Genomic DNA, 72,089 nt, shown 5'->3' with positions numbered 1-72,089 from the left:
ATGTTGTTGACGTAAAACAAGGGGGTCCATACTAAAGTCTGACAGCCCGGATGTTGTTGACGTAAAACAAGGGGTTCCATACTAAAGTCTGGCAGCCCGGATGTTGTTGACGTAAAACAAGGGGTTCCATACTAAAGGCTGGCAGCCCGGATGTTGTTGACGTAAAACAAGGGGGTCCATACTAAAGTCTGGCAGCCCGGATGTTGTTGACGTAAAACAAGGGGGTCCATACTAAAGTCTGGCAGCCCGGATGTTGTTGACGTAAAACAAGGGGTTTCATACTAAAGTCTGGCAGCCCGGATGTTGTTGACGTAAAACAAGGGGTTCCATACTAAAGTCTGGCAGCCCGGATGTTGTTGACGTAAAACAAGGAGGTCCATACTAAAGTCTGGCAGCCCGGATGTTGTTGACGTAAAACAAGGGGGTCCATACTAAAGTCTGGCAGCCCGGATGTTGTTGACGTAAAACAAAGGGTTCCATGCTAAAGTCTGGCAGCCCGGATGTTGTTGACGTAAAACAAGGGGTTCCATACTAAAGTCTGACAGCCCGGATGTTGTTGACGTAAAACAAGGGGTTCCATACTAAAGTCTGGCAGCCCGGATGTTGTTGACGTAAAACAAGGAGGTCCATACTAAAGTCTGGCAGCCCGGATGTTGTTGACGTAAAACAAGGGGGTCCATACTAAAGTCTGGCAGCCCGGATGTTGTTGACGTAAAACAAGGGGTTCCATACTAAAGTCTGGCAGCCCAGATGTTGTTGACGTAAAACAAGGGGTTCCATACTAAAGTCTGGCAGCCCGGATGTTGTTGACGTAAAACAAGGGGTTCCATACTAAAGTCTGGCAGCCCGGATGTTATTGACGTAAAACAAGGGGTTCCATACTAAAGTCTGGCAGCCCGGATGTTGTTGACGTAAAACAAGGAGGTCCATACTAAAGTCTGGCAGCCCGGATGTTGTTGACGTAAAACAAGGGGGTCCATATTAAAGTCTGACAGCCCGGATGTTGTTGACGTAAAACAAGGGGTTCCATACTAAAGTCTGGCAGCCCAGATGTTGTTGACGTAAAACAAGGGGGTCCATACTAAAGGCTGGCAGCCCGGATGTTGTTGACGTAAAACAAGGGGGTCCATACTAAAGTCTGGCAGCCCGGATGTTGTTGACGTAAAACAAGGGGGTCCATACTAAAGTCTGGCAGCCCGGATGTTGTTGACGTAAAACAAGGGGTTTCATACTAAAGTCTGGCAGCCCGGATGTTGTTGACGTAAAACAAGGGGTTCCATACTAAAGTCTGTAAGCCCGGATGTTGTTGACGTAAAACAAGGGGGTCCATACTAAAGTCTGGCAGCCCGGATGTTGTTGACGTAAAACAAGGGGTTTCATACTAAAGTCTGGCAGCCCGGATGTTGTTGACGTAAAACAAGGGGTTCCATACTAAAGTCTGGCAGCCCGGATGTTGTTGACGTAAAACAAGGGGGTCCATACTAAAGTCTGACAGCCCGGATGTTGTTGACGTAAAACAAGGGGTTCCATACTAAAGTCTGGCAGCCCGGATGTTGTTGACGTAAAACAAGGGGTTCCATACTAAAGGCTGGCAGCCCGGATGTTGTTGACGTAAAACAAGGGGGTCCATACTAAAGTTTGGCAGCCCGGATGTTGTTGACGTAAAACAAGGGGGTCCATACTAAAGTCTGGCAGCCCGGATGTTGTTGACGTAAAACAAGGGGTTTCATACTAAAGTCTGGCAGCCCGGATGTTGTTGACGTAAAACAAGGGGTTCCATACTAAAGTCTGGCAGCCCGGATGTTGTTGACGTAAAACAAGGAGGTCCATACTAAAGTCTGGCAGCCCGGATGTTGTTGACGTAAAACAAGGGGGTCCATACTAAAGTCTGGCAGCCCGGATGTTGTTGACGTAAAACAAAGGGTTCCATGCTAAAGTCTGGCAGCCCGGATGTTGTTGACGTAAAACAAGGGGTTCCATACTAAAGTCTGACAGCCCGGATGTTGTTGACGTAAAACAAGGGGTTCCATACTAAAGTCTGGCAGCCCGGATGTTGTTGACGTATAACAAGGAGGTCCATACTAAAGTCTGGCAGCCCGGATGTTGTTGACGTAAAACAAGGGGGTCCATACTAAAGTCTGGCAGCCCGGATGTTGTTGACGTAAAACAAGGGGTTCCATACTAAAGTCTGGCAGCCCAGATGTTGTTGACGTAAAACAAGGGGTTCCATACTAAAGTCTGGCAGCCCGGATGTTGTTGACGTAAAACAAGGGGGTCCATACTAAAGTCTGGCTGCCCGGATGTTGTTGACGTAAAACAAGGGGGTCCATACTAAAGTCTGACAGCCCGGATGTTGTTGACGTAAAACAAGGGGGTCCATACTAAAGTCTGGCAGCCCGGATGTTGTTGACGTAAAACAAGGGGTTCCATACTAAAGGCTGGCAGCCCGGATGTTGTTGACGTAAAACAAGGGGGTCCATACTAAAGTCTGGCAGCCCGGATGTTGTTGACGTAAAACAAGGGGGTCCATACTAAAGTCTGGCAGCCCGGATGTTGTTGACGTAAAACAAGGGGTTTCATACTAAAGTCTGGCAGCCCGGATGTTGTTGACGTAAAACAAGGGGTTCCATACTAAAGTCTGGCAGCCCGGATGTTGTTGACGTAAAACAAGGGGTTTCATACTAAAGTCTGGCAGCCCGGATGTTGTTGACGTAAAACAAGGGGTTCCATACTAAAGTCTGGCAGCCCGGATGTTGTTGACGTAAAACAAGGGGGTCCATACTAAAGTCTGACAGCCCGGATGTTGTTGACGTAAAACAAGGGGTTCCATACTAAAGTCTGGCAGCCCGGATGTTGTTGACGTAAATCAAGGGGTTCCATACTAAAGGCTGGCAGCCCGGATGTTGTTGACGTAAAACAAGGGGGTCCATACTAAAGTCTGGCAGCCCGGATGATGTTGTAGTAAAACAAGGGGGTCCATACTAAAGTCTGGCAGCCCGGATGTTGTTGACGTAAAACAAGGGGTTTCATACTAAAGTCTGGCAGCCCGGATGTTGTTGACGTAAAACAAGGGGTTCCATACTAAAGTCTGGCAGCCCGGATGTTGTTGACGTAAAACAAGGGGTTCCATACTAAAGTCTGGCAGCCCGGATGTTGTTGACTCAGAGTGAGGATCTACAACCATCTAATTTTCCACATCACTGCTTGTCTTTCTGTAACCAAGCTAGCCAATGTTTGGCTTTTTAGGAAAATACCTGGTGTTGTCATTGAAGTCTTCATTGAATGCTTCATAGTCCGAATTTTGGTAATTTCATTCCAACTTCAAATCCAATCCATGAGTCGAATAAAATCTTAATTGAAAATAATGGTAAACTCTCCTATTTTATACAGGGTCAGTTGAATTGAGTTGAGATGGAGTTTACCGCAGCCTGCAGATCCAGGATGCCAGAGAATGGATTTGACATTGCCGGGCAGTCACGGTCAATAGTCCCTAGTGGTTATTGACCACTCCTGTGACCACTCCTGTGTCCTGGTTTACCTTCTGGTCAGAACAGCAGCCAGCCAACAGGCTAGGATCCAACAGGTCTGAAACACGACTGCTCAGGTCCAGAGGAGTCAGAGTCATGGCAGCTAGAGGAGACAACACCCCCCTTTTCCTATTACATCCAGTGGTACTTCAATCTGATCAGGTGTCACACTAAAATGAACAACTAAACATCTTGCCATCTGTGGTCTATCAAATGTAATTAGGTTCATCTCGGATCATGACTGAAATTTGATCGATTAACATTAGTATCTAAGTAAGAACAGAACCTGTTTATACTCCCCAAAGAGTTATATTACATCTCAGGTATTCACTTAATCTGAATACTGTTCCCCCATGACGTATTCAACCATTCAACCTGCTTGATCATAGATCCTATGTTCATCCAGCCTTTCTCTGGTATCCCATTTCCCCCCTGCCCTTACTACTGACAGAGTGAACTATAGCCTACCTGCCTGTGAATACCTAGTTATTAGAACATCACACCAACGTTAGTTTTAGTTTTGCCTATGACAAGCCGTCACCCACTCAGACACCAGCATTCCACTGACTAGCTTTGCCATGGTGACGGCCGTGGCAAAAGACGTCTTGCTAATCCCGTGATGTGAGGGGCTTTAGTGGTCTGCTCTGCTGCTTTTACCAAAGTGCTGCTACCGCTGATCCTAATGGTACATATGTGCTTTACACTAACCAACACAGAGACATATACACACAGCTACACTCGCACAAAAACACACACACACACATAAACGCACAAACGCTTGCCACGGCAACCCCTGTCACATCTGCTTCAGTTCAAACACCCTACGCACGCACACACACACACACACACACACACACACACACACACTGTCATGCTATAGAGGTGGAGGATGTTTGTATAGACTCCAATACACACGCCTATAGTATCCACTGGCTCACATGATGACATGAACGCCATGAATTTCTACAGTATACATACACATGTTCATAAATTCCTCAGAATGTACACACACACACACACACTGCTGACCATGGCTGTGCTGCAGAATTAGCCCAGAATGATTCCTTCCCTACGTTCCTCTTGATGCTAGTCGAACAGCCTCAGCTGCTGCCTCCGTGTGTGTGTGTTAATGTATGCCTGGGATTGCTTGTCTACACAGGTATGTGTGTCTACCTATAAAGGCTGTAATAGAAGAGTGTGTGTCGTGTCATCTGGAGAGATTGAGCAGCTGAATCCACACCCTCAAATGTGAGCTTGTAGAAATGGTGTTTTTCTGTAAGAGTGAGAGAGTCTACCTATAAAGGCTGTAGAAGAAGAGTGTGTTGTCTCGGTGATGGTGTGTGTGTCAATCTCTAACAGCTCTTTACCCCTTTTCTCTATACATGAGGATCATAAATTACACACACAAGCACACACACACACACACACCATTGAAAGTGTTCAGAATGAAAAAGAGCCACTCACCCACCACACGTGAAAGGGAAGAGATTGTGAATCCACTGAATCCAGCAGGGAGCTGCAGCAGAGAACCGTCTCCCTGTGTGTGTGAATGTGTGTTACAGGCACTCACTCTATCTCACTCTCTCGCTCCCTCCTATTCTCTCTCTTTTATTCTCTCTCTCACTCTCCCTCTCGTACTCTTGGTGGTCTCCCTCTCTTTCATTCTCTCTCTTCTTGCTCCCTCTCCTCTCTGTCAGCCTCTCTTCTCCCTCCCTCTTTCTCTCCCTCCCGTCTCTCTCTCTTTCTGCCCCTAACCCCCTGCATAAGTAGTCCAGTGTGAAGCTCTGTGACAATGCCTGTGGTCACACCTCACTGAGCAAATTGTTCATTAGGAGAGTCTCTCTACAGTGTGGACACTGGCCACTAGATAGTTAGACGGGCAAGAATGTCTAGTACACTCAATCCCACACACTTACAAGTACACAACAGACACAAATGTATTAGCAAGCTAAATGACATGCACACACACTTTGACAGTGTACTGTATTGAACATAATCAAGCATGCATGCACACACACACACACACGTTATGTTCTTCTAGCCTCGTGGGGACCTAAAATTAATTTCCATTCAAAATCCTATTTTCCCTAACCCTTACCATAACCTTAACCTGTAACCCAAACCCTAAACCTAACTCCTAAACTTAAACCTAACCACTAACTCCTAACCCTAATTGTAAACCTAACCCCTAAGCTTAAAATAGCCTTTGTCCTCATGGAGACATGAGAAATGTCCCCACGAGTGACAATTTTTTTACTTGTTTTACTATCCTTGCAGGGACTTTTGGTCTGCTATCCAGTTGCAAACACACACACACACACCACACTAAACCCGCACATTACGTCATGCCTCCAGGTCTGTGAAGTTCACCTTTGACATGATTCAGAAAGGTCAATTTGTCAAACTCTGGCCGACTTATCTTTGATGCCAATCTGAGATCTAAGATGTCCAATCAGAAATGTCATTGTGAAGCCCAACATTCCCCAGATGATTGTTTCTGTCCCGTCTGTAGATCCTCAGGAATTTTCTGAATATAGAAACAATCAGAGAGGTTCACAGCCCAAGGAAGCATAATTTCCTGAACCGCCAGGTCTCCTCCATGCTGAATTCCTTCCCGGTTCGGTCCCTTTGGACATATTATTGTCTCAATAACGGATTTGACCTTGAGCCACCTTTCTATTTTTACCACTTGACCTTTGCCCTGGCGTGATATGAGGTGCTAGTTCTATTCCAGTTATGGTAGCGGCTTTGAGGTCTCCTAAAAAATGTCTATGCTGATTTGTATTGTTGAATAATACCCCTTGAAGTTGAATAGTACGACACATTAATTGTGTTCACTAGTTCAGGCTAATCTGTTGTGCCATACAAAACATTACAGGTCATTTTTCAACATGAACTGTTTCAGCTTTTATTAGCTAGTTCTAGTCGCTACTGTTGAACAGTTTGATTGAACAATCCAGAATGTTAACGTTAGCTAACGTTCCACAGACCTATGCCTTGTTGAACGCACTACTGATGAACATCAAATGAATTGAGCATTCCAAATGGTATATCAAACATGGCCGCCAGCCCACCCACCACTGAACGTCTGTGAGGGTGCGGACATCTTTGATGTTGCTGTCTATTGAGGTATGAGCTTTCGTGTCTAGGTATAACTGTGACCTGTATGCTCTAGTCGGCTGGCCCTCGCTACATATTCGTCTCCAGACCCACTGGCTCCAGGTCATCTATAAGTCTATGCTAGGTAAAGCTCCGCCTTATCTCAGCTCACTGGTCACGATAGCAGCACCCACCCGTAGCACGCGCTCCAGCAGGTATATCTCACTGGTCATCCTCAAAGCCAACACCTCCTTTGGCCGCCTTTCCTTCCAGTTCTCTGCTGCCAGTGACTGGAATGAATTGCAAAAATCGCTGAAGCTGGAGACTTATATTTCCCTCACTAACTTTAACCATCAGCTATCTGAGCAGCTAACCGATCGCTGCAGCTGTACATAACCCATCTGTAAATAGTCCACCAATCTACCTACCTCATCCCCATATTGTTTTTATTTACTTTCTGCTCTTTTGCACACCAGTATCTCTACTTGCACATCATCTGCTCATTTATCACTCCAGTGTTAATCTGCTAAATTATAATTGCTTGCTACTATGGCCTATTTATTGGCTACCTCCTCACGCCATTTGCACACACTGTATATAGACTTTCTCTTTTTCTATTGTGTTATTGACTGTACCCTTGTTTATTCCATGTGTAACTCTGTGTTGTTGTCTTGTAACGTCTCTCGTCGGAAGGCACGGACCAAAGCGCAGCGTGGTAAGTGTTCATGATATTTTATTTCAAAGAAACACTCAAACAAAATAACAAAGTTAAAAACCGAAACAGTTCTGTCAGGTGCAGACACTAAACAGAAAATAACTACCCACAAAACACAGGTGGGAAAAAGGCTGCCTAAGTAGGATTCCCAATCAGAGACAACGATAGACAGCTGCCTCTGATTGGGAACCACACTCGGCAAAAAACAAAGAAATAGAAAACATAGAATGCCCACCCTAATCACACCCTGACCTAACCAAATAGAGAAATAAAAAGGCTCTCTAAGGTCAGGGCATGACATGTCTGTGTCACACTGATTTGCTTTGTCTTGGCCAGGTCACAGTTGTAAATGAGAACTTGTTCTCAACTAGCTTACCTGGTTAAATAAAGGCGGGGGGAAAAAAATTTAATCCTACATGGCTACAGCTCCATCTCTTCATTAATTCATATCTAATATTCGTAACAACATAATACGAGTCTGCCTCCCCCAAACTCTCCTTTCTGATAGTGCCGTAATACAAATCCTAAGTAGTACAAGCAGCTTCAAAGGGGCTTGATTTTAAACATCACACAGCTGTTATGTAGACCTCCTGTGCAGAGCATGTTAATGGTAACCAGGGGCTCAGCAATGGGCTCCCAGCCTGCGGGCCCTGGTGAGGTGAAAATGTCATATTTCCCATGAGGCCGTAGTAGTCTGCGTTGGAAGTTTCAGCTTCTGTCTAGAGCAATCTAGTCAAACAAGCATTGATCTGCCTGTGTGTGTGTGCGTGGGTTTAAATGCCAGTGTTTAGGCGTACACCATGGCTCTAACAACGATCATAATCCAATCCCAACACACATCTACAGTATGTACAGTATGACGATGTATTGAACAGTTGACCAAGGCACTGACTTTCTGAAGACAACAACATAACCCATTGACACACAATAACCTTTGCTGAGATATGGAAGTCCCCTTTGGCCTATGGTATGTTCTTGTGATTGGTACCTGATGGAGTTGTTGTGCGTGTCGGGGGGATTCTACTGCCCAACAATGACTGGTGTCTTTAGAACAGAGGAGGTAGACAGGTGTTTTCCCCAGAGAATAGGCAGTGTGTGTGTTCACTCTCTCTCCGACCCGTCCCTAGGCTCCTTGCATCCGGACACTATAAAACAATGGCAGCCTGTGAAGTTCATAAAGTTGCTTAGTTTGAAGGAAACAATGGAGTCGAACAGTCCATATTAGCTGTGCCATCTATAGCTCCACTATAGTTCCACTGCCCCTTCCCCCTGTTCCTTTTCTTACAACACAGGATAACATACGCTTTTGTAATGGAACTATTTCAGTAGTGTTATGATGCTGTTGAAGTAGGTCTGTTTTTATGTTATCATTCTGTTGTTGTTGTGTTCTAAAAGGGTAAGGTGTGTCTGTGTGTGTGCTTTACGCCTGCATGTCTCAATATTTATGCTGGTATCTGTGGACATTGTAATGGGATTCTATTCAATATGCAAATATCCTGTGAATATTGATGCAGTTCCTTCACACACATGAATACAAATACAAACACACAGTCAAATGAAAGGAGAGGGTACTTTAAGCTTCTTAAATACAGGTGTGTGTCTTCCCTACAGCAATATGTATGCATACTTGGGAAATAATGTAATATTATTTGTACATTGTGTATGTGAGTGTGTACTAGTCAACTAAAAAAGGTCACCAGAGGCATATGAAACCAAGTGACTGAGTTATGGCACCACTACCACGGTCTAATACAACTGTCACAGTGTACATGTAACCTTTCATAAGAACGATCTAAAGGAGGAAAATCCAATATGTGTGTGTACTGTGTGTGTTTGTGTGTACTGTGTGTGTGTGTGGTCTCTTAAAATGCATGACAGTGTTCCAGCATATGGCTTATGTCTCATGCTAGGGCAAAGTGCATATATATCAGTGAGATTGATTATGCAAGTAGACGCGTGTGTGTGTGTGAGAGAGAGATGGGGAGAGAGAGATAACATACAGAGGAAGAGAAAGATGGGGAGAGAGAGTTAGCATACAGGGGGAGAGAGAGATGGGGAGAGAGATAGAGATAACATACAGAGAAGAAGAGAAAGAGATGGGGGGAGAGAGAGAGAGAGATAACATACAGAGAGGAAGAGAGAGATGGGGGGAGAGAGATACCATACAGAGAGGAAGAGAGAGACAGAGATACCATACAGGGAGGAAGAGAGAGATGGGGAGAGAGATAGAGATAACATACAGGGAGGAAGAGAGAGAGAGAACACATACAGAGAGGAAGAGAGATAGAGATAACATACAGAGAGGAAGAGAGAGAGAGATAACATACAGGGAGGAAGAGAGAGAGATGGGCAGAGAGATAGAGAGAGATAGAGATAACATACAGAGAGATGGGCAGAGAGATAGAGAGAGAGATAACATACAGAGAGATGGGGAGAGAGAGAGAGATGTTCTTATGTGCATGTATGTTCTAATGTACTGTGTGCAAGTGTATGTGAGAGTGTGTGTACTGGTATACGCTTAATTGTGTGTATATGTATGTGTTATAATCAGGGCTTCAAATAAACTTTTTGGTCCACTAGCCACTGTGGCAAGTACGAGCCAAAATATTTTTGGGCTGCAATAATTACACCAAAAAACAAAGAAAATTGATGAACATGTTTTGTAATGTTTCTAAAACAATAAATGTATTACTAGTAAGAAGTAACTAATGTGGTATATTTAAACAATAAGGCCTGAGGGGATGTGGCATATGGCCAATATACAATGGCTAAGAGCTGTTCCTACCCACAACACAACACAGAGTGCCTGGACATACTACGGCTTTCAGCCAAGCAGCATTCAGAGCTCGAACCACCCAGTTTATAATGTTTAATTAAATGTTTTGTGACCTGACTCTTTTAACCAAAATATCACAGGTGAGACAAAACATTTCACCTGCCCCTTTAAGGTCGGGGGGTTACCGTGGCAGCGCGACTAGAGTCATGTTTGTGGCTGTGAGTTTCAGTCTGACTAGTAGAAGCGTTGTCACCTCTTCCCAAGCAGTTGAAACTCAAACATAGAAAAACAACCTAACTTGTGAACAAAACAATGTAAATAGCCGAGACACACAACGACAAAGTCTCACTTCAGTAGACTTTCGTTTCAAGTAAATTAGACCAACTTTTATTCCTGTGCGCAGTGCTTCTAAAAAAGTATATTTCACTCAGCTCTTCACGTGCCAGGCAGTGTTGCAACGCGAGGTGGAATAGGATTCGTAGTTCTTTGACTTTGTGCGATTAATTTACCAGCTATGAAACAAAACGGCAGAAGTACTTTGACAGCAGCATTTGCTTATTTATAAAAACCCTCTTAGGCCTCACTCCCCCTTGTCAGAGATATCTACTGCAGCCCTCATCCTCCACCCGTTCTGCCAGTCACATTCTGTTAAAGGTCCCCAAAGCACACACATCCCTGGGTCGCTCCTCTTTTCAGTTCGCTGCAGATAGCGACTGGAACGAGCTGCAACAAACACTCAAACTGGACAGTTTAATCTCAATCTCTTCATTCAAAGACTCAATCATAGACACGTACTGACAGTTGTGGCTGCTTTGTGTGATATATTGTTGTCTCTGCCTTCTTGCCCGTTGTGCTGTTGTCTGTGGCCAATAATGTTTGTACCATGTTTATTCTGCTACCGTGTTGTGTTGCTACCATGTTGTTGTCATGTTGTGTTGCTACCATGCTGGGTTGTCATGTGTTGCTGCTTTGTTATGTTGTCTTAGGTCTCTCTTTATGTGGTGTTGTGTTGTCTCTCTTGTTGTGATGTGTGTTCTGTCCTATATTTATATTTTATTTTAATCCCAGTCCCCGTCCCCGCAGGAGGCCTTTTTCCTTTTGGTAGGCCGTCATTGTAAATAAGAATCTGTTCTTAACTGACTTGCCTAGTTAAATAAAGGTAAAATAAACATTTATTTTACTATAAATGTGATCATACTTTACTATTTTTTTTATTCACAAATGCGAGTGAAATAGACATTTTACCCGCCAATGCCAAAATCTGGTGGATGTTAATTTTTTATTGAAACCCTGGTTATAATGCATTCTAGTAGCAGGTAGCAGATAGCTGGTAGATGCTGTTAGATGGCCAATAGAGATGACTTTGGTGGCCATACTGATTTCCATTGGAGTGACAAGATACAGAGGGATACCTCACGGGTATATACACTATTCACTCATTGAAGGACACCGAACATTCTATATTGAAAACCTCAAATCAGGCAATTATGCTCACTTTTGAGGATGAAATGACATCTACAGTACATGGATTTTGACAGTGCTTGACTTGGACAGGAATAGGTGCTGGTATTCATGTTGGATGCTGTTGATGTTTAGGTGCGGGAGCTCCACAATACGTTTGAGCTAATATTCTATAAGAGGAAGAGGAGCTCAAGCAGTAGAATATTTAGGTGCCGGTACTCAGCTCCGGTGAGCTCCTGCCCAAGTCAACCACTGGATTTTGAGGATGGCATTTAAATAAAATTTAATTGATTGATTAATTTATTGAAACACAAATGACACCCAGTTTTTGTCAGTACAGGAATGCAAGTGTAATGAGTCTATTCCTGTGGGATGTTGCCTGATCAATGAGTGTATGTTTAATACATTAGGTTGTATAGCCCAGGGGGATTAGACAGACTGCTCCATATGAATGATAGGTGATCGACAGAGCAAGAGAGGGGACAGGTGTCACAGACTGGAGAAAGAGGGATCTAGTTATTTGACAAATAGAGATTGGAGTCTGTACAGAGAAGAAGGGAGAGATACAGAGAGAGTGAAAAGCCAAAAGAGAGGAAAGGGGATGAGAGAGACAGGCTGAAAGAGAAAGGAAAATAGGTAGAATGTTGCATAGAGAGAGAGATCCGCTCACCAACCAAGAATTCACAAAATGGGACAAACACCAAACTGAGACTGCATGCAGAATTCTGTTAAAATATTCTGTGTACAACGTAAAGCACCAAATAATGCATACAGCGCAGAATTAGGCAGATTCCTCTAATTATCAAAATCCAGAAAAGAGCCGTTCAATTCTACAACCACCTAAAAGGAGGAGATTACCAAACCTTCCATAACAAAGCCATCATCTACAGAGAGATGCACATGGAGAAGAGTCCCCTAAGGAAGCTGGTCCTGGGGCTCTGTTCACAAACACAAACAGACCCCACAGAGCCCCAGGACAGCAACACAATTAGACCCAACCAAATCATGGGAAAACAAAAAGATAATTCCTTGACACATTGGAAAGAATTAACAAAAAAACAGAACTAGAATTCTATTTGGCCCTAAACAGAGAGTACACAGTGGAAGAATACCTGACTACTGTGACTGACCCAAACTTAAGGAAAGCTTATGTACAGACTCAGTGAGCATAGCCTTGCTATTGAGAAAGGCAGTCGTAGGCAGACCTGACTCTCAAGAGAAGACAGGCTGTGTGCACACTGCCCACAAAATGAGGTGGAAACCGAGCTGCACTTCCTAACTTCCTGCCCAATGTATGACCATATTAGAGACATGTATTTCCCTCAGATCACACAGATCCACAAAGAATTAGAAAACAAATCCAATTTTGATAAACTCCCATATCTACTGGGTGAAATGCCACAGTGTGCCATCACAGCAGCAAGATGTGTGACCTGTTGCCACAAGAAAAGGGCAACCAGTGAGGAACAAACACCATTGTAAATACAACCCATATTTATGTTTATTAATTTTCCCTTTTGTACTAATCTATTTCACTTGCTTTGGCAATGTAAACATGTGTTTCCCATGCCAATAAAGCCCTTCAATTGAAATTGAGAGAGAGCGAATGAAAGAGGGAAAGGGATAGAAATAGAAAGCAGGAAGCCACAGTGGAATCTCCACACACCTCTGTGGGTGGACCCTCTAGCCAAAGAATAGAGAGGGCAAATGTTCTACCTCTCCAACCCCCATCCCTCTCGCCCTCCCTCTCTTTCTCAACAATAGGGGTCATGGAGCAACAATGACTGCTGGTAAAAAAAGTCTGGTTGAATATGCGATAGCAACAGGGGGTGGTCCGGGCTGAAGGGGAGGGGGGGCTGAGGGGAGTCCGGAGGGAGTGGCTGGGGGGGGGTGAGGGGAGTCCGGAGGGATTGGCGGAGGGGGGGGGGGGGGGGCGGGGCTGAGGGGAGTCTGGAGGGATTGGCTTGGGGGGATGGGGGGCTGAGGTGGTGTGAAGGGGGGAGGCTGAGGGGAGTCTGGAGAAAGTGGCTGGGGGGGGGGGGGGGGGGGGGGGGGTTGGAGTGAAGGTATGAGGAGGGCACTTCTGGGGCGGGGCCCAGGCGCACTAGGAGGTGTTTTCTGGGACATTTCTCTGCCTGACTGCTCCTGAAAGTGATCCTGCTGAGTCCGGCACAGGAAATCTCAGGCTTTCCAAACACACACCAACACCACGCAATAACAACACAAACACAGCCAAACTGACAACACATCTACACACACACAGCTCCACTGGAAACATACACACAATCAAACTGACAACACATACACACACACAGCTCCACTGGAAACATACACACAATCAAACTGACAACACATACACAGCTCCACTGAAAATATACACTGACAACATACACACAATCCAACTGACAACACACATGGCCCTGGTGCAAACCCAATGAGTAGAGTGATAAAGTGGGATGGGGGTTTTGAGGTACATGGGACCCTCCTCAGCTAAGGCACAAAATAAACCTTTAATTAATGGTAATATGATTAGATCATTACATATGTTATAACCAATTTCAATATATTCTTATAGTAGTAAATGATCTCAAAATGAAGTTTAACAATGTATGTCAATGGTTTTAACATAATGGAGCTAATTACATCATCATTGATTAAATGTTAGACAAAGAGGGATTTTCTTTCCTTAGCAACAGTAACTAGGGGCTTGGTGTTTTTCTATGGAAACGAGAGGTTGGGCGTGCCCAGGTAGCCTATATTTAAAAAAACATTCTATAAGGAGTTTGAATTAATTCAGTTTCACTTGCTTTCAAAGCAACGGAAAGAGTATTGCATTTGGACATGACTACCTGTGTGCACTTCATTCTGACACACACACACACACACACACACACACACACACACACACACACACACACACACACACACACACACACACACACACAGTTCAAGCTTTTGGTTAAATAGGCCCAGCCAGACCCAGTTGTAGCTCTAAGGCTGCAGCCTAAGTTGCAATGGTTCTTAAAACAAGCTAAATTCTTTATGGTCCATTTTCACAGAAGTAGATTAAATAAAGGTAAAATTGGGGTTTAGCCGATGACTAATATAGGATTCCATTGAGAACATCAGTTACATCTGGATTATGCCTCTAGCTTCAAACTTCTTCGACAGTGTATATTTAACTTGCATAAAATGAATAGCGATGGATGGTGGTAGACCCGAGAACGCAATGTTAACTTTTATGCCTGATCTTGACCCTTACCTTAACCTCACTGAAACTATAGCTAACCTTAATCTAACCCTCACTCTTAAAACTAAGTTTAACCCTAACCTTAATTAATTTTGATCCCAATGTCTAAGTTTAGTCGTTCTGCCGGTTGAATATGAACTTCCTTTAATTCCAATTTCTTAACCAGAGTCCAGGAATAGTTTCAGCCATAGAAAGCATATCCTCTGTGATGCCTCCATTTTTCAATGTTCTTCAGTTCTAAATGTGCAGGCTTTTGGTCAAACCCAGCATTAACAGAGCAGAATCAACAAAACAACTAATAATCAATCCTCTGATTCATTGAATGATGTGCGTTAGCACTGGGCTCGGTTAAAAGCCTGCACACCTTGTGGGTCCCTAGGACCAGAACTGAACAACAACAATTCTACCAATGATGAGACATACGCCTTATTTAAATCCCCTAAAAATGCATTAACCCACCCTCCCTTCCTTGAGGTAATGATAGGATAAGTGAATACTAAGTCTCTACTCATTACTTTACGAAAGGAGAAATCCTTTCTATATTTAAACTAGGCCTGAACTTCCACTTTGACAATTGACAGTAATGTACTTGGTGTCTGACACCATCATGTGGCAGCACAGGGAATTGCTTTGGTATGCATCTACAACAGTACAAATACTTTTCTCCATGTCTGCCAACAATCCCTCATCATGACCAATAGAATAACACACAGTAACAGCCTCATGTACTGCGGTGTGTGCATACTGTCGTGTTATTAGATGCTTTGACGACGGAAGGTCAAATCAGGTGACATGACAAGAGGCCTACTTTTCCAGTATGAGCCCTCAGCACAGATCTGCTGTCATGGTCTAAATAACATAGGATAGACACCGACATTCTTGGCAGGAAGAGGATGTTATTTTGAAATATGTGCCTCTGTCCAACAGCCAAGCGAACATCTCTGCCTTTTCCACTTGTCCAATAGTTCATTGTCCACAATGTATGAAGTCAGAACGTGCAAGTGCGGCGCGCGCCCGATGCCATTTGTGAGACTACGATAAATAGGTTATGCATTTACACTTATTTACAATGTAATGATGACAGTTCAAAACAGTCCTAAAATGCAACGGAAAGACAGGTCCGATAATATTATTTCTGTCCGTGGACCGTGACACCGTGACAACGGACCTGGGCTCTCGTGACACATTAACGGCAAACGGGAATGCGCATGTGATAAAGCAGTTGAGTATGTTATTGCACGCCCACTATCTGAAACGAAGGGCACGAGCGAAAACGACACGCAAGAGGACTGGGGCGGCGCAGAATCGAATGAACTCAGGATCTTGAAAGTTGTGGTTATTTCCAACCCTACCGAGTTCGTTTATAACGGACGGTTCGATGAATGCTCGAATCTATTAAAGAGGTTAATTCACAGAAAGAAGACCGTGGAAGTTGGGCAGATTTTCAACTGCTATGAGGATTCTCAAATTCTTCATGGGGTACAGTTGCAGAATGCTATGAACGCTTCCTGCTGTGTGACGTTGGCTTTGTTTGAAGAAGTTGCGTGAAACTGGGTATGTTGAAATGACAGATGCTGAGCTATTTAACCATTTAATTATTTTCCTAATATAAGTTAATTGGCATGAAGTAGTAGAGCATATTAACAAAGGTCTGTTTCTGATGAAAATGGACCTGTATTTGTGTTTTTATTCAATTAACCTTTATTTAAGACTGCCACATATCACAACATGGACAGGCTACACTCTTGGTTGTGTTGTTGAACTGTCCTAAGCTTTAAACGTTTATGTGAACTGTAGTGTCTTAGCTCTTATTACTTATTTATATAATAAGAAAGACTCAGAATACAAGAAATTGAACTGGAGCTACACATTTACTAAAACGAGTTAATACCAGAATAACATAGAACAACACTGCGCATGACCAAGGGTGCTCCATTCTTAAAGGGGACATCAGTAATTAACAGAACATAACATTCCCTCTCTTATACAATCAGAGTTACTTTTACCAAACCACAACTGAAACATTTCCCAGAACTTGTTGTAGTTATTTTGAGTCTTTTGATTTGAACTTGAACAGTTTGTTTGTTTGTTTATATGTCCAGTCTGTCTGGTGGACGGTGCCTTCGTTCTGGGTAGTGCCTAAGATTGTCTGGAGGCTCCTGAACATCCTTAGTGTGTGCTTGCTCCCTTATAGCTTCTGCTATAGCAGCACCTTGATCAACACGTTCCCTTTCAGCCTGGGGTCTCTTTACTGCTCCACCGCCCTCTACAGTTCCCTGTGTGTCATTCTCAGGAACTCTCTGTGCCTGTTCTCTCTCGATTGTTGTGCCGTTTTCCGTGGAATGCATTTGGTTAATGTGACGCCGCCACATTATGTTTGGGGTCACTTGAACCTGGTAAGTTCTGGGTCCCGTTTGTGTATGTACGGGCCCTCTTGTCCATTTCCCTCCTCCTCTGTAGTCTCGCACCATCACTTCCTGTCCTGTTTGGAGATGGCGCTCCCGGCCACCGGAGAGCATCTTGGCTTGTATGTTCAGCGCTTCATTACGCGTGTTTGGCTTCATGATGTCCAGATGTGTGCGGAGAGGCCTCCCGAACATCAGTGCGGCTGGGCTTTCATTTGTCGTGGCAAGTGGGGTGTTTCGGTAGGAGGCCAGGAACTTGGCCAGTTTTGTTTGCAAAGTCCCTTCGTCCTTACTTTAGAGTTTGCACAAAGCATTCTGCCAGCCCATTGGTGGCAGGGTGGTACGGAGCTGAGGTTGAGTGTTTGATTCCATTTACTGACATGAATCTTGTAAACTCGTCACTTACAAAGGCTTGCGCGTTGTCACTTACCAGCTGCAGCGGCAATCCGAAGCGTGTAAACGTTGTTCTGAGACACTCTATCGTCTGAGCTGAGGTGGAGGAGTCAGTGCAAAACACCTCTGGCCATTTGGAATGGGCATCAACTATAACCAGAAACATGTGCTTTTCAAAGGGACCAGTGTAGTCCACATGAATTTTCTGCCATGGCTCTGTGGGCCATTCCCATGGGTGGGAATGCATGCTCTTTGAATGTGCCCCGTACTACTGCATTTGTGACAAATTTCGTCTTTGAAACGGCAGTCCTCTGCTCCGTGAACTCCTGTTGCATTTTTTGGCCACACGTGGGCGCTGTCGGCTGCGTGAACTTGTGCAGGGAAGTTTGTGATAGGTCAGTATTTCTTTTACTTTGCAACTTAAATGCATCTTTAGTCACGATTTCCATAGCCACAGCAATTTCAACAGCCTTTGCAAACGTGAGATCTGATTCTGTGAGCAAACGTTATTGAATGTGTTCATGTTTCAGTCCACAAACAAATCTATCCCTTAACCTCTCTAGGGTATGTGGGACGGGAGCGTCTCACCTCGTCAACAGCCAGTGAAACACTCATAGGACTTCATGTTACACAATACATGTATGTTTTGTTAGGTAAAGTTCATATTTATATCCCAAAATCTGAGTTTACATTGGCGCGTTATGTTCAGTAGTTCCAAAACATCCGGTGATTTTGCAGAGAGCCACATCAATTTACAGAAATAGTCATCATAAATGTTGATGAAAATACAAGTGTTACACATTGAATTTTAGATACACTTCTCCTTAATGCAACCGCTGTGTCAGATTTCAAAAAAACTTTACGGAAAAAGCAAACCATGCAATAATCTGAGTACGGCGCTAAGACGACAAATCAACCCAAAGAGAGATCCGCCATGTTGGAGTCAACATAAGTCAGAAATAGCATTATAAATATTCACTTACCTTTGATTTTCACCAGAATGCACTCCCAGGAATCCTAGTTCCACAATAAATGTTTGTTTTGTTCGATAATGCTCATCATTTATGTCCAAATTCCTCCTTGTTGTTCGCGCGTTCAGTACACAATCTAAACTCACGACGCGCGTGCAAGTCCAGCGGAAAGTACGGACAAAAAGTCCAAAAAGTTCCGTTAGTCGGTAGAAACATGTCAAACGATGTATAGAATCAATCTTTAGGATGTTTTTAACATAAATCTTCAATAATGTTCCAACCGGAGAATTCCTTTGTCTTCAGAAATGTGATGGAACGCAGCTAACTCTCACATGGTATGGTCAGCTCGTGGCACTCTGGGAGAGACCTAACTCAATCTCCTCTCATTCGCCCCACTTCACAGTAGAAGCATCAAACAAGGTTCTATAGACTGTTGACATCTAGTGGAAGCCTTAGGAAGTGCAACATGATCCCATTTCCACTATCTTGGATAAGCGAGAGTTGAAAACCTACAAACCTCAGATTTCCCACTTCCTGGTTGGATTTTTTTCTCAGGTTTTTGCCTGCCATATGAGTTCTGTTATACACAGACATCATTCAAACAGTTTTAGAAACTTCAGAGTGTTTTCTATCCAAATCTACTAATAATATGCATATCCTAGGATCTGGCCCTGAGTAGCAGGCAGTTTACTCTGGGCCCGCTTTTCATCCGGATGTGAAAATACTGCCCCCTACCCCAAAGAAGTTAATGGGTCATTTAGGTTCTCTCCAAACTGGCAATGTTCAGACAGTTTCTTCAACTCTGCTACATATGTACGAACACCCTCCCCCTCATTCTGATCTCTCTTGTGGAAACGAAAACGTTCCGAGATGAGGAGTGGTTTAGGTGATAGGTTATTTTGCAATATCTCCACAATCTCTGTGAATGTTTTATTGGAGGGCTTCAGAGAGGCAGTCAGATCTCTTAGCAAACTGTACGTTTATGGGCCAATTAAACTCAACAGCGCTGGTACTCTCTTGTTATCAGCAATGTCATTTGCAATGAAGTACTGTTCCAGTCGTTCAATGTAAGTTGCCCAGTTTTCTTGCGTGTCATCAAACACATCTATTTCCCGATGCCATTCTCTTTACCTCCCGCTTCACGGGTCTTTGATCTGCCGCCTCCTTCTCGTCAGCTCTCCCCTCGTCGTCACTGCTTGCTAGCTGTTGTGCTACAGGGTCAAAATCGTCCTCTCTTCCTACGAGCTCCATCTGCATTCGTGATGCAGTTAATCATCCTCGTCGCCATTGTAGTGTCTTAGCTCTTATTTATATAATAAGAAAGACTCTGAATACAAGAAATTGGACTGGAGCTTCGCTTCACAAAATGTATATAATTATTTTGCTTTTTTGAGGTCTAATATGGTACAAGGCAGAGCTGTGCACAGACCTTTTGGGGGGCATGTGCTAAAAAAAGGGTCACCCCCAAAAAAGGTTTCCCACAACCGCAGTCAGACCGTTTGATTAATTATTACAAGAAAAAGTGGAAAGCAGCTATACAACCAACTGAGTCTGTATCTGTAGACTACTATCTACACCCTCTAACCAACTGAGTCTGTATCTGTAGACTACTATCGACACCCTCTAACCAAATGAGTCTGTATCTGTAGACTACTATCTACACCCTCTAACCAAATGAGTCTGTATCTGTAGACTACTATCTACACCCTCTAACCAAATGAGTCTGTATCTGTAGACTACTATCTACACCCTCTAACCAACTGAGTCTGTATCTGTAGACTACTATCTACACCCTCTAACCAACTGAGTCTGTATCTGTAGACTACTATCTACACCCTCTAACCAACTGAGTCTGTATCTGTAGACTACTATCTACATCCTCTAACCAACTGAGTCTGTATCTGTAGACTACTATCTACACCCTCTAACCAACTGAGTCTGTATCTGTAGACTACTATCTACACCCTCTAACCAAATGAGTCTGTATCTGTAGACTACTATCTACACCCTCTAACCAAATGAGTCTGTATCTGTAGACTACTTGAAGCCTTGCGAAGAGCTGCTGGCAAAACACACGAAAATGCTGTTTGAATTAATGCTTACGAGCATGCTGGTGCCTACCATTGCTCAGTCAGACTGCCCTATCAAATCATGGACTTACTTATAACATAATAACACACAGAAATACGAGCCTTAGGTCATTAATATGGTCGAACCCGGAAACTATCATCTTGAAAACAAAACGTTTATTCTTTCAGTGAAATACGGAACCGTTCCGTATTTTATCTAACGTGTGGCATCCATAAGTCTAAATATTCCTGTTACTTTGCACGACCTTCAATGTTATGTCATAATTACGTAAAATTCTGGCAAATTAGTTCGCAATGAGCCAGGCGGCCCAAACTGTTGCATATACCCTGACTCTGCGTGCAATGAACGCAAGAGAAGTGACACAATTTCACTTGGTTAATATTGCCTGCTAACCTGGATTTCTTTTAGCAAAATATGCAGGTTTAAAAATATGTACTTCTGTGTATTGATTTTAAGAAAGGCATTGATGTTTATGGTTAGGTACACGTTGGAGCAACGACAGTCCTTTTTCGCGAATGCGCACTGCATCGATTATATGCAACGCAGGACACGCTAGATAAACTAGTAATATCATCAACCATGTGTAGTTATAACTAGTGATTATGATTGATTGATTGTTTTTTATAAGATAAGTTTAATGCTAGCTAGCAACTTACCTTGGCTTCTTACTGCATTCGCATAAAAGGCAGGCTCCTCGTGGAGTGCAATGTAAGTGTAACAGTATAACGTTAGACCGTCCCCTCGCCCCGACACAGGCGCGAACCAGGGACCCTCTGCACACATCAACAACTGACACCCACGAAGCATCGTTACCCATCGCTCCACAAAAGCAAGGGGAACCACTGCAGAGCAAGGGGAACCACTACTTCAAGGGCTCAAAGCGAGTGACGTAACCGATTGAAACGCTATTAGCGTGCACCACCGCTAACTAGCTAGCCATTTCACATCCGTTACATAAGGCAGGTGGTTAGAGCGTTGGACTAGTTAACCGTAAGGTTGCAAGATTGAATCCCTGAGCTGACAAGGTAAAAATCTGGCGTTCTGCCCCTGAACAAGGCAGTTAACCCACCGTTCCTAGGCCGTCATTGAAAATAAGAATGTGTTCTTAACTGACTTGCCTAGTTAAATAAAGGTGGGGAAAATAAATAAATCGGCCCTGATTAATCGGCCATTCCGATTAATCGGTCGACCTCTAATCTACACCCTTTAACCAAATGAGTCAGTCTACAGATACAATCTACACCCTCTAACCAAATGAGTCAAGCCTGATCCCCATAAGCTGGATCCCACAACCTTGCATGTGTGTCTGGGTGCACGTGACTGTGTATGTAGGGTATACATTCATTTCATTTGAGGTATATTGGTTATGCCTCAAGTGAATTTTTTTTTTTTTTTGTTTTGCTCATATTTCCTGGCCTGGTCCCAGATCTGTTTGTGGTCTTGCCAACACCTGTCATCGTCAAGCCAAACATGACAATGAGTGACAGAGTTGGCATGATGGCACAGACTGGCACTCAAGCAGTTTTCTCCCTCTGTAACTTATCTTCCAATCCTGCTCTAATTCTTTCCCCTTTTCCTTCCCCTAGTAACTCCCACTCGGGGTCAGACATGTCTGTGATAGTGGGAGAGGGGCGGTTCATAGCCCAGAGGATCACCAGAAGCATCACCTACTACTACACCAGCCGGACACCAGGGGGTGATAGCCCATCCCCCTCTCCTCCCACCATCTCCCCCACCTCCTCCCATCTAGACACTCCTCTTCCCTCCCCCTCGTACTCCCTCTCCACCCCCTTGCTCCCAGTCTTGCCCACTCACCACGACGTTTCCTCAATTCTCACCCCTTCCGCTTTGGATGTACCACCCCTCTCTCCATCCTCGCCCTCCTCCCACCGTCCCCTCCTCCTCCTTTTCCCGTGGCTTGGCGCGCGACCAGGGGGCATGGCGAAGTACCGGGACATCTACCTGGAACGCGGCCTGGACATCCTATCTGTGGAGAGCACTGTGTGGCACTTCCTGTGGCCTCGCTGGGGGCTGGAGTATGCGGCCGAGGTCCTGGAGCTCCTTGATGACCCGCGTTTCAAAGGGCGCCCCCTTCTGGTCCACGCCTTCTCCATCGGCGGGTACACTTTCTGCCAGCTTCTCAGCCAGATGGTCAGGGAGCCACAGAAGTACCCGGGCCTGGCCCAACGGGTCATAGGACATGTCTATGACAGCCTGGTGATCGGGTCGCTGGAGCATATGGCTACAGGTGAGAGAGAGGGGAAGGAAAGGAGGTAGGATTGTCGGTTTGGATTATTACTCTGAGAAAGGAGAGGGATCTGTTACTGAGACGGTGTGTGTGTATGGGTTAGTTTGTGTGTGGATGTGTGACAGAGAAAATAATTTGAAATGTAATTAACCTTGACCGGTAAATAAAATAATCTGTGTGTGTCTGTGTGTGCCTCAGGCCTGGGCAAGACCCTGTTCCCTCGTATCGAGCCCCTGGTGCGATACACCGCTCTGCTCTACTTCTGGCTCTTCAAGTCCCAGACGGTGCACTACTACGACAACTCAGTCCAGGTCTTCTACAACAGCCCCGTCACCGCCCCGGCGCTCTTCTTCTTCTGCGAGAACGACGCGATGTGCGACCCCGTCGCCATTGAGGCGATACTCGACCTCTGGAGGAAGCGGGGCGTTGCTGTGGAAAGCAGGAAGTGGAAGGAGTCTGTGCACGCTGCTCATCTACGCTGTCACCGAGAGGAGTACCTCTCAACACTGGAGACATTTTTTCACTTGCTCAACATTGCCCCCCTCAGGGCTAAGATGTGAATGGCTCATGTGCTAATCACAGTGAGGGGTTTGATAATTCAATAAATCCTGCATACTCATGCTCCAACACAAATGTAATAACAATATTATAACATAGTGTAGTCATGTAGCATGTAAACTTTTATCCATAGAAACTTGGTTGACACATACCCAGCATATGGGTCACGAGGGGTTAGGGAATCTAACCCACAACACACACGTTTTACTTCCCTGATGCTATAATAACAACATATCCAATCCTAACTCCTAGCATGTGTTTTGACTTTACTATGTTAAGTTTGGTGTGCCTTGGGTGTTTGGGAAATCCTGACCTAGACTTCAGGCTACAGGAATAGTATTTTGTATATTTTTCCCACGTTACACACAGTAAGTGTGCAGAAAGAAGATTGAAAAAGGATAGAAAATAAACTAATGGGTCAAATAGTATCAGAATAAAATAGACTGTTAGATGTATGTAGTTCTGTCCTTGAGCTGTTCTTGTCTATGTTGTGTTATGTCATGTTTCATGTTCTGTGTGGACCCCAGGAAGGGGGATGAGACCTCTTCAGAGGACTACCACTACAATGGAGGCTACAAGACCTCTTCAGAGGACTACCACTACAATGGAGGGTACAAGACCTCTTCAGAGGACCACCACCAGCCCCTATGATGGAGGGTATGAGACCTCTTCAGAGGACCACCACCAGCCCCTACGATGGAGGGTATGAGACCTCTTCAGAGGACCACCACCAGCCCCTACGATGGAGGGTATGAGACCTCTTCAGAGGACCACCACCAGGCCCTACGATGGAGGGTATGAGACCTCTTCAGAGGACCACCACCAGGCCCTACGATGGAGGGTATGAGACCTCTTCAGAGGACCACCACCAGGCCCTACGATGGAGGGTATGAGACCTCTTCAGAGGACCACCACCAGGCCCTACGATGGAGGGTATGAGACCTTTTCAGAGGACCACCACCAGCCCCTACGATGGAGGGTATGAGACCTCTTCAGAGGACCACCACCAGCCCCTACGATGGAGGGTATGAGACCTCTTCAGAGGACCACCACCAGCCCCTACGATGGAGGGTATGAGACCTCTTCAGAGGACCACCACCAGGCCCTACGATGGAGGGTATGAGACCTCTTCAGAGGACCACCACCAGCCCCTACGATGGAGGGTATGAGACCTCTTCAGAGGACCACCACCAGCCCCGTCCAGACGTCCAGAGGTTGAGACCTCTGGACGTCTTCATGCTTATCAACTCTATGAGCATCAGGCCAAAAGGATTCTGCACGGATGTTGTCTTATGCGTTTCTAGAATCTGTTGTAATTATTTGTTATAACTGGACACCAATGTTTCGTAGCAGGCTTATGGGAACAAGGAGCGTGCTAGCCAGGTACTGGTGGAAGAGAAGATCCGGAGAAGAAGTGGTGGATTGGCCACACCCTCCGAACGCCCCCTTTCCAACATCACCAGGCAAGCTGTATCCTGGAACCCACAAGGGAAAAGAGCATACTGAATTAACACCTGGAGGTGAGAGATGAGGGAAGACACAAGGAAAACCAGCATGAGGTGGAACCACAGGAGGTTGGTGGCACCTTAATTGGGGAAGACGGGCTCGTGGTAATGGCTGGAGTGGAATAAGTGGAATGGTATCAAATACATCAAACACGTGGTTTGATGACATTCCATACAGCCATTATTATAGGCTGTTCTCCCTCAGCAGCCTCCACTGTACTGGGGAATAAGAAGAATAATACTGGCCAGAACAGTGATGGAGAGCAGCCTCCACTGTACTGTGGAATGAGAAGAAGAATACTGCCCAGAACAGAGTGATGGAGAGCAGTTATCCGTGGCCTGTGCTCCCAAAGGAGCGATGGGCCTAAGCAATTAAATTAATGTTATGAGAAGTTTTACCTATGCTATTCATTTCAGTTTCCCTTTAAATGTTACTATCTATACCAGAACTTCCCAACTCTCTCCTCAAGAGACCCCAACCCCCAGACGTTTCACATTTTTGTATTAACCCTAAACAGGCACACTTGATTCAATTAGTCAAAGGCTTGATGATTAGTTGACTTCGTCACACATCATCGTGGGTGCAAGTAATTATCAGGTAGAACAGAACCAGCAGTAGTCTGGACCTCCATAGGATAAGATATAAACAGCCCTGGTCTATACAGCACGTGTTAGTTTAATCCACAAAATACTAAGTGCATTACCAGCCACCACAGCTGGATGAGGAAGTAAAGGGTTAACTTGTGGTTAAGTATCTTGGCCAAGGGTACACTCTGAACTACCATCCCCATGTGGTCATACGTCGAGCTCTTGCCTGCAGACACCCCAGTTGGCATGGGTTTACAGTTGAGGAACGACCTGTGCCTAACCCCTGGCACAAAGAATCACACACTTATGCGTGCCCACACTCTCTCTCGCTCACTTAGCAAATAAGAGAAGGATAGGCTGAAAGAACTGTGCAGACATGAGAGATGAATAAAGATCAATGGGGTAAATAGTTAAGACTGTTAGATGCATGAACACTAGATGGGGCCTGCTCTCTCTGCTATCTCCTGAAGTCCACGATCCGCCCCTTCAGTTTGTTGACTTTGAGGGAGAAGGTATTTTCCTGGCACCACTCCACCAGGGCCCTCACCTCCCTGTAGGCGGTCTCGTTGGTGATCAGGCCTACCAACGTTGTGTCGTCTTGATTGAGTTGGAGACGTGCATGGCCACGCAGTCATGGGTGAACAGGGAGTACAGGAGGGGGCTGTGGTTTATTCTGATATACCCAGTTCCGCTGCCAAAATTAAAGCAAATAGACAGGTCAAGAAATTAGAGAAGTATTATGAAATTAAATTAAATCTTTAGTTCCTACAGTATCAAATACATCTAATCCAATCTAGTGTCTAATTCAAGGGTCAGTTAAGAATAGTGTGTGCGTGTGTTTAACCTACACTTCAATAACTTTCCAGCATGTGCCTCACATTGTGCCCGCTACATCACCATAAAATACTCAGAGCTGCGTGTTTGTATTGTTCCCATCGTTGCAGCAAGGATTGGAGCATCGATTTGTTCCCTTGTTGTTTGTCAGAGATAAATTAGACATTTAAATAAATGTGAAATTCAACCTTAAGGTTCAAGGTTTTTCTGTGTAGCTAACCAAGTTCAGCAACCGGGGTTGATATGTGTTTAGTGGGCATCTTGTGTATTTACATCTGTAATCAAAGTTCCTTGACCTCACACATGTGTGTGCTGCCTTCCACGAATTACCGTAGTCCTATCAAAGATGGTGGATAAATGAAGAGTTTACTCAGGCCGTTTACCATTGGAGGCGAAAAAGTCAGTAACGGTCTACTTAACCGGTTGTGTCTTGCATAGACATGTCTTGCATAGACATCAATACAATAGGAGCTGGTTCTGGTCTACTTAACGTTAGTTAATTGACATTCATAGACGGATGGGTTGTTTAGCAACAAAACTGATGTAGCAAAACAGGCTGGGTTGGCTTAGAATCAAAGGATTGTTGATATCATTTAAACGATATTTCCCCTCCACATTTTATTGAAATTAATACATAAATGTGCACAATGAGCACTTGTTGTCTCTCAAATACATTGTTACAGTTTCGGTTAGCTAGCTATTGAATTTTAGTCATTATTCGCATAGACGTGACAAGAGTCAAAACAAGACATGGTATAGATAACAGTATGTACAATGAGCTGAAACAAGTCACCTACGATTCCCCACATGGCAGTTTCTTGTTGCTAGCTATATGACCTTCCAGAATCATAACAACACACGGACATCTGCCCCATCGATGAGCACGCCTCGTTTCTGTGATGTTTATGAACCAGAAAAAACAGCAAGTGGGGTGTCTCGCCTCTTCTTCCGTCTCTGGTCCTATTTCGGTTGTCAAAAGTTACCACAGCCACAACGTTTATGACTATATCATAAAAATCCATGAACACCCAAAATATTTTTTGGGGGTCTTAATTTGAAGTTAGGCATAAGGTTAGGTTTAGAATTCGTTTTTAAGAATATAAATTGTTGAAATAGGTGGGATTTAGCCATAACTATGACTTTGTGGCAACTAGATTTAGCAGATGCTCTTATGCAGAGTGATTTACAGGACCAATTACGGTTAAGTGCCTTGCTCAAGTGCACATACAGATTTTTCACCTAGTCGGCTGGGTGATTCAAATCAACACGATTAGGTTACTGGCCCAAAGCTCTTAACCGCTAGGCTCCCGAGTGGCGCAGCGATTTAAGTCTCTGCGTCTCAGTGCTTGAGGCGTCACTACAGACACCCTGGTTCGAATCCAGGCAGAATAATAACCGGCCGTGATTGGGAGTCCCTTTAATAGTGAAAAACGTGACATGGTAGACCATGCAATTTGGTACAAAAATTCCTCAGGAGATATGGATGTGCATTATTTCAAACTTAATCAGGAAGTGAGTTATTGTGAAAATTCAGAATGGCTGCCATAATAGCATAACGGCATGCAATTTGGTACAAACATTCCTCAGATGACATTAAAACGCCATAGAAGCTTTCCTCATTGCAAACTTAACCAGGAAGGACTGCCAATGTACTGTAGATGCTAATTAATCCATAGTCCTGTTTAAAATGACTTCAGTGAAATTCTCATAAAATAACATGAAATTGAGTCATAATACATTAAATGTATTCTGTAAATTCTGATTAGTGGTGAAAATAAAAGACTTAGGAACCTGACCAAGACTTAGGAACCTGACCAACATGTACCAGTATAATGGCATAATGCTGTGCATGATAATTCAGCATCCTGGCATTGACACTTCTGAGAACAGAAGAGCTCACTTTTGCAGCCACACCTCAGGAGTTCTCTGTAAGCTTTGGCAGCCTCTGGTAAGTGTCCACAAAGGTGTCCAGGAATCAACTTTTTAGCCCAGCCTAAGATCCAAATCAAACTTTCTGGTGAAGGTGCCACTTGGATGGCTTTCAGACTTGTTGACCGAATGCTAATTTTGTACACTGCTCTGTTTGAATGTTGCAGCAGTGCAGCCTGTGTTGAGGGGATGTTCTCCGTTGAGAATAACTTCTTAGAAAAGAGTTGCTGGTTGTCTTGTCATAGAGAACACAGGTGTCTCTCTCAATCAATGTGAATGTGGACGATTCCAGATCCAGGGGTTGAAATGGTTCAGCTGACATGGAAATGAAGGCTTCAGTCACCTCTGTCACCCTTTCATGAACCTGTTTGTATCACAACCTGTGAATGCGTTGAAAGCTGGCGAAGCCAAACTTGTGCATTCCAAGCTTCTCGCAAATGGTGTTTATAGAAATCTAGTAGTTTTTACCCATATCAAAAGTAACCCATAGCTTTATGGCTCGCTAATCCTTGATAAGATGGAAGAAAAGCAAGGAGGACAATGATGTCCACTGCTCCAATGATAATGGTCTGTGCACCCTTTTAAAGGTCATCTATGAAGGAATATTCTTGGCACACCTGTGTCAACAAGCTGAAAATCTCCTGTTTGTTAGTAGGATTTCTGAGAAAGTCAGAGAATTTACATTGGAGCTTGTTTTTTCCCTGCTTCTCTCTCATTGAGTCTGTTAGACTACCTGTGTCTCATTCAATATGGATTCTTCTGCTGTTTTTCAACTGGTGCTCTACCAAAAGCAGGAAGACATTTGATTGCAGAATTGGAAACTTGGTGGACAGGCAAGGAATGGACAATAACAGCTCCATCAATGATTTTGGCAGCAAAAGAAGAGGGCACAGGTGTGTAGGAATCTACAGCGATCAGGTCTAGCAGATGATTGGCAGGTCAGGCATTCTGTTATTTGTAAGGGTTGGAGAAAATCGGTTATTCTCATGAGAGAGAAACCCATCCAGGTTTCCATCACATAACTTGCTTGCAATGTAGTTGGCTGAAAAGTGTACAGTCACTTTTTAAGTCTGATACTGTAATTGCTTTGCCTATTTTGTGACTGACTTTGCCTTATACTTTTGAAGCTGTGGTATAAAAACCCCACCTCTTTAAGGAATACCTAGGATAGGATAAAGTAATCCTTCTAACCCCCCGCCCCCCCCTTAAAAGAGTTAGATGCACTATTGTAAAGTGGTTGTTCCACTGGATATCATAAGGTGAATGCACCAATTTGTATGTCGCTCTGGATAAGAGCGTCTGCTAAATGACTTAAATGTAAATGTTAAATGTAAATATTATTCCTCTTAAGGGATGTGTTCTGATCCACAATTACTTCCTTGAGATATTTCTGATATTGAGGAATGCCTAGTTTTTCCAATGTTGTGGACAATGCTAATGACATCTTTGCTTGCACAATTGTGTCTATCCAAAACCAGAGGCTCTGGACTAATCTAAGTCTAGACTACACATGCTTGAGATATTGTTGCACAAGCTGGCCACTTGTTTTTTTATGTTTCCTGGTGTAATGAACTTTGCTCGTGTTGAAGAGTTAATGTTGAAGGGGACACTACATTAATAAGCTGGGCTTCAAAATCAACCAGTAGTCTGGTCTGCTCAGGTCCTGCTACCATCTATCTCCAGAAGGCAGTGGGGTTCTCTGTTATACCAATGGCTCCCGCTGTACCTTTTAATAGCTCACTGTTTTGCTCATGAGCTTAATTGGTCAAGCGACATGCATGAGAAATTGTTTTGTGTTTTTGCTAGTACCCAGAGGTCTGAGAATTATTCTCTGATGTTAGCTGCTAGAGCTTTCAAATTTCAAATGTAGATAGGAATCCACCTTGCAAAGTTTGTTCTGTCCAGTGCAAAGAACCATGCTGCCAAGGACTCTAATGTTAACATAAAGACCCAAATCTCTAGTTCTGTGTTCCCGGACAGAAATCATCACAAGTCTCACAAATTGAATAACAATCCCACTGGGCACAGACGTCAATTCAACATCTATTACACGTAGGTTCAAAGTAATTTAATTGAGATGACGTGGAAACAACGTTAATTCAACCAGTGTGTGCTGTGGTGGAAAATTACTAACTAGGCTCTGTCTATTCTGTATTAAACTTATAGAACTGGCTATTCTTTGTTTCTCTACCGATACAGACTGTCCGTGTCTGTTCTAGTCATAAGCAGTGGCGGTTCTAGCTTGTATGGCTCCCTGGGCGAACCAAAAAAACACCATTCTGCACTAACTGTAATTTTTATTCAGACATTTGGAACAACAAAAATAAATAAACATAACATTTAAAACTATATAAATATATATACAAAAATAAGACTCATAAATATCAAAAAGAAGTAACAAAGACAAATGGAAACAAATTGTAGTATACAAATACAAATAAAAAAGGAATCAAATTATTACACTATTACCCTGTTGCTAACAGAAAACACACAAATAAAACTAAATTGCACAAATCCTATATCACACAAATACACAAATAGAATAACACACTTATAAAAAAGAGAACCTGATTATTACACTATTGCACTTCAAACAAGAAACACACAAACTAAATTGCACAACTAATTGCATTACTAATTGCATTAGTACTGTACAAAGTTAGAGGTGTGCTATTTGATAGATTCCCCCGCTCCCCCTACCTTGGGCTTCCAGTGGGGAGACCTGAGGTCAACCTACACCTGCCTCCCCATCTCATACTTCTGAGTGGGAGACCTTCCCAGGCAGTAGCCTGCCTAGCTCACAAACTAGAATCAGGGCGTTCACTCCGACAAGGTTAATTGACCCACAGTCCCACACGGTGACAGGATATCATTGACGTGACGTGCAAATGGGCGATAAAAAAACAGATCGCGTAAATGTCACCATATTTTTGTTTTCTATTTTAATTATTATTTTTTTGTGCGGGAGCCCCATGCCTGGGCGGCTGCCCATGGTGCCAATGCCTAAATCCGCCACTGGTCATAAGACTTGGTTAAACCACACTATGTGACACATCCTGTTACTCAGTATCTACAGGATCCCAATTGTGTGGAAACATGCTGAGGAGAATAGAGAATAGCATGATTAGCCAGTGGTGGGCCGTCAGGGCCATCAAGGCCTTCTCTGCTGGCCTAAACATCATCAGAATATAATTTTTTTTTAAAATATATTTTCCCACAAATATGTATTAAATTATTCCCCAGAGTAAGAGTTATACTCTTCATTTCATAGCTTTCCTCTTGGTTGCACTGCTTCCAGCCCCAGGTTGAGATTTGGAGGGCTGGTCTTCATGTTAGATCTTTTATCCAATCATATTCAGCCATCATGTGTTGCCAGGGGTCTAAAATCTGCCCTCAGGCCTTCAGAATCAACAGTGCGGGCGCTTGTAGCTTAAAGTGAATGGAAATTAAAATTTAGTGTCAACCAATCAGCTTTAGAGTTGGCTATTGTACGCCTGCTGGCTGGCTCCAGTGTTACACAGGAGCCAGCTAGCAGGCGTAGTGCGTGGACGTCTTTTGATTGGATTACCAATATTGAGAGGCAGGTCTATGCAGAACCTCAGAACTAGGAAACTGAATTTGATAAACAAATTAATTCGCGTACTACTAAGCTGTTTTTTCAACCCACAATGGCAGAAGGAGGAGAATATATCGATTTGGTCGAGGATATAATTATAACGCCATTCTCAAAACGAACTTTTCAAGAAAAGTTAGACATTGTAAGGAGAGGTCCCCCGACGCCGACGCTACAAAGCCTGTCACAGGCGGGAAAGGAGTTCGTTCGCCACTTTCAAAGTTCCAACTACGAGCGCTATCAATGTCTCACAGGCTCCGAGAAGCACTGCAAACTGTACTGCTGGGAATGCCTATTATTTGCAAGTGATCGATTTGGTGTTTGGAGCCACACTGGCTTTGCAAACTTGAGTTGTCTAACCACGGCAGAAATGAGACACCAAAGTACGGCTGGGCATTTACAAGCAATGGTGCTTTTGAAAACTTTTGGGGACACCCGAGTGGATCTACAGCTCAACGAACAAGCGCGCAGGGCAACAGAGCTGCACAATGAAAAGGTGAAGAAAAATAGGGAAATATTGAAGAGACTCATTGATTGTGTCATGTTTTTGGGTAAACAGGAACTTTCATTTAGGGGACACGATGAAAGTGCTGACTCCACAAACAAAGGGAACTACGTGGAGCTTCTTTCTTTTCTTTCTGAAAGCAACACAGATTTACAATACCACCAGTCCAATAACAAAGTGTTCATTGGGACGTTAGGCAAAATAAAAAATGACCTAATTTATGCTATTGCTGAAGTGATGGGAGAAGAGATCAAAATGGAGATTAAAAAAGCTCCCTTTGTTGCTGTTATGGTGGACGAGACAACAGATGTGGGAAATGCAGCACAGCTCTCACTCGTCCTGCGTTATGTGACGGACACAGGAGTCAAGGAGCGATTTATCCGATTTGAAGATGTGACAAGCTGCAAGCGAGCTGATGACATTGCCGCTCTTATTTTCCGTTTCTTGGAGGAAAATGAATGTAGTCTGATTAAGTTGTGGCACAGTGTTTTGATGGCGCAGCAGTCATGGCATCTGGACTCAATGGGGTGCAGGCTAAAGTTAAGGAGAGGGCACCGATGGCCTTATTCATTCACTGCTATGCACATCGACTAAATTTAGTACTGACTCAAGGAGCCTCAAAGCTTAAAGAATGCAAGGTCTTCTTTGCCAACCTCAATGGCCTTGCAGCATTTTTCTCACGATCCCCTAAGCGCACGCAACTGCTGGATGACATCTGCAAGCGTCGTCTTCCTAAGGTTGCACCAACGAGGTGGAAATATACATCTAGATTGGTCAATGCAGTCTTTGAAAAGAGAGTTGCCCTAAAGGAGCTGTTTAACCACTTACTGGAACATCATGATGCCCATGACGGGGATACTGTGCTGATGGATTTACTGGAACATCATGATGCCCATGACGGGGATACTGTGCTTATGGCTGATGGATTTACTGGAACATCATGATGCCCATGACGGGGATACTGTGCTTATGGCTGATGGATTTAATGCACGTTTGGATGATTTTGAGTTTTGTTTTTTGCTTGAAACATTCAATGGGATTTTTAATTATTCGGATGTGGTTTTTGGAATTCTACAGAAACAAACTTTGGATGTACAATTCCGCCTGACAAGGGTGAACGAGTTTTGTGACACAATTGAGCTAGAGGGGCGCAGGTTCAGTCAAATCTAATCAGATTAGCTGTATCATGATCTAATCATTCAGACTATAGCCAGTGTCAGTAGATAGTGCAAAGAAACGATAATCACTAGTTTTGTAACTATGTACCCAACCATTGTTTCCACACATCTGCTAGCTGCACAATAGATAAGGAGGTTGTACTTTTCTATAAAAGCTGAAATGCAACTCTGTTCATTGGGCCCTTAACGCTGCACCATTGAGTGATTGTTAATTAACTGCTCCATTTTAGTAAATATTATAATAAAGTTGTTGTTTGAAGAATCTACAGTCTTTCTTCCTATTTGTTAGAGTTTCCATGACAATTTGGCGACGAGGATGGGATGGCTAACTCCACTTGCTGATCATTCCCGGGGAGACCAAGGTTAACACAGTAAAGGGACCCGCCTCGTACCCAGCAAGGAGCTTCATTGGATGGATATGCCATCCCAAAGAAGTAGAGAGTTAAGTGTGAGACTGATTTTCTTAAACACAACCTACAATGGGGGAAAGCTCTGGGAGTTTTCAGAAAATCCTGATCTGGGAACAGGTTGTGCACAATAGGTCTGGGGACTGAGACTCTGTTTGGAACAGAGAATTGGGGGTATTTCATGACATTACATGGTTTACGATCATAAGATGTAAATGCATGAGATGAAATTTCAGGACGAGATCCTAATTTAGAAATAATATAATATTCCTGCAGGTAAAAAAATCTATTATAATAATAAATCAGTGGAGTGGTAAAACAGTTGGTTATGATTGGGAAACCAGCATTTTAAACCTACATGGACATTTGCATAGGAGGAACTACCATGTGGGGATCAAATTAAAATTTACATAGAGTAATAAAACAATGTTTTGTTGGAGAAGAAATTACTCCTTTTAAATTATAAGAAAGGAAGATTTTCCTAACCAAATAATGTTTGTTTTGTGTGTTTGTTTTTGTTTCCTTAGTGGGTGTGTGTGTATTGACGAGAGATTTATATTATGGATGGACAATGGACCCTAATTTTGGTAATATGTGTTGCCAACAACAGTGATATTTGAATCGTGACACTGGTATAAGACATTAGGTCTCCCATATTCTCCAGTAGTACATTGGCAGACGCTTTATTATTGATTCGAATACAAGGTATCAGGTGCCTTGACCTATTAAAAGGCACAAATACCATAACTACTGTCCAGGGAAGTAGGTATCACTACCTTGGAAAATTGTTCAAATTGGTATATATTAGAACCGTGAGTGAGGAAATTTAAACACTCTTGACACCATAGAGAGAGGTGCAGAAATAACCACCATTGAAATGGCATCCATGGTTTGTGACACTCCCATAAAAGGGGGAATAGAAGAGGTAGACTATGGCAAAGCCATAGAGGCGCTAAAAGAAGCACAAGCACATTCTACCAATTCAACTCGAATTGGGCAGCATTTCCCTGCTGATGTAAAATTCCAGTAGAGAATTCCAAGATGTGATTGTCAGTTGGCACAATGATATAAAATAAATCAAAATCTCAATACACCAGCGTTTTGATCTTTGTTAGAAAAGCAAAACCGATAAAACGAATGAGTAGCTGTACTCTGCATAAAAAAGACAGGGTATGTTGATAAAATGTGTACGAATGCTTTGATGGCAGGTTTGAAACCTGTTATCAAATCGGATATTAAAGGGGTAGTGGACTAACATTTTTCATTGGGATAAAATATTAAAGGAGGCTTTGAGAGTGGAATCTAATTCAGCTCAACGCAGCCGTGCGGGTGGTTAACACAGCCACAGTGAAAGTCACTAACAGTGGTTTTAACGGCCTAGGTAAGACAAAGAAAAAGGGAGGAAAGAGTGTCACAAGGATGACGCTGGAGAGACGAAGCAGGTATGGGGAGTCAAACATTTAATATAGAACGGACATGGAACGAGACAGGAACAGCGTCAGCAAACGAGTAATACAGACAAAAAACTATTAATGCAGCAGCGGGGAACAGAGCAGGGGAACTGACAAATATAGGGGAGGTAATAAACAGGTGATGGGTGAGTCCAGGTGAGTCCAATATTGCTGATGTGCGTGACGAGGGAAGGCAGGGCTGCGTAATAGATGGTAGGAGTGTATAATGCAGGGCAGATTGGCACCCTCAAGCGCCAGGGGGGGAAGAGCTGGAGCAGACATGACAGTACCCCGGGGTGCCACCCGGTGTCCCACCTGTGCGAACCGGCCGAGACATGTGCGCTGGGCAAGCTGGTTGAGGCGTGGAAGCCCAACGAACCGGCAGGAGCGTGGGAGCCTGGCAAGCCGGCTGAGGCTTGGAAGTCCGACGATCCGGGCTGAGGCAAGACGCCTGTTGATCCCTCTGCAGCGAGGGAGCCCAATGATCCGGTGGAGCGTGACGTGGGATGGAAACCTGCCGATCCAACCGAGGAAAGGAAACCTCTCGAAGCCAGCCAGGGTGTGGAAAACCTGACAGGCTGGCTTAGGGACCCCCGGTTCCATCGGCGGCGGAATCCACCACGACGTCACCAACAAATCCCAAAAAACTCCTGGGCCGGCTGGGAGAACAAGAACTGACGATCCGGCTGAGGTCCGACATGGGATGGCCGCCATCCGAGCCAAACGGGGCAAGGCAGCCTCTCGAGCCAGCTAGGGTGTGGAAGCCCGACGAGCTGGCTAGGCACCCCCTGGTTCCATTGGTGATGACCCAGAGCCGATGTCACCACCAACTGGAACGCCAGTACTCCCCGATGCTTTGTATGTTGGCTGCTGCATTCTGTCACAGGGATGATGCTGGAGCGACGAAGCAGGTACGGCGAGTCAAACATTTAATATAGAACAGACATGGAACGAGACAGGAACAGTGTCAGCAAACGAGTAATACGGGCAAAAAACAACTAATGCAGCAGAGCAGGGGAACTGACAAATATAGGGGAGGTAATAAACGGGTGATGAGTGAGTCCAGGTGAGTCCAATGAGTCCAGGTGAGTCCAATACCTCTGCAAAAAAGCTCTGCGAGAGGGCAAAGATGCCTGGAAAGCAATCCTGCAGTGGCGTTCTACCCCGATAGAAGGCATGGATAGCAGCCCGGCCCAGCGCCTCATGGCACAGCGTTTTATAGCAGTTCTGCCGGTAGCCAACACTCTCCTGGAGCCATATGTGGTGACAGACGTGCTGGTGAAGCTACGTCACAGAAGACAGGTCTCCATGTTCATCTACGACAAATCAGCACTGTTTCACCCACCCTACCTGAGCTCAGGGTGGATGAAACAGTGCGAATTAAGCCACTACCAGGGGACCGGACGGGCCTCTGGAGACTCGGATCCTGTGTACAGAAAGTTGCACCACGCTCCTACTTGGTCAAAGTGAATGGATCACTGTACCGTCGCAACAGGTTTGACCTTTGGATTGCTGAGCCAGCACCTACTCAGAACCCTGATGGTCATAGAACCCTGACGGCATGACAAAAGACAGAACCCCAGCAAGGCACTGGGCGAAGAGCCAGGGGATCACAGGTTGGCCGCTCCCTCGCCCATCAATACTCCCCTTAGACAGTCAGGTGACACGCCTGGGCGTCCTCGCAGACAAGCCCCCTGTCTTTTCACGCTGCGGGCATCTGTCCCAGCCACCAAAAATACTGAATCTGTAGCTTTCCCATTAGGGATTGTTGACAGACAGCGATAAAAGTGAAGAGACTATCAAAATGTGTTAAGTTGATACCTGAAAAAAAGATGAAAAAAGAACTAAACAGTTCGTGTTGGAAATTATTACTAGGTTTGTTGTGTTAGTGAATTGACATCTCCTGTCCTATTTTATAAAAGGGAAGATGTTATGGGTGTAAGATGGTAAATGTTAATTACTGCAACTGCAGTGTTTTTACCGAAGTGCTTGAGATACTCAGATGAATTGCAATGTACTGAACAAGACTGGTTACTCGCATCAATGCCTCTGTCTCGTCATTTAACATTCAAACAGACTTGTCCAAATTGGGAGAGGATGGGGGGTTAGCGGAGGAAGAAGGGATACGGACTAAATTGAGGGGTTGCACAAGTTAGACTGACAACTGAATCTCTAACCGATTTATTGCAGTTAGTAAATCAAATCAAATGATTTGCTTGCTCAACGCATTAGCTTAGTTCTGAAGGAAACATAGTGTCCGTTTTAAGAGTGATGCCGACTAAATAATAAACAGTCTATTAGTGGTGTGAACGTTTATATGTTAAAACGTTTAAATCAAGCTGGGATCATCCCAAGAAACATCCCTAAACGAAAACAATGTTTGTTTTTTCCCCCAAAACAAAAGAAATCAGCCTAGGCAACAGTACCACCAAGTGGCTATCGCTTACCATTGAACGTCTGACTGACATGACTTGATACCAACACCTTACATGCTGTCTAGAGCCATCGCGCGCATGTTTATTTTGTACGTCCATACCAGACACGATCAGGACACGTAGTTTGAAATATCCAAACGAATTCAGGTTGAAACACATGAAGCATTCATGGACATTTAGCTAGGTAGCTTGCTGTTGCTAGCTAATTTGTTCTGTGATATAAACATTGGGTTGTTTTCACCTGTACTCCACAAGATCCTTTTTTTTCTGGATCTTGTAGAATTTTGACTCATTTTGAGTCACACAAAATTGTGTGTACTCTACTCTGAAAATTAATCCACAGATTAAGGAGGAAGACTCCTTCAGCAGTCTTCTTCTGTGGACTTTATATGTCTGCTGGCAACCAACTTTAAAGTGCATTACCACCAACAACTGGGCTGGAGTGTGAACCTCAGTTCATCTATCAATCTGTCAACTTTTCAGTATTTTGTTTAATTATGTGTTATTTATTACATTATTAGCCCAGGACATTGTTTTGTGTTATTACATACAACCAGGAAGAACTTTTGGGTATCAGAGCGGCGGTAAGCAAATTTGAGGAAAACGTTACCGAAGTTCTATCAAAACATTGTAGTACTCGCACTTCTAAAACACATAACCGCTGCTACTTCCGGGATGCCTACAAGACCCTCCCCCGCCCTCCCTTCGGCAAATCTGACCACGACTCCATTTTGCTCTTCCCTTCCTATAGGCAGAAACTCTAACAGGAAGTACCCGTGCTAAGGACTATTCAACGCTGGTCTGACCAATCGGAATCCACGCTTCAAGATTGTTTTGAACAATCTTGAATCTTTGAACGGACTGGGATATGTTCCCGGTAGTGTCCGAAAACAACATAGACGAATACACTGATACGGTGACTGAGTTTATCAGGAAGTGTATAGGAGATATTGTACCCATTGTGACTATTAAAACCTACCCTAACCAGAAACTGTGGATAGATGGCAGTATTCGCGCAAAACTGAACGCGCAAGCCATCGCATTTAACCATGGCAAGGTGACTGAGAATATGGCCGAATACAAACAGTGTACATTTTCCCTCCGTAAGGCAATCAAACAGGCAAAATGTTAGTATAGAGACAAAGTGGATTAGCAAATCCATGGCTCAGACACGAGACTACAAATGGAAAACCAGCCACTTCGCGGACACCGACGTCTTGCTTCCGGACAAGCTAAACACCTTCTTCACCCGCTTTGAGGATAATACAGTGCCACCGACGCAGCCCGCTACTAAGGACTGTGGGCTCTCCTTCTCCGTGGCCAATGTGAGTAAGACATTTAAGCGTATTAACCCTTGCAAGGCTGCCAGCCAAGACAGCATCCCAAGCCGCATCCTCAGAGCATGCGCAGACCAGCTGTCTTGAGTGTTTAAGGACATATTCAATCTCTCCTTAAACACGAGGATCATATCACATCTACCTTATCTGACACCCAAGACCCACTTTAATTTGCTTACCGCTCAACAGATCCACAGACGATGCAATCGCCATCGCACTGCACACTATCCCATCTGGACAAGAGGAATACGAATGTAAGAATGCTGTTCATTAACTACAGCTCAGCATTCAACACCATAGTACCTTCAAAGCTCATCATTAAGCTCGAGGCCCTGGGTCTGAACCCCGCCCTTTACAACTGGGTCCTGGACTTCCTGAAGGGCTGCCCCCAGGTGGTGAAGGTAGGAAACAACACCTCCACTTCACTGACACTGGGGCCCCACAAGGATGCGTGCTCAGCCCCCTCCTGTACTCCCTGTCCATCCATGACTGCTTGGCCTCGCACGCCTTCAACTCAATCTTCAAGTTTACAGATGACACAACAGTAGTAGGCCTGATTACCAACAATGATGAGACAGCCTACAGGGAGGAGGTGAGAGCCCTGGGAGTGTGGTGCCAGGAAAATAACCTCTCACCCAACATCAACAAAACTAAGGAGCTGATTGTGGACTTCAGGAAACAGCAGAGGGAGCATCGATGGGACCGCAGTGGAGAAGGTGGAAAGCTTCAAGTTCCTCGGTGTACACATCACTGACAAACTCAAATGGTCCACCAAACAGACAGTGTGGTGAAGAAGGCGCAAAAGTGTCTCTTCAACCTCAGGAGGCTGAAGAAATTTGGCTTGGCACCTAAAACCCTCACAAACTTTTACAGATGCACAATTGAGAGCATCCTGTTGGGCTGTATCACCACCTGGTATGGCAACTGCACCGCCCGCAACTGCAGGGCACTCCAGAGGGTGGTGCGGTCTGCCGAACACAGCACCGGGGCAAGCTACCTGCCGTCCAGGACACCTACAGCACCTGATGTCACAGGAAGGCCAAAAAGATCATCAAGGACAACAACCACCCGAGCCACTGCCAGGTCACCCCTCTATCATCCAGAAGGCGAGGTCAGTACAGGTGCATCAAAGCTGGGACCGAGAGACTGAAAAGCAGCTTCTATCTCACGGCCATTGGACTGGTAAATAGCCACCACTAGCACATTAGAGGCTGCTGCCCTATATACACTGCTCAAAAAAATAAAGGAACACATAAACAACACAATGTAACTCCAAGTCAATTACACTTCTGTGAAATCAAACTGTCCACTTAGGAAGCAACACTGATTGACAATAAATTTCACATGCTGTTGTGCAAATGGAATAGACAAAAGGTGGAAATTATAGGCAATTAGCAAGACACCCCCAATAAAGGAGTGGTTCTGCAGGTGGTGACCACAGACCACTTCTCAGTTCCTATGCTTCCTGGCTGATGTTTTGGTCACTTTTGAATGCTGGCGGTGCTTTCACTCTAATGGTAGCATGAGACGGAGTCTACAACAAAGATCACAAGTGGCTCAGGTAGTGCAGCTCATCCAGGATGGCACATCAATGCGAGCTGTGGCAAAAAGGTTTGCTGTGTCTGTCAGCGTAGTGTCCAGAGCATGGAGGCGCTACCAGGAGACAGGCCAGTACATAAGGAGACTTGGAGGAGGCCGTAGGAGGGCAACAACCCAGTAGCAGGACTGCTACCTCCGCCTTTGTGCAAGGAGGAGCACTGCCAGAGCCCTGCAAAATGACCTCCAGCAGGCCACAAATGTGCATGTGTCAGCATATGGTCTCACAAGGGGTCTGAGGATCTCATCTCGGTACCTAATGGCAGTCAGGCTACCTCTGGCGAGCAGTGTATATAGACTTTAAATCACTGGCCAATTTAATAATGGGACACTAGTTACTTTAATAATGTTTACACATTTTGTATTACTCATCTCATATGTATATACTGTATTCTGTCCTATTCTACTGTATCTTCTTTATAATATTAATATTTCTATATTTTTAATTCCATTCCTTTACTTTAGATTGTGTGTATTGTTATATATTTCTTGTTAGATATTACTGCAGTGTTGGAGCTAGAAACACAAGCATTTCACTACACCTGCAATAATATCTGCTAAACATGTTTGTGATGAATACAATTTGATTTAATTTGATTTGTAAATAAGGTATTTCTGTTTTTATTTTGAATACATTTGCAAACATTTCTCAAAACCTGTTTTCGCTTTGTCATTATGTGTAGATTGATGAGGAAAAAACCCACCAGAATAAGGCTGAAACGTAACGAAATGTGGAAAAAGGGAAGGGGTCTGAATACTTTCTGAATGCACTGTAAGGTTATGCGTAAGAACGCAACTGCACTGAAATGAATAGCCTGATTCAATGCGATTCTCCTGAATAAAAAATATAAAAGTTGATCTGTTAAGCTGTTAGGTCTGAATAGACTCATACAGCTTCCATACCGATTCTATCTTTTTGGTCTTTTGCTATAGGCATAGGCATTCTAAATTGCGGATCATTTAATAAAACAACCATATTTTCTGTGTGATAATGACCACTTGCTTTTCATTTAAAAGTGAATGTTTTCATAAGCCTTTAGGCCTACCAAGAGACCATGTTGAGGTTGAACTAGACCTTCGATAGGCTAGTAGACTATGTAGAAATAATCGTGGAGTTAATCATTGTTATAGCCTAGATCGCTTTTAGCCCATCTCTATAACAAGGGTTAGGCCTATATTCTCTCATACTCTCTCATTTCAAGCCCTGCTTTTAACCATAAGACATCTCCACAGAAATTGATAGGCTAAGGATTGCATGTTGACAGTGATAGTGTCTGTTAAGCCATTAAACTTGTGGTGAACTGGGAACGAGGGAAAAACGAGGTCAAATCTTGCCATCAGTGATTTTCAGGTCAGAAAGTCAGAGAAAGATGCCAGAGTTTCTGAATTGGAATTCCGAGTTGGAGGACCGTTCAAAACTATTTTTCCCAGTCAGAGCTAATTTCTTTCTGAGTTCCTAGTTGTCTTCAACGCACTGAAGTCGGAAGTCAGAGATTGCAGAGTTACAAGTTGTTTGAATGTGCCACTAGAGACCTGACCGCAGGAATGTCCACCAGAGTTGTTTCCAGATAACTTAATAATTAATTTCTCTACCAATTTCTCTACCATCTCGTCGTTTTAGAGAATTTGGCTGTACACCCAACTGGCCTCACAACCGCAGGTCACGTGTAACCACACCATAACAGGAGCTCCACATCCGGCTTCTTCACCTGTGGGATCGTCTGAGACCAGCCACCCAGACAGCTGATGTAAATGTCATTTTATAAATGGAAATGCACATAGATACCATGACCAGACCCTGACGCCCATTGTTTTGCAATTAATCTGCCGCCATCCCATCATGTTTCAGCATGATAATGCACGGCCCCATGCCCCAAGGATCTGTACACAATTCCTAGAAGCTGAATATGTACCAGTTTTTCCACGGCCTGCATACTCACCAGATATGTCATCCATTGAGCATGTTTCGGATGCTCTGGATTGACTTGTACGTCAGCGATTTCCAGTTCCCCGCCAATATCCAGTAACTTTGCACAGGCATTGATGAGGAGGGAGACAGCATTCCACAGGCCACAATCATCAGCCTGATCAACTCTATGCGAAGGAGATGTGTCGTGCTGCATGAGGCAAATTATCCACTTCCCTTATTTTTTTAAGGTATCTGTGATCAACAAATGCATGTCTATATTCCCAGTCATGTGAAATCCATAGATTCGGGCCTAATGAATGTATTTCAATTGACTGATTTCCTTATATGAACAGTAACTCAGTAAAATCTTTCACATTGTTTCATCTTGCGCTTTAAAAAAAGTATATCTGGCACACTCAAAATAGTATGATATGTTATGTATAACGCGAACGGCTAGCAACCCAAAGGTTACGTGTTTGAATCTTATTGCAGACAACTTTAGCAGTTTAGCTAATTAGCAACTTGTAATCTACTTACTACGTTTTAGCTACTTTGTAACTACTTAGCATGTTAGCTAACCCTTCCCCTAACCCTTTAACCTAGCTCCTAAACTTAACCCTAACCCCTAACCCCTAGCCTAGCCAACGTTACCAAGCTAGCTAACGTTAGCCACAAGAAATTAGAATTCGTAACATATCATACGTTTTGAAAATTCGTAATGTACATTTGACAAATTCGGTACATATTGAATGTTTTGCAAATTCGTAACATTTCATCGGAATTACCATGCGTAACATATCATATGAAATTAATGATGGACATCCACAAATTGATACATACGTAACATATGATACTAATTGGAGGGGTTCGCATCTACGTACAGAATAATACGAAATACTCTGAGACCAGGTTGCTTTTTGAAGTTCCCAGACTACATAAAATGTGGTGCTTGCAGCTCTGTTGAAACAGCTCAAACCTATGCTTGAAATAGGCCTGTAGCATATGATTCATTTCTGTTGAAAAATGATTAGCCTGGAAATAGGAAAGGTTGCCTAACAGTTTGTCTCGGGTCCACCCACTGTTATTCATTTACTTTCTAGGACAGTTTTCAACTTGATATCTAGGCCTATTTAAACATGACAATGGGAAAAGTGACCAATTTGGGAACAGTTCACTTTACCTACAAAATGGATCCATTATGTTATCTTTTCATTTGTAGTCTGGGGTACTCTTGTAGTGGCTTGCTTTTATAAGGAAATACCAACACTACATTTATAGAAGATAGTGCTGAGTTTTAGTTCCACTTTTTAATTGAGCTTTTGAATAAAAGTGGCTATCATTGCTGCCGATAATTGAGGCTATAGAATTAACAATTAATAGGCCTACATTTTCAAGATTTTTTTGTGTGTTTTTAAGGGATAGGATACTTTTGCTCTCGTTTCAAAATCATTTATTGCAAAATTACAAAACAACACATCCTTGAAAGCTCTAGGTAACAATGCTACAGAAGCTGAATTATTTCATTTAAAAAATAGCATCCCTAAAATACATTGGCCTAGGCCAGGGCTCTCCAACCCTGTTCCTGGAAAGCTACCCTCCTGTCGGTTTTCACAGGGTTGGAGAGCCCTGGCCTGCGCCCTCCGTTTCAAATATAAAACCTTTTTACAACAGTTCATTCTTCAGTGCCACAAAAGCTTCAATTCTTTCAATATATTCAAACAACTCATTAGATAAATGTATTGCCCCTCTGTCAAAAATACCATGAAGAGCTATCAGTGCTACAACAATAAACTTTAAATATGACTTTTAAAGCATTACATATTATTATAACAAATAATCAATAATAGTTATGAACAGAATAACAAAATATTCATAATAATGATAAGACAAAATACATTTAAAGAAAAAAATTATATAAAAAACATAATTTAGAATAACACTGTGTGTGGTGTGTAGAAACTATGCATCTGTGTGTGCCTGGTTATCCGGGTGCCTGGCTGCTCCTGTGCACATGTGTGGGGTCTCAGCAGATCTTGAGCCTGTCCAGGTTGAGACTGATCTTCTCCATGTACCTCTGCCCCTCCACCAGGCTCTGATAGACCGTCTTCAGGGCCTCTCCGCCAGGCTTGGCCAGATCAGGGCAGCCCAGGGCCTGGGACAAGGAGTGCACCCACCCCCGCATGCTGGACAAGTCCTCATACACCTGACCACACCTGCTGTCTTGCAGACTCTCCTCCAGGCCCCCCAGGTGGACCCAGATGGAGGCCAGGCCTTCGATGGGGGGGTTCATGGGGTTGAACTCCATCTCCGCGGGAATGTCGAACTGAGGGAATGGAGGGAGAGTAGAGGGATTTGTGTATTTCTTTTTCTTTTCTTTGCATTTATTAAATATAAAATAGTTTTATGGACATTGGTTATGTAATGTATTTTTTTCTAATGAATCTTTAATTCACAGGGATTATCTTAATCATTTTAATCAGTAGACTTTGCATGATACTATCCTGAGCGAGTCAGTCAGTAAAATATACCCTCATGTTTTCTTTAACCACAGTCATGTTTGACTCATACATGCACATACACATGTGCCCACACATTGCCATTAAGCGAAGGTCTGTAGTGTACCCAAACATATTTCCATTGAACAAATTTATCCTACTCATGTCCGTTAACCCCAGAATACTTTTACGTCGTATCACGCATACAGAGCAGCTGAGTAAGAGGTGTGTGTGTGGTACCTCGGTCAGATAATTCTTTATGTGGACCACAGTGATCATGGCCAGCAACTTGATGTTGTTCCTCATCTGGACGTCCCCGTTGAGGGGCCGACCGCGTTGAGGGTGACACACAGACACAGACACCACCAGGCCCAGGCAGAGAAGGACCACAGAGACATGCATCTTGTTTTATCTGGAGAACAATACAAATACCACGCTATTTAATATATAGTAATAAAATAAGATATACCATTTAGCAGACACTTTTTTCAAAATCGACTAAGTCATACAATTTACAGGGGCAATCTGTAGTTGCCACATCCATTTAAAAATAAATTAATGATATGTACCCATCGAAGAATATAACTTAGAAATGCATTAGTCCAACTGTTGTACCTCATCAGAACCCAAAATATAAGCTTGTTTTACGCCAGTGTTTGTAAATAACGTAAATGTAAACAAACAGTATATAGCTTCAAAACATGGTTAAAGTCAATTACATTTTTTCACCACAACAAAGATGCTGCACTGAAATTGTGGTTTAAAATGTTGAAATTATTACATTTGCTTTCATGTAAAAATCATAAATAATCTGTAAAATCATGAAAAATAAAATGACTGAATATGTCTAAAGTTGAATGCATGCATAATTAGTCTGTTTCTTCCAAAACTTAACTTTGAGCTGTCATGCCACTCAAATTAACATACTCATCTTCAGAATCTCATGTCCTCTCTCCCCATCCACATCTGTCCCTTAGAGATCTATCCCGTCACCCCCAGTCAGTGCTGGAGTCAAGTCTTACCTGGTGGTTGTGAGGGTGTGGTGGATGTGTGCTAACCAGAAACGTCCATGCCTCCTTGCATGGTTCCCTGGCTTTATAGCTGCTGGAGCCCTGTCCGGTTGACTCACAGCCTGCGTGAATCATCATCACTGTGTCACCCCCAGGTCCTGGGCAGCTCCTCTCCTCCTACCCCCCTAACCCCCACCTTCTTCCTCCATCCGGACCCAGCCCATGGGCCCAGACACAACCATCCCGTCATGGTGCAGGTCAGGACATCCCCCTACATGTATTTATGCTCCCTGAAGGACCAACACACTGTACAGTGAAAGTTTAAGCTCTTGTCCAGACAGCCAGTTCATGTTTTTAAGTTGAGTTTTTTACCTATAACAACGTCTCATTGTTTGTAAGGATGGAAAGAGATCATGTGATGATGTAATCAATAATAGATGCCAATTATCTAGTTATAGATTACTTTACTAATCAAATAGATGATGACTCATTCTTTTATGTGAAAATGCATTACAACGGTGTGACTTTGGTTGTATTTGATCGATTTCCATAATTCAAATTTCAATCAAAATACATTTATTGCCATAGGTAATTGTGTACTTTAGCAGTGAATGGAATTGAATTGTGGATTAAACTGTGACACATGGTGCACAATTTAGAAGATGAAAAATGAAAGAGCACTATAGTCCCAAAGACTATAATCAACCGAAGGATACATTTACCTTTACTGAAGTCACTGGTATCTCAATGCAGCACTGTTTCTTACAGCAATGTGCAAAGTGAATCAGCAAAACTAGTGAATGTTAACCTTTCACCTTTCACATGGGCATCTTGGGAACCTGAAGCTGATTCTGCAATTCAAGAAGCTGATTCAGTGTTTATTGTGACAGTCTAGTAAAATTTAATTTTGCCAGTATTATTTTCATAGAATTGAAAGAAACTGCCATAGTTGGCTGATTGCATTACTATTAGTAGCTAGTTAGCTAGCTACTTCTCATAAGAAAATACAAATAATGCTGACTGCAGCTTTGAAACCCATTAGCCTTAAAACCTGTTGGGGATGGGGGCGCTGTTTAGACTATTTATGCTAATTTGGCTAATTTTTTAAACGGCTTCCCACAAAATCCTTGATCGTACAATATGCATATTATTATTATTATTGGATAGAAAACAGTCTATAGTTTCTATAGGAGTTGAAATTTTGTCTCTAAGTGGAACAGAGCCCATTCTACAGCAATTTCCCTGACATGGAGTCAGATTTGAGAAATGTTGGCCACTCTTCTGAAGTCAGTTAAAAGGGCACTGTCGTTGCTATGACTATACGGACACTTCTTACGTCTTCCCCTGGATGCCTTTACGTGATGACGATTCCAACGGGGTCGATTGCGCGTTCACAGGCCCTACAAATGAAAAAACCCTGAAGCTAGTCATTCTTTGGGAGCTGCGTCATGAGCCTAGAGGACACCGGCGCGCACCTGTTCCAAGCGTTAGTTTAGCCTGTTATATTTCTCCGGTCATCTTTTCACTCGTTATAGGAGTTAAAAACATCATAAGGTAGTTAATTTAAAGCGTTTTATAGCAATTTATATCCGTTTAGTGCGATTTTGGGACATTTATTTTTGCAACGATGTGAAAAGTTGGGCACGCTTTTCAGTTCATCCCGAACGCAGTTGACATTTCCACATGGCAAGAGGACAGCTTTCCACCAAAAGACGATTTCTCCCAAGAAAGGATCCTTTGCCCAAGATACTGATGGAAGAACAGCTCAAGGTAGGACATTTTTATTATGATAAATCGTGTTTCTGTCGAAACATTTTAGTGGCTTAGGACGCCATGTTTTTTGACGTAGCTTCGCTTGGCGCAAACTGTATTGAAAAGTAAGGATAAATTAAAAAATTTAATAACGCAATTGTATTAAGAATTAAATTGTCTATCAATCCCTGTCCACCCTATATTTTTTAGTCACGTTTATGAGTATTTATGTATAAGAGTAGATCACTGTCTAAGTGGCGCACGGACATTTTCTTTACCAGCTTGTCTACATTTCACATTGTCTAACCATGATTTTGGTGGCTAAATATAAACATTTTCGATCAAACTGTATATGCATGTTGTAATGTGATGTTACAGGAGTGTCATCGGAAGAATTCTGAGAAGGTTAGTGAAAAAATTAATATCTTTTGGCGATGTTGACTTTTATCGCTCACTTTGGCTAGAATCAATGCTGGGCTGCTAATTGCTATGTGCTAAGCTAATATAACGATTTATTGTGTTTTCGCTGTAAGACACTTAGAAAATCTGAAATATTGTCTGTATTCACAGGATCTGTGTCTTTCGATTCGTGTATGCTGTGTATTTGTACGAAATGTTTGATGATTAGTAGTTAGGTAAACACGTTGCTCATTGTAATTATTCTAGTCCATTTGTGATGGTGGGTGCAATTGTAAACTATGCCATCTACCTGAAATATGCACTTTTTTCTAACAAAACCTATCCCATACCATAAATATGTTATCAGACTGTCATCTAATGAGTTTTTTTGTTGGTTAGGGGCTATAAATATCTTAGTTTAGCCGAATTGGTGATGGCTACTGGTGTTGGTGGACAAATAAAAGATGGTGGATTATGCTAATGTGTTTTTAGGTAATAGATGTACATCTTTACATATTGTGTCTTCCCTGTAAAACATTTTAAAAATCGGAAATGTTGACTGGATTCACAAGATCTGTGTCTTTCATTAGCTGTATTGGACTTTAATGTGTGAAAGTTAAATATTTTAAAAAAATATTTTTTTTGAATTTCGCGGCACTGGTTTTTCAGTGGGGGGGGGGGGGGGGTGTGCCGCTAGCGCCACGCTGATCCTAGACAGGTTAAGCTTTAAAATGATGAGTTTGTTTGCTACTGTATAGCATATCCTCTCACACCTTCTATCAGACAATGGATGCAACTGCACCACCCGCAACCACAGGACACTCTTGAGGGTGGTGCGGTCTGCCCAACCCATCACCGGGGGCAAACTACCTGCCCTCCAGGACACCTACAGCACCCGATGTCACAGGAAGGCCAAAAAGATCACCAAGGACGTCAACCACCCGAGCCACGGCCTGTTCACCCCACTACCATCCAGAAGACGAGGTCAGTATAGGTGCATAAAAGCTGGGACAGAGAGACTGAAAATCAGCTTCTATCCTAGGCCCTCAGACTTAAATAGCCATCATTAGCCAGCTTCCACTTGGTTACGCAACCCTGCACATTAGAGGCTGCTGCCCTATAGACATAGACTTGGAATCACTGGCCACTTTAATAATGGAACACTAGTTTAAATCATGTTTACATACTGCTTTCCTCATCTCATATGTATATACTGTGTTCAATTCTACTGTATTTTAGTCAATGCCACTCCGACATTGCACAATCTAATATTTACATATTTCTTAATTCCATTCTTTTACTTTTAGGTTGGCGTGTATTGTTGTGAATCGTTTTTAGATACTACTGCACTGTTGGAGCTAGGAACACAAGCATTTCGCTACACCCGCAAATCTGCTAAATATGTATATGTCACCAATAAAATGTAATTTGATGAATAACCTAATGATAATACTACTGATATAGGGTCAACTACATTTTCCAGCCATGATTTCATTTAATTAATGTGAAATGTCATTCCTCATTTTTTGGTGTTTTTGTGATGTAGTTACTTATCTATTACCAGGGTAATTATGAGAAACAGCAAGTTATCACAACTAGTTACCACAGTAATACATTGCCTCTTTATTGTATGCTGTAATGTTGCTACCAAAAAAAGCAACATTCTTGCATATTTGTTTATGGTAATTAAGTAAGACTGAACCATTTAAAGAACGTGTCAAACTCATTCCACAAGGCCTTCGATCTGGCAGAAGTGCCCCGCCATAACCTAACACGTCAAACTCATTCCACGAGGCCTTCGATCTGGCAGAAGTGCCCCGCCATAACCTAACACGTCAAACTCATTCCACGAGGCCTTCGATCTGGCAGAAGTGCCCCGCCATAACCTAACACGTCAAACTCATTCCACGAGGCCTTCGATCTGGCAGAAGAGCCCCGCCATAACCTAACACGTCAAACTCATTCCACGGAGGGCTGAGCGCCGGCAGAAGTGCCTTGCCATAACCTAACACGTCAAACTCATTCCACGAGGCCTTCGATCTGGCAGAAGTGCCTTGCCATAACCTAACACGTCAAACTCATTCCACGAGGCCTTCGATCTGGCAGAAGTGCCCCGCCATAACCTAACACGTCAAACTCATTCCACGAGGCCTTCGATCTGGCAGAAGTGCCTTGCCATAACCTAACACGTCAGACTCATTCCACGAGGCCTTCGATCTGGCAGAGGTGCCCCGCCATAACCTAACACGTCAAACTCATTCCACGAGGCCTTCGATCTGGCAGAAGTGCCCCGCCATAACCTAACACGTCAAACTCATTCCACGAGGCCTTCGATCTGGCAGAAGTGCCCCCGCCATAACCTAACACGTCAAACTCATTCCACGAGGCCTTCGATCTGGCAGAAGTGCCCCGCCATAACCTAACACGTCAAACTCATTCCACGAGGCCTTCGATCTGGCAGAAGTGCCCCGCCATAACCTAACACGTCAAACTCATTCCACGAGGCCTTCGATCTGGCAGAAGTGCCCCGCCATAACCTAACACGTCAAACTCATTCCACGAGGCCTTCGATCTGGCAGAAGAGCCCCGCCATAACCTAACACGTCAAACTCATTCCACGGAGGGCTGAGCGCCGGCAGAAGTGCCTTGCCATAACCTAACACGTCAAACTCATTCCACGAGGCCTTCGATCTGGCAGAAGTGCCTTGCCATAACCTAACACGTCAAACTCATTCCACGAGGCCTTCGATCTGGCAGAAGTGCCCCGCCATAACCTAACACGTCAGACTCATTCCACGAGGCCTTCGATCTGGCAGAGGTGCCCCGCCATAACCTAACACGTCAAACTCATTCCACGAGGCCTTCGATCTGGCAGAAGTGCCCCGCCATAACCTAACACGTCAAACTCATTCCACAAGGCCTTCGATCTGGCAGAATTGCCCCGCCATAACCTAACACGTCAAACTCATTCCACGAGGCCTTCGATCTGGCAGAAGTGCCCCGCCATAACCTAACACGTCAAACTCATTCCACGGAGGGCTGAGCGCCGGCGGGTCTTTGCTCCTCCATTGTACTTGACTGATGAATGAAGGTCACTGTTTAGTAAGGAACTCCCCTCACCTGCTTGTCTAGGTCTTCATTGACAGGAAAAAACGGAAACCAGCATTTCAGAATCATTTCAGACCAAAGCTTCATGTGTTCATTAGTTAGTCTCAGCTGTTGGTGCAGCTCTCTAGGTTGTGCTCTACTTCATCTGTGTGTATACCTGTCAAAACACTCCAGCCCTCGGCCCAATAGGACATTTCCTCTTGGTCTACTGGTTAAGACATTGGTATCGCCCATGGGCGACCCGGGTTCAGATCCTGACTGTGACACGTACAGGTGTGTGTTTATGCATAATGTGTGTTTGTGTGCACTTGCAGTGTGTGTTTGTGTTTGGGTTCATGCAAGTGTGTCTGTGTTTGCACTTGTCAATGCCTGGGTGTCTCTGTGAGTTCATGTGTACATGTCTTTGGCTGTTTTTTTGGTTTCTGTGTGTGTCCGTGTCCATGTGTGTGTTTGAGTAACTGACTGATTGATGCAGCCTCTGGGTCTCTGCTCAGGATTGCTGAGAATTGAGGTATTTCTATTTTCTAGGTACTTCCAGGCATTCTCAACCCCATCAGCCAATGACAACAAAGCACATGACAGCACACGTCATTGGGCCAGCCATACCGACGAGGGACCATGTAAACGGAGTGCCAACCAGTTATTTAAACCAGTTATTTAAACCAGTTATTTAAACCTGTTATTAAAACCTGTTTTTAAAACCTGTTATTAAAACCTGTTATTAAAACCTGTTATTAAAACGTGGATCTGGAACTTCATGTGTCTAAAAGGTGAGTTCAACGACAGCTCACCAGCAAACAGACCCAAAAGCTGGATTAGTGAAAGTCTGTTTAACTCACACTCCACATGGGTCTCTGTGTCTTCTGCTGTCTGTTACTCACTTGAATTGAATTGGTTAGCTTGAAGCCACTGGTTTCCATTGATGTACTGTAGATTAGAAAAGGATTGTCCACAGCGGACAAAGATGCTAAATGGTGGTTCCATGTCATCCTCTTTTCTGCTGCACATCTCAGAAGATTGTTCATGTGGATGCTAAGTGCTTCTCCGTTTCGCGTGATAATCTGTGCAGCGCAGCTGCAAAAAGCGAATCTGGAATTCCACCATTATCAAGGCTGACATGGAGTTAGACTAGGGAAGCCAGGTTTATATGTTCTCAGAGCATCCTCATCAGGATAACACTTCCTCTGCTTGATGGCCCACTGGGCCAATGAATGCTCCGTACCAAGTACTCTAAAGTTTCCTCTGCCTCCATATGCTCACCAGGTGTCACAGATTAAACACATGCTCTGTCCCCACAACATCCAAGCTCCTGGTCCCCGGAGCACGTCTCTGGGTCACAATTGCGCAACTGCTTCCCTATGAGTAAAACTCCATGTGACCTGCACCGTACGTGCTGTGTGTGTATGTGGAGGGTACAGGGGGTGCATCACTAATGCTTGATTCTCAGTGAATACGCAGCAGCATGTGACTTCCGTTGCTTTAATTGATGGCAGCTGCCCTAAAAAAACGATCTGTGTGTGTGTGTGTTTCGGGGAAGGGGGTAACTGGCTGAGTAATAGGCCAGTGTTGGAAGCCGGTTGACTGTTACAGTAATTCGGGCTGGCGCGCCGTCTAACAATCCACTGTTTGCAGACGCATTCACGCCACAGCGGGTCCCAGTTATGTGTGAGAAATGGCTGATGCAGCAGACGTGACTGGGACATAATACATGTTGTCCAGTGGGAAGGCTGCACTGTGTTTGATTAAAGAAAGGGAAATATGAGGGGGGTGGTGTAAGGATGGGAGAAAGGAGTTGGGGGAAAGAAGTGAGGGAATGATAAAGGAGGGATGGATACAGGAGCTGGAGGGAAGGAGAGAGGGATGGATAAAGGAGTTGGAGGGAGGGAGAGAGGGATAGATAAGGGAGTTGGAGGGAGAGAGGGATGGATGAAGGAGTTGGAGGGAGGGAGAGAGGGATGGATGGATAAAGGAGTTGGAGGGAGAGAGAGGGATGGATAAAGGAGCTGGAGGGAGGGAGGGATGGATAAAGGAGCTGGAGGGAGGGAGGGATGGATAAAGGAGCTGGAGGGAGGGAGGGATGGATAAAGGAGTTGGAGGGAGGGAGAAAGAGGGATAGATAAAGGAGCTGGAGGGAGGGAGGGAGGGATGGATAAAGGAGTTGGAGAGAGGGAGGGAGGGATAAAGGAGCTGGAGGGAGGGAGGGATGGATAAAGGAGTTGGAGAGAGGGAGGGATGGATAAAGGAGCTGGAGGGAGGGAGGGATGGATAAAGGAGTTGGAGAGAGGGAGGGAGGGAGAGAGAGGGATAGATAAAGGAGTTGCAAGGAGGGAGGGAGAGAGAGGGATTGATGGATAAAGGAGATGCAAGGAGGGAGGGAGAGGGAGAGAGAGGGATGGATAAAAGAGTTGGAAGGAAGGAGAGAAGGATGGATAAAGGAGTTGCAGGGAGGGAGGGGGATGGATGAAGTTAAACAAGAGAAGATGGAGTGGAGTATAAGAGAAAGGGGGGTGGAGAAAGGGGGGCTTTTTGTCCATTCACAAACTTGGCCTGATGTTACATCATTTATGGTAATATGTGCTCAAGCCATTTCCAGTAAAGTCAAGCTGATATGACATACAGTCCCGTCCATTAATAAGTGTAAACCCTTCCCCCTCTTTTCCCCCGCTTCACTGGACTTACATTGTGTGTGAGGAATCATTTTCCACATGAGGTAGCTACATACCTTCACCCCTCTTTTCTGTGGGATAGCTACATACTGTACCTTCACCCCTCTTTCTCTGTGGGATAGATACTGTACCTTCACCCCTCTTTCTCTGTGGGGTAGTTACATACCTTCACCCATCTTTCTCTGTGGTGTAGCTACATACCTTCACCCATCTTTCTCTGTGGTGTAGTTACATACCTTCACCCCTCTTTCTCTGTGGGGTAGTTACATACCTTCACCCATCTTTCTCTGTGGTGTAGCTAAATACCTTCACCCATCTTTCTCTGTGGTGTAGCTAAATACCTTCACCCATCTTTCTCTGTGGGGTAGTTACATACCTTCACCCATCTTTCTCTGTGGGGTAGCTACATACCTTCACCCATCTTTCTCTGTGGGGTAGCTAAATACCTTCACCCCTCTTTCTCTGTGGGGTAGTTACATACCTTCACCCATCTTTCTCTGTGGTGTAGCTAAATACCTTCACCCTCTTTCTCTGTGGGATAGTTACATACCTTCACCCATCTTTCTCTGTGGTGTAGCTAAATACCTTCACCCATCTTTCTCTGTGGTGTAGCTAAATACCTTCACCCATCTTTCTCTGTGGGGTAGTTGAATACCTTCACCCATCTTTCTCTGTGGGGTAGTTACATACCTTCACCCATCTTTCTCTGTGGGGTAGCTACATACCTTCACCCATCTTTCTCTGTGGGGTAGCTAAATACCTTCACCCCTCTTTCTCTGTGGGGTAGTTACATACCTTCACCCATCTTTCTCTGTGGTGTAGCTAAATACCTTCACCCATCTTTCTCTGTGGGGTAGCTAAATACCTTCACCCATCTTTCTCTGTGGGGTAGCTAAATACCTTCACCCATCTTTCTCTGTGGGGTAGCTAAATACCTTCACCCATCTTTCTCTGTGGGGTAGCTAAATACCTTCACCCATCTTTCTCTGTGGGGTAGCTAAATACCTTCACCCATCTTTCTCTGTGGGGTAGCTAAATACCTTCACCCATCTTTCTCTGTGGTGTAGCTAAATACCTTCACCCATCTTTCTCTGTGGTGTAGCTAAATACCTTCACCCGTCTTTCTCTGTGGTGTAGCTAAATACCTTCACCCATCTTTCTCTGTGGGGTAGCTACATACCTTCACCCATCTTTCTCTGTGGGGTAGCTAAATACCTTCACCCATCTTTCTCTGTGGGGTAGCTAAATACCTTCACCCATCTTTCTCTGTGGGGTAGCTAAATACCTTCACCCATCTTTCTCTGTGGTGTAGCTAAATACCTTCACCCATCTTTCTCTGTGGTGTAGCTAAATACCTTCACCCGTCTTTCTCTGTGGTCTAGCTAAATACCTTCACCCATCTTTCTCTGTGGGGTAGCTAAATACCTTCACCCATCTTTCTCTGTGGGGTAGCTAAATACCTTCACCCATCTTTCTCTGTGGGGTAGCTAAATACCTTCACCCATCTTTCTCTGTGGGGTAGCTAAATACCTTCACCCATCTTTCTCTGTGGGGTAGCTAAATACCTTCACCCATCTTTCTCTGTGGTGTAGCTAAATACCTTCACCCATCTTTCTCTGTGGTGTAGCTAAATACCTTCACCCGTCTTTCTCTGTGGTGTAGCTAAATACCTTCACCCATCTTTCTCTGTGGGGTAGCTAAATACCTTCACCCATCTTTCTCTGTGGGGTAGCTAAATACCTTCACCCATCTTTCTCTGTGGGGTAGCTAAATACCTTCACCCATCTTTCTCTGTGGGGTAGCTAAATACCTTCACCCATCTTTCTCTGTGGTGTAGCTAAATACCTTCACCCATCTTTCTCTGTGGTGTAGCTAAATACCTTCACCCGTCTTTCTCTGTGGTGTAGCTAAATACCTTCACCCATCTTTCTCTGTGGGGTAGCTACATACCTTCACCCCTCTTTCCCTACTAATAATTCACATCTGTACTTCTAAGAATCTGCACTCTAAGAATGTTGCATAACATTCACCATTTGTCATGTATCATATGAATGTGCATATGCAATCTCCATACGTATCATATGAATGTGCATATGCAATCTCCATATGTATCATATGAATGTGCATATGCAATCTCCATATGTATCATATGAATGTGCATATGCAATCTCCATATGTATCAAATGACCAGTAGCTTTATTGATCACCCTGGTTACAGCACAGGAACAACTGGTTTTAATGAGACCAAACGTGCATTATTTTGTAATGAGGTAGGTTCGGACTTGGGACACACATAGGCCTAATATAAGCCAGGTTTTCACATCCCTACTTTTAATTGATGGATTAAAATGTGATGAAGCTGTTTAAAAATACCCCCAGCTGATTTAGGCTAGATGACTAAATAAGAAATGCATAGTGTTGTTAATAATGAGGTGGTGGGTTAGCACGAGCACAGGAACTTGGCTTACCTCTAGTCTTTTAACAGGAATAGGCCGGCTTAAAGCAACAGACCCGGGGAGAGCAATTTGAGTTTCTTTTCAAATCAAATTTTGTCACATACTTTGTAGACGACAGTAAAATACTTACTTAGGGGTCCTTTTCCAGCAATGCAAATTTAAAGAACAAGAAATAAAATAAAAATAGAAAAAGTGACAAGACAAATAAATACGCTGCAAATAACGAACACAAATAATGAGTAAAAATATCCATTGACTTTTTCCACATTTTGTTGCGTTACAGCCTTATTCTAAATTTGATTAAATTTAAAAAAAAATCCTCAGCAATCTACACACAATACCCCATGATGACAAAGCAAAAACAGGTTTTTAGAATGTTTGCTAATGTAAAAAAAAAACTAAAACAGAAAAACCTTATTTACATAACTATTCAGACCCTTTGCTATGAGACTCGAAATTGAGCTCAGGTGCATCCTGTTTCCATTGACATTGCATGTCAGCGCAAAAACCAAGCTATGAGGTCGAAGGAATTGTCCATAGAGCTCAGAGACATGATTGTGTCGAGGCACAGATCTGGGGAAGGGTACCAAAACATGTCCGCAGCATTTGTAATCATTATGGATCCCCATTAGTTCCTACCAAGGCAACAGCTACTCTTCCTGGGGTCCAAAAAAAAAAAAAAGCATTGAAGGTCCCCAAGAACACAGTGGCCTACATCATTCTAAAATGGAAGAAGTTTGGAACCACCAAGACTCTTCCTAGAGCTGACCGCCCGGCCAAACTGAGCAATCAGGGGAGAAGGGCCTTGGTCAGGGAGGTGACCAAGACCCAATGGTCGCTCTGACAGAACACTAGAGTTCCTTTGTGGAGATGGAAGAACAATCCGGAAGGACAACCATCTCTGCAGCACTCCACCAATCAGGCCTTTATGGTAGAGTGGCCAGACGGAAGCCACTCCTCAGTAAAAGGCACATGACAGCCCGCTTGGAGTTTGCCAAAAGGCACCCAAAGACTCTCAGACGATGAGAAACATTTCATAAATTAGCAAAAAATCTCAAATGGTTTTTCTTTATCATTATGGGGTATTGTGTATAGATTGATGAGGGACAAAACGATATAATCCATTTTAGAATAAGGCTGTAACCTAACAAAATAGCAAAAAAGTCTAGGGATACTTTATAGGGAGGAGAAAATAACATGGCTCTATACAGGGAGGAGAAAATAACATGGCTATATACAGGGAGTAGAAAATAACATGACTATATACAAGGAGTAGAAAATAACATGGCTAGATACAGAGAGTAGAAAATAACATGGCTATATACAGGGAGGAGAAAATAACATGGCTATATACAGGGAGTAGAAAATAACATGGCTCTTTACAGGGAGTAGAAAATAACATGGCTCTATACAGGGAGCAGAATATAACATGGCTATATACAGGGAGTAGAAAATAACATGGCCCTATACAGGGAGTAGAAAATAACATGACTATATACAGGGAGGAGAAAATAACATGGCTATATACAGGGAGGAGAAAATAACATGGCTATATACAGGGAGAAGAAATAACATGGCTATATACAGGGAGTAGAAAATAACATGGCTATATACAGGGATGAGAAAATAACATGGCTATATACAGGGAGTAGAAAATAACATGGCTAAATACAGGGAGTAGAAAATAACATGGCTATATACAGGGAGTAGAAAATAACATGGCTCTTTACAGGGAGTAGAAAATAACATGGCTATATATACAGGGAGTAGAAAATAACATGGCTCTATACAGGGAGTAGAAAATAACATGGCTATATACAGGGAGTAGAAAATAACATGGCTATATACAGGGAGTAGAAAATAACATGGCTATATACAGGGAGTAGAAAATAACATGGCTATATACAGGGAGGAGAAAATAACATGGCTATATATAGGGAGGAGAAAATAACATGGCTATATACAGGGATGAGAAAATAACATGGCTCTATACAGGGAGGAGAAAATAACATGACTATATACAGGGAGGAGAAAATAACATGACTATATACAGGGAGGAGAAATAACATGGCTATATACAGGGAGTAGAAAATAACATGGCTATATACAGGGAGGATAAAATAACATGACTATATACAGGGAGGAGAAAATAACATGACTATATACAGGGAGGAGAAATAACATGGCTATATACAGGGAGTAGAAAATAACATGGCTATATACAGGGAGGAGAAAATAACATGGCTATATATAGGGAGGAGAAAATAACATGGCTATATACAGGGATGAGAAAATAACATGGCTATATACAGGTAGTAGAAAATTACATTGCTCTATACAGGGAGGAGAAAATAACATGGCTATATACAGGGAGGAGAAAATAACATGGCTATATACAGGTAGTAGAAAATTACATTGCTCTATACAGGGAGGAGAAAATAACATGGCTATGTACAGGGAGGAGAAAATGACATGGCTATATATAGGGAGTAGAAAATAACATGGCTATATACAGGGAGGAGAAAATAACATGGCTATATATAGGGAGGAGAAAATAACATGGCTATATACAGGGATGAGAAAATAACATGGCTCTATACAGGGAGGAGAAAATAACATGACTATATACAGGGAGGAGAAAATAACATGACTATATACAGGGAGGAGAAATAACATGGCTATATACAGGGAGTAGAAAATAACATGGCTATATACAGGGAGGATAAAATAACATGACTATATACAGGGAGGAGAAAATAACATGACTATATACAGGGAGGAGAAATAACATGGCTATATACAGGGAGTAGAAAATAACATGGCTATATACAGGGAGGAGAAAATAACATGGCTATATATAGGGAGGAGAAAATAACATGGCTATATACAGGGATGAGAAAATAACATGGCTATATACAGGTAGTAGAAAATTACTTTGCTCTATACAGGGAGGAGAAAATAACATGGCTATATACAGGGAGGAGAAAATTACATTGCTCTATACAGGTAGTAGAAAATTACATTGCTCTATACAGGGAGGAGAAAATAACATGGCTATGTACAGGGAGGAGAAAATGACATGGCTATATATAGGGAGTAGAAAATAACATGGCTATATACAGGGAGGAGAAAATAACATGGCTATATATAGGGAGTAGAAAATAACATGGCTATATACAGGGAGTAGAAAATAACATGGCTAAATATAGGGAGTAGAAAATAACATGGCTATATACAGGGAGGAGAAAATAACATGGCTATATACAGGGAGGAGAAAATAACATTACTATATACAGGGAGGAGAAAATAACATGGCTATATATAGGGAGTAGAAAATGTTTTTTTGTGTGTGTATGTGTAGTCAGTCAGGAGTTGAATTGCAGTGTGTATGTATGTATGTATGTATGTATGTATGTATGTATGTGTGTGTGTGTGTGTGTGTGTGTGTGTGTGTGTGTGTGTGTGTGTGTGTGTGTGTGTGTGTGTGTGCGTGCGTGCGTGCGTGCGTGCGTGCGTGTGTGTGTATAGAGTCAGTGCAGGACAGTTAGTGCAAAAAGGATCCATGCTGGTAGTCTGGGAAGCCATTTGATTAGCTATTTAGCAGTCTTGTTGTGAAGGCTTATGGCTTGGGGATAGAAGCTGTTCAGGGTCCTTTCAATTTTTCAGACAGTTATCTTTTGATAAATCAGTGTTTGATGGCAGCTATTTTTCCAATATGTTCTCAGAGCGGATGAGTCTTTAGGTTCCATGGAACGAGGATTGGTGATTCACTGGTAATGCAGTGAGGACATTTAGTCCACTGTGGGGGTGGGTTAGCATGAACATAAGAACTCAATTTAACGTAGGGACTAACTGCTAACAGGAATACACATACTCTTATTGGGAGTTTACAGATTAGTTTGAGTTTCATTTGAATTGTTTTTGACAAGGCATTTCTAAACAGTTTTTCTCACCATTTATGAATTATTACGCCTACAGTTGTAAATTCTAGTAGGCTTTTTTATGTGAATTACTAATGATTAATAAGATTATATATAAGGTGTTTTAATATAGGTCCTTATAAATAATGAACTACTAAACATTAGTAGAGTAATAGGCTACCTGATGTAAAGCGAACACTATTTACACTTTATAAATACTGACCAGTGAATGACCATTTCTCCCAAAAAGATGGACAGCTTTTATTCATTATCAGACAATTGAGGATTGTTTTGTACAGAGTCAGCACAGGCACCCGCCTCCTCTTGCAACATGACTTGGACATTCGCTATTGTCGCATCAAACTCCATCTGGAAATGATTGAAACAGCAAACATGGGGTGGATACATGGAAGGCAGTAGATTTCCACCTAATGCATGAGGGAGAACAATAACTAGCTCATTCCCATCAGTGATTGCATATGTCAGCTCTTTTTAATCCAAACCTGGTTGAAATGGGTGGAAGGGCACCAGTGGTGTACCACAGTTTCACACATTTTTTAAGTACATTTTCTGCTATTCTTCACATGTTCCTTATGGCTGAATGAAAATGTTGAAGTTTTACAACTAATTTCCTTTCATTCAAATATTTTGTTGCCGTGGTTTATGCCATGTTCATGTGCTCCCAGAACCCGTGGGGTGTGTGGTACGCCAGCGCATGGCACCAACTTTGCTATTTCTGATCTTCAAAGACTGGTAATAATTAAAGGATATTCAAGACTCAATGTGTATTTGACAGTAAACTCACCTTGTGATGTGAAACGTTATAGCCTCTCTGCTTCAGCACTGTGGGCACGTGGGTCATGCATCTAATGTCTTGGCACTGAGTGACAAATTCAATGGCGCCTAACTGGATAGAATTGATGTGGTTCATGCTCTCTCTCCTTTCAACGGGCACAACTTCTCCTCGGGACTGAGAGGAATCATTTTGTAAGTGTGACCGGATGCATCTGATCTGATGCTTTTTGGAACCTGGGAAGCTTTTTGAAATGTTCTATGCCATTGCTTTCAAATGGATTAAGAACAAAGCCTTGATTTTGGTTTCTATACTCCAGATTGTTGTGTTACTGCTGGCCCAACGCAGCAGAGAGGTGCAGTTCTGCAAATGTCCTCTGGGGGGCTCTAGTCACCCACAGTTGCAATGTGAGAAAGTAGGCTATGGAGAATCATCTATGAATACAAAATGTAGGGGCTACATCTCGATAGTCTTAACTGGCGTCCTCTCCTTGTCAACTCTATTTCATTTGCACTAATCTGAAAACAAAGACTAGCATTCACCACTACCACTCTTCCACATCAGTGCAGACGACTGAAAGGAGACAAGGGGACACTTCCTGAATTGATTCTAGCGAAATTGAAGTGAAATGGAATTGACCCCCAACCCTGCTACCCAGGTACAGTACATGCATATCAATGTATAGCCTGCACCATATTGTAAATATGATGTTGCATTTATACTGCAGTCTGACTTCTCTCCAGTTGGTTTGCTTACATGTACCAAGTCACGTGGCACCTTTATTTGCCAACCTCTCTGCTCTGTCCCTGGTTTATGAACAGGCTGTCTTAATCCACATGTTTTTAATTTGCTGTGAAAAGGAAGGAAGGGGATAATATATCAACAGCTGTACAGTGAAGATAACAACAAAATTGAGGACGATTTACGTTAGCGCTGTAATCCAGAAATGTAGTGCTTACAGAATACTATGGTGGAAAAATACAGGTTTAGCTACACAGATTTCCATCTGCCTCTACTTTTGGCAAGAAGTTTAATGCAGTCAATGGAAGTACATAGAGAGTGAAGTTGGCATATCCTTCAAACAAATACACAGTCGTTAATGGCAACCATTTTACATTTTGGAAGATATCCAACAGTTCCAACAGACTATTCATTTCTTAAACACTTTTATTGAGTCTCTACTTCAATACAACACTGAGTCACAGATATTCAACATGTGTCACTGGATCCATGAGACCTGTTTACATTCAAATAGCTCAGCCCAACATTTACATTGACTTACCAACTTCATAAGATCCCTCACAACATGGACGGCGGACGAGGAGGGCAAAGTGCATCCACCACCCCGCGTCCCCGCCTGATGACATGGAGAAGGCGCGGCTCCATTTCCCAGGGCTACGGTGACACATAAATGGTGGGCGGCGTTGGGGTGTCCCTAATTCCCAGGGACTGCCGGACCCCATATGAAGGTCAGAGATGCGTTAGCTCAATTAAAGGATGCAGCAGAACTCTCTGAAGAACACATTTAGGCCATTAGACTTGTAGTACGGTTAGTTTTGCTCAGCCACAGGGCAAGACGAGTGGAGTTGTCTGGGATTTGATGGGTTGTCTATGAAGATCAACTGGACTATGTTCATTCTGATATACTGACTCCAGAAAGACGGAATGTAATACTTGCTGAATGGTCATCTGTAGGGAGATTCACGCAGGAAATTCAATCAAATAGCTTTCTGGAGAAAGTAATCACTTCAGTATTAAACACAATACATTATTTGATTATTTAGACCATTTGGGGGGTGAATGAAAAATCGACTACATTCAACACACCTTTATTGTTAGTGAAAATACAGGATATGGCAGCACAGGGGCCATGTCCTACTTTCCGCAGGGCAGGTTTGATTGAATGTGTTCCTTGCTACAAATAAACATGTTCCCTACTATCACGAATGAAGATCAAGTGAAACTTACATCTACAGTAGGAATCAAAGGCGTCAGCTTCCTCAGCTTTCTTGCTTTTTCATCAGCCAAAACCCCAACAGTTACTGTCTGACATCCATCTAAATCTCACCTTTACATTTGAGTTATATTGTGACCGTTGTGGAACGATAGAAAGAGTGATAGAGATGGGCAGAGACACACACACACACGGACGGACACACACACACACACACACACACGGACACACACACACACGCACACTGTAACGGCGTTCCTCTCTCTCTTCATAAGAAGAGGAGGAGTAGTGATCGAGCCAAGGCGCAGCGGGTTGTGAATACATGATGATTTATTAAATAAACAAAACAGACAAAGACGAAAAACGAACTATACTTGATATAACTAACAAAATAACAAAACGATGTAGACAGACCTGAACAAACGAACTTACAAATACACGAAGCACGCTGACACAGGAACAGACTACATAAACGCACGAACAAACCGAAACAATCCCGTATGGTGTAACTTCGACACAGACACAGGAGACAATCACCCACAAACAAACAGTGAGAACACCCTACCTAAATATGACTCTTAATTAGAGGAGAACGCAAAACACCTGCCTCTAATTAAGAGCCATACCAGGCAACCAAAACCAACATAGAAACAGATAACATAGACTGCCCACCCAAAACACATGCCCTGACCTAAACACATACAAAAACAACATAAAACAGGTCAGGACCGTTACACACACACACACACACACACACACAGTTAGAGAAAGGGAAGCAGCACTCAACTGGCTGTCCCAGTGAATGGAATGCACTTAATGGAACGGAGTGAATCACGTTAAACGTATGGAAACCACATGTTTGACTCCGTTCCGTTTATTCTATTGCAGCCATTACAATGAGACCGTCCTCCTATAGCTCCTCCCACCAGCCTCCACTAGTATAAGCATGATAACATTGTCCTTGCCGTCTGGTTGGCTAGGTGGAACCTTCGCCAACATGTCCAATCCTTTCAGATCTATTTAGGTGTGTAGGCGGTAGGGGGGTAGGGGTTGATTTAGAATTGCCCAGAAGATTACACCCGCTTGCTTCACATCCCTACTCTAAGTTTACACTTTGCTGGAATGGATACATTCACACTCAAAGCCTCTGATTTGAGAACATCTGTCATTCAATTACAACAGCCAATGAACGGTGGATGGAAGATGTGTCGACCATATTACCATACACCCATACACATTACACATGCCTGGTTCAGAGGTCTACTTACTGGGTGGACAAAACATTAAGAACACCTTCCTAATAATGAATTGAACAGCCTTAATTCATATGGGTATGGACTCTACAAGGTGTTGAAAGCATTCCACAGGGATGCTGGCCCATGTTGACTCCAATACTTCCCATAGTTGTCAAGTTGGCTGGATATCCTTTGGGTGGTGGACCATTCTTGATACACACGAGAAACTGTTGAACGTGAAAAACCCAGCGGCGTTGCAGTTCTTGACACAAACCGATGCGCCTGGCACCTACTACCATACCCCGTTCTAAGGCATTTAAATCTTTTCTCTTGCCCATTTACCATCTGAATGGCACATATTCATGTCTCAATTGTCTCGTGGCTTGAAAATCCTTGTTTAACCTGTCTCCTCCCCTTCATCTACACTGATTAAAGTGGATTTAACAAATCAATAAGGGATCACAGCTTGCACCTGGATTCACCTGGTCAGTCTGTGCCATGGAAAGAGCAGATGTTCCTAAAGTTTTGTCCACTCAGTGTATAGCTGTGTATATTGTTTTTGTGTATATTTAATGTAATGTGTCCATCATGTTTTGCTTAATGAATTGCCCCCCGGGGATAATAAAGACTCTACTTTACAATGTTCCACATTCAAACCTCTCTGTGTAGAATGTAATAAGTAAGATCCAATTAATGACTTCCTGTAAGAGCAGGAAGTAAAGAGGTATCACATCACTTACTGTCCAATCAGGCTGCGAGGAGAGTAGGGACGGAATTCAATCACTGCAGATATGCATTGCCCTCCAGGTCGTCTTTATTGCAGCTGGGCTTCACATATAATAACATTCTACAGTCAAGTAACATATTTCTTGAGATATTAAACACTTCTCCGGGTGTTATCTGTTAATCTGGGCAGCACAGCTGCAATAAAGATGGACTTGAACTCAACCTCTACAATACGATTACTCTCTGGTTGTTTATGCTGTATAGGAGTTGTTAACCGTGTTACAGCTGAAACTAGCCTGTGTACCAGTCTCTGTGTGCCATCATAACACTCCTTGGGAGAATCTCAATTGCATACTCCCTGCGTCCTCTCGCCTAGCCTCTTTCTTAAAACCTATTGGAGGAGAAGTTCAGAGGGACGGGACCTCTGGCTTTCTCATCCAATGGGTTTTGAGAAGGAGGAGAGGGGAGAGGACGCGAAGAGTATGCAATTGAGACACTCCCCTTGTCATACCAAACAAGGAGTTGACATGACAGCACAAACAGATGTGGGATCAGGCTGATACCCCTCCCAAGCTGTTTCCTATCATCTTCCTTTACACTCACTTTTTATTCAATGTTGACACAATGCCACACAAGTCAGTTATATATGTATTATTAAACGTTAACACAATACCACACCCTTCCATTAGATATGTATTATTAAACGTTAACACAATACCACACCCTTCCATTAGATATGTATTATTAAACATTAACACAATACCACACCCTTCCATTAGATATGTATTATTAAACGTTAACACAATACCACACCCTTCCATTATATATGTATTATTAAACATTAACACAATACCACACCCTTCCATTATATATGTATTATTAAACGTTAACACAATACCACACCCTTCCATTAGATATGTATTATTAAACGTTAACACAATACCACACCCTTCCATTAGATATGTATTATTAAACGTTAACACAATACCACACCCTTCCATTAGATATGTATTATTAAACATTAACACAATACCACACCCTTCCATTAGATATGTATTATTAAACGTTAACACAATACCACACCCTTCCATTAGATATGTATTATTAAACGTTAACACAATACCACACCCTTCCATTAGATATGTATTATTAAACATTAACACAATACCACACCCTTCCATTAGATATGTATTATTATACTGTAACGGCAGTCTACTTCGTCCTCCTCCTCAGACGAGGAGAGGCGAGAAGGATCAGAGGACCAATGTGCAGCGTGGTAATTTGACATAATGAATTTAATAGACAAAACAAAAACACTATACAAAATAACAAAAGAACATACCGTCACAGTCCTAGCTGGTGCAGAACACAAACACAGAGACAGGAAACAACCACCCACAATCCCCAACACAAAACAAGCCACCTATATATGATTCTCAATCAGGGACAACAATTGACAGCTGTCTCTGATTGAGAACCATATCAGGCTGAACATAGAAACAGACGAACTAGACACACAACATAGAATTCCCACCCAGGTCACGTCCTGACCAACACTAAACAAGCAAAACACATAACAACTCTGGTCAGGACGTTACATATACGTTGAGACAATACCACACCCTTCCATTAGATATGTATTATTAAACGTTAACACAATACCACACCCTTCCATTAGATATGTATTATTAAACGTTAATACAATACCACACCCTTCCATTAGATATGTATGATTAAACATTAACACAATACCACACCCTTCCATTAGATATGTATTATTAAACGTTAATACAATACCACACCCTTCCATTAGATATGTATGATTAAACATTAACACAATACCACACCCTTCCATTATATATGTATTATTAAACATTAAAACAATACCACACCCTTCCATTATATATGTATTATTAAACGTTAACACAATACCACACCCTTCCATTAGATATGTATTATTAAACATTAACACAATACCACACCCTTCCATTAGATATGTATTATTAAACATTAACACAATACCACACCCGTCCATTAGATATGTATTATTAAACGTTAACACAATACCACACCCTTCCATTAGATATGTATTATTAAACATTAACACAATACCACACCCTTCCATTAGATATGTATTATTAAACGTTAACACAATACCACACCCTTCCATTAGATATGTATTATTAAACATTAACACAATACCACCCCCTTCCATTAGATATGTATTATTAAACGTTAACACAATACCACACCCTTCCATTAGATATGTATGATTAAACGTTAACACAATACCACACCTTCCATTAGATATGTATTATTAAACATTAACACAATACCACACCCTTCCATTAGATATGTATTATTAAACGTTAACACAATACCACCCCCTTCCATTAGATATGTATTATTAAACGTTGACATAACGTTATCCTCAACCACAGTAGATTACTTTTTGAAGCGTTATGAGTGATGACTGATTTCTAGATGTTTTGCTGACCAATCAGGGAACAAGAGGAAGTGACTCATTGTCCAATGAGGGGGCAAGAGGAAGTTACTCACTGTCCAATGATGGGGCAGGTAGTAGTATCTTGATGAGATGCGGGGGTCCTCTGCAGATACTTTTTGGGGTAAGGGCTTCCTGGCTACTGCCTTATGAACAGCAAGCCCAGACCGCAAAAAGACCCGCAAAGGACAAAACGTACAGCCCATACAGCCACTGTTCACTGATCTCAGGCCTGTCCCTACCTGTAAGCAGAAATGAGAAACAGAAGAAAAATGATCCAGGGTGACTTTTTAGACTACCAAATAAAGTGATGCATATCTGGTAATATTCCACACCCCAAAATGACACAATCATCTGGCTGTAATCTGAAGCAGGACATATTAATGGTGACATTTCGAGATCCACACTGGTGGGCTGCACAATGCACACCTAACCATTGGTTGATGACAAATCGTAAGGTAGTGGAACAGTGCTGGAAAGGAATTGGCTTTCAGGTGTTCCTTTTTACCCGTCATTTTAATTTGTAATTAGAAGTTTGAAATGTTTCTGTATGGTTCTAAATTGGTTAATGTTTAACAGTATTCCAACGTCCTTAATCAAACATGACCTCAAAGGAATATGTTCTCATTAGGTTTTATTTCAACATTAAAGGGATTGTTTCCCTGGCCGTCTAGAAATGTTACAATAATGTCTTTCCTGCATTTCCCCTTGAAATAAACCTCACAAAACACATTTAAAAAATGGGACAAATTTAAGTACATTTTGGGGGCTATATAACTGTTTGATGTAATGTCATCTCTGCCAATGATTTGATTGACCCCTTGCAATTTCAGTGTGCCTGTGCCTGTGTGTGTGTGTGTGTGTGTGTGTGTGTGTGTGTGTGTGTGTGTGTGTGTGTGTGTGTGTGTGTGTGTGTGTGTGAGTGTGAGTGTGTGTGTGAGTGTGAGTGTGAGTGTGAGTGTGAGTGTGAGTGTGAGTGTGAGTGTGTGTGTGTGTGTGTGTGTGTGTGTGTGTGTGTGTGTGTGTGTGTGTGTAAATGTGTGGCGCACGGGCATGTGTGTGTTTGTTTGTTCACCCCAAAGGCATGACCCATTTCTCCCCCTAAATGTATTTCTACAGCTACACTGTATTGTGCTACAATAATGTGTTAGGCCAACAGATCACTACTAAACAAACAGGAGAACCTGCAATCTGCCTCACAGCAGTCCATACAGACACATCTTTCAACTTGGTTTATCTACAAGTTGTGACAAAAGTGTTTTCTCTTGAGTTTTCAGATTATGTTCATGTGGCTAGGATCCGGGACTCTTTCCACTTTGCTCAACAACAAAAACACGTATTTGATGATCAGGCATTGACATTTAGATATAATTAGATTACATCATTAAATTAATGTACAATAAATATATTTATCAAGACATTTTAAAAGGCGGGCCTCAAAGTTGTTTCAGGGATGCACATTAGGGCACATCTGGAGAATGTGTGCTTGTGTGTGTGACGTCAAGAAAAAGGCAGTCGGGGAACGCAAGAGCAGGCCATCTGTAGACATAGGCATCTGCCACGCTTACCTCACCACATGCGTCATATGTGGAAAAAGTGTCACATTCCCTACCGCTACGCTTCTAAATATGTCTTGGTTGCGTCCCATTTTACTACGTTCCAATGACTTTTTATGTTGTGCCACTGGTGAAGAGCAATTTTTCATTCATTTTCGAGTTAAATAAACGACATTTGATATCTCTAAACAATCCCTTTACTTAATTATATGATAGGGGGTTCATGACGTTATACCCAAGCTCTCTAAATCAGTACCACAAGCCCCCGAAGTAACTTAGTTGGTTGTACTTGTGTTTAAATATTTTTTTTGCTGTTGAACGATGAGCACATATTATTGCTTATTACTAGCCAACCAAGGAGAACGCTGTCCATGGTGCTGAAACGTAATGGCCTTAGCTTCGAGGCGCTGCCGGGGCTGTGAGAGTTGTTCATGGTGCTGAAACGCAATGACCTCGGCTCCGAGGCGCTGACGGCGCTGTGGGAGTTGTCCATGGTGCTGAAACAGTCGAGCCCTAAACCCGCCGCGGTGAACGCCCTCGCCCTGCTGAAGCCCAGTTTGTGAATGAGGAGAAACATGGAGGGCAACAATAATAATAATAACAACAACAACAATAATAATAATGATAATTTAACAATAATAGGCCCCTAATAATGTATTTTGTATTTCGAATTAAGTTGGCTTTAGTGCAATCAACAAGTATGTGTGTGTGTGTCTGTGTGTGTGTTTTGTATTAACATTGTATAAATGGCAATGGACTCTGTAGATGTGTATTATAGGCTATAGGCTATATCACTTGTTGCTTACACTTTTGTGCTCCTCGGATCGGTAATGCTATATGATTGGGTTTAGGTAAGAGTATGTATACTTGTGTGTGTGTGTGTGTGTGTGTGTGTGTGTGTGTGTGTGTGTGTGTGTGTGTGTGTGTGTGTGTGTGTGTGTGTGTGTGTGTGTGTGTGTGAGAGAGAGAGAGAGAGAGAGAGAGAGAGAGAGAGAGAGAGAGAGAGAGAGAGAGAGAGAGAGAGAGAGAGAGAGAGAGAGAGAGAGAGAGAGAGCTAGTGTTTGAGCCCAGATAGAACAGTCTAATCTTCTATACTCCACGCGCACGACTGCCCCCCCCACCCCAGCCGTAAAGTATATCTCAGCACCACATACAAGACACTCGATTAAACAGATTTAAATGATTTACATAGTCATGAATTGTTTAATAGTTCAGAAATAGACAAAAATGATATAAAATGGCAAATACTATCGATTATTGATCGTTTTTTGTGTACCCTATGGGACGAGAATGGACATTTACATTTTCATTAAGATTATTATTGATCTACAAAAGAATGAACACAACCATATGTTTTTTTTCTAAATCAATAGTATGCTAAAAACAAAGTAGGCTTTGAGGCTTTGCAAATGCATCGACATCTAGACGTAGCACGTCCTGGCGTTATAACCACTTATGCACGTTTATAAGCGGTGGTCACTTCAACTCAAATTAAGAGTTTGAGATCGGATATTTTTATTTTACCTTTATCTGTTCAGTTCATTATCGCGGGAGAAGCAAAAACAATCCACTCACGCTTCACATTAAACTCGGAAAAAATATATATCTTAATGGTCCTATCGCACAAAAACAGAACCGCACGACACGAAACGCGCATTTCTATTTCTGAATGCACTAATCTGTGAAAAAAATGAAATAGGCTCACCCAATAGCCACTGATCCGAAGTGTGCATCATTTCCCAGCTCTCTCCTCCTGTTTTTGCATAATCCCCGGGAATTTGGACGAACACATCACAGTGACATGCAATATTTAGCTTTTCTTGAGATGTCCGTCGTTGAGACTCCCAATTCACTCTATTGTTTATATTTTTATGCATTTTCAACTAATCCATTTGGTCCTTTCCGTGTTTCGGGAAAATACTGCAAAATCTAATGGAAGCACTCAATTCCTCCAGTCTACTGGTGACCTGCATTGACGTCATTGCGTCATTAGGTTTCCCCTGGAAACACAGGAGATCCAAAAATAGCAACACATTAATTCAACTCGGGCTGAGGTTGGTGCGAGCGACTATTTGTATCAATCCATAATCTTCAGTTTTTCCCTTCCTCTCTCTCCTTTTCATACAATGCTAGCCTCCGAAAGACGTGTTACTCACGACATGCCACACTATTTTAAGACTAGTAGGCCTACCAGGTTATAGGAGAGAGAGATATGGTTAGAGAGAGAGAGAGACAGAGAGGGTGGGTTTCTTCGTTTTATTTGATCCCTTCCTGCAATATATAAAAACACGTTCTTAGAGGAGAAACAGCGCCACGGGGATAAAAATAGAAAGTGCCGAGCAGTCATCTGTCAGCCACAGGAGCTCGTGCTATTGGGGTAGTGCGCCACGCGAGGTAAAATTCCGGGCATACCGCCCCGCACACCGCTGCCTGAGCATCCAATCCAATAGGGGAATGTGGTTGCAGTAATATGTTCGTAATACCGGCACCCGTTTGAGAACCATGTCTGGTGAACACCTAACTGGGCAAAATGTGAAGTGGAAGTGTTCATTCAAAATAAAACTATGGCGATGTTCAATATCTCATCACCTACATAGTCAAACCACCCAACACGTCCCATAGAAATAGGCATGGCTCATCTGTCAAGCTACACTCATTGTTTCCTCAAGTTCAAGTTTAGAATCCCCTGGTTTACAAAACCGCTGCTCTACTTCTACCGCACCGACTCAAGCATT

At 43.0% G+C, this 72,089-nt stretch overlaps 3 protein-coding genes and 1 long non-coding RNA gene across 5 annotated transcripts in view; 1 reads left to right on the top strand and 3 right to left on the bottom strand.

Moving 5' to 3' along the window:
• The window catches only part of prrt4b (proline rich transmembrane protein 4b), a 64,276-nt gene extending 59,040 nt beyond the window's left edge, over positions 1-5,236 (bottom strand). Inside the window, exon 1 of one of the 2 annotated variants that reach the window (XM_055937343.1) lies at positions 4,992-5,236. The gene's annotated coding sequence lies outside the window, so the exon portion shown is untranslated. The remainder of the gene's footprint in view (positions 1-4,991) is intronic. The other variant, XM_055937344.1, reaches the window with a different exon arrangement.
• Positions 5,237-15,856: 10,620 nt separating this feature from the next.
• Positions 15,857-23,739, top strand: LOC129864979 (uncharacterized). Its single transcript, XM_055937341.1, has 3 exons — positions 15,857-16,382; positions 22,275-22,936; positions 23,135-23,739. Exons 2-3 carry the CDS (start codon positions 22,297-22,299, stop codon positions 23,494-23,496), a joined length of 1,002 nt encoding a protein of 333 aa, XP_055793316.1. The 5' UTR covers positions 15,857-16,382; positions 22,275-22,296; the 3' UTR covers positions 23,497-23,739.
• A 19,533-nt stretch (positions 23,740-43,272) lies between these two features.
• Positions 43,273-47,449, bottom strand: lepb (leptin b). Its single transcript, XM_055937342.1, has 2 exons — positions 45,517-47,449; positions 43,273-45,104 (listed from the first exon to the last, which is right to left on the bottom strand). The coding sequence occupies exons 1-2, from the start codon at positions 45,676-45,678 to the stop codon at positions 44,805-44,807; spliced, it is 462 nt and encodes a 153-aa protein (XP_055793317.1). The 5' UTR covers positions 45,679-47,449; the 3' UTR covers positions 43,273-44,804.
• A 19,123-nt stretch (positions 47,450-66,572) lies between these two features.
• On the bottom strand, positions 66,573-71,313 carry LOC129864978 (uncharacterized). The gene is made up of 2 exons (XR_008761296.1): positions 71,060-71,313; positions 66,573-68,040 (listed from the first exon to the last, which is right to left on the bottom strand). It is a non-coding gene; the product is annotated as an uncharacterized LOC129864978 (long non-coding RNA).
• Positions 71,314-72,089: the final 776 nt, after the last annotated feature.

Source organism: Salvelinus fontinalis, chromosome 11 (genome assembly GCF_029448725.1).
Source record: "Salvelinus fontinalis isolate EN_2023a chromosome 11, ASM2944872v1, whole genome shotgun sequence".
Classification (NCBI taxonomy): domain Eukaryota; kingdom Metazoa; phylum Chordata; class Actinopteri; order Salmoniformes; family Salmonidae; genus Salvelinus; species Salvelinus fontinalis.
This window is presented reverse-complemented; position numbering and strand designations above follow the sequence as displayed.

Coding starts and splice junctions, on each gene's coding strand:
- lepb (XM_055937342.1), bottom strand. CDS start 45,678: ATGCATGTCTCTGTGGTCCTTCTCTGCCTGGGCCTGGTGGTGTCTGTG. Junction 45,105..45,516: donor TAAAGAATTATCTGACCGAG/GTACCACACACA, acceptor CCATTCCCTCAG/TTCGACATTCCCGCGGAGAT.
- LOC129864979 (XM_055937341.1), top strand. CDS start 22,297: ATGTCTGTGATAGTGGGAGAGGGGCGGTTCATAGCCCAGAGGATCACC. Junction 22,937..23,134: donor GCTGGAGCATATGGCTACAG/GTGAGAGAGAGG, acceptor TGTGTGCCTCAG/GCCTGGGCAAGACCCTGTTC.